We start from the raw sequence: 72,089 nt of genomic DNA on the forward strand, positions 1-72,089 counted from the left end.
TTATGCCACGACCGAAACACACAGGTCAAGGTGATCATACCTGGATATATCCAAAGAAACCTGCGTGGAGACTAATTTGCCAAGGAAGCCATGACAGAACTTTACAGGTCTGCAGCTAGACCATGAATTTATTTCCAGGGCAAGAATCCATCAGTGGGCGTCAAGGTAACAGTTGCTATAAATACCTATGCTCCTGGGGTCCTTCCAAGCAACAACAGGAGATATATGTCGTATCTTCCAACTTGCAGTGCATGCCTTGCAGAATAATTCCACTTCAGCATTCTTGGCAGAAAATCATGAGTTGGATGTGCACAATTTCCTAACAAATGCTGCCGGATACACAAGGAGTGCAAAATTGAAAGCTTTCCTCTCTTATTTGCTTGGACCAGTGAATGCATCAGTTTCCCCATGGGAGACAGGTAACAACACAAAACAGCCCTCCATTTATACCCTGTAACTGGATTCCTGGAAGTGTAGGGCATTACTGATGGCAGGCATGTAGCCACATGAGTCTCTACCCCAATGACACCCCTTCTATTAACAGAAAGGGGCTCCAATCCAGGAGTGCACAGCTGCTCTGTTACTATCTATACAGAGTAATGCATGTGAATGCTGCCACCCTGGCAGTTGCTATAATTACTTCATTGTACATCAGTCCATGGTGCCACCATTATTTCAAGGGCCAGAATGGATGATGCTAGGCTCAAAGGGTATCCACTGGAGCCACAGCTCCTTACCCCATTGATCTACCCAAGATAGACCTGAAACAGATAATATGAAGTACATGAATCTATAATGGTCTTGGTGGAGCAAATCATCATCATCTTTAAATAGTGATTCAGATGCTAGTGTTAAAGTACAGCCCAGTCACGTTTTTAAAATTATTGTTGTCTGCTGTGACTTACACAAACCCCACTCAACACAGGGGCTTGGCTATGGACCAGTCGAGAGAAAACAGGCAGCATTAATCAGGCAGAAGACAACCTCAACTGAGAGCCAGCCAACATATCTGCACAAACAGCTGGTCACTCACATTGCCTGCTGCATGGAGAGCCTGCACAAGAGAACCAGCTAACAATGATACGCATACAGACATGTGAGTTCGAAGACATGTTCTTTCCAGTCACATTCCTTTAATTCGGTGCTCTCTCATTGCAAAGGAAAAGGAAGCACATGATCAGTGCCAAAGAACTGCAACTACACGAGGAACATCAGTCTTGAAAACTTCGGGTGCACGCAAGGAGGAAGCTTTGCAGCTCATAGACAGACAAACTGGAGAGGCTGTAGTAGTTGAGGAAATAGGAAGAGAAGTGCCAAAATCGAGTTGGTAAAGGCAAGGCAAGGGAGACACATTGGCCGTAATTTTGCCATTTAGACCCTCTAGGAGCGGAGGGGGCCTGGTAGAGCACGGGAAATCCGGAAACCTGGGTTTTAACTTGACAGCGGCGTGTGACGTCACGGACAGGTTCCCGTCCGGAGGTCAGCCTGATTGACAGGCTAGCTTCCAGTCGGGCGGGGAACACTGGACAAGAGGCTGCAGCCCCAGATAGGTCCGAGCCCGAGTGGGGTGTCCGATCCTGGGGGTCCAATCCCCAAACCCGGGGGGGGGGGGTGAGGTGGGAAGAGGTTTACGATCTGCGGGTGGACCGATCCCTGACCCCAGGGGGGTGTGAACACCGACCGGAGTCGAGTCCGATCCAGGGGCCGGGGCTGTCCGATCCAGGGGGCCGGGGCTGTCCGATCCAGGGGGCCGGGGCTGTCCGATCCAGGGCTGTCCGATCCCGGGGGCCGGGGCTGTCCGGTCCCGGGGGCCGGGGCTGTCCGGTCCCGGGGGCCGGGGCTGTCCGATCCCGGGGGCCGGGGCTGTCCGATCCAGGGGGCCGGGGCTGTCCGATCCAGGGGCCGATTGTGGGGGAGCTTGGGGTGCTGGGAGGAAGCACTCCTGCTCCTCTCGGCCCACAAGGATTGCTCCCCGAGGCTGTCCTCGCCTCGCTGCAGCTGCCGGGAATCCTGAGGTCCGGGATCCCCGGCCAGCCACAGCTAAACCTGCACAGCAGGTTAAATCTGAGGCTTCGAGCCTCATGATAATATTTAAAATGACAACCCACCTCCTGGCACCGGACATGTGTGGGTTGGATGTGGGTTGGAGCCAGGTTTCATATTTTAACCACTTCACTCTCCCACCTGACCCCAAGGCACCCATTTTTTGGAGTTAAAATTCCCCCCATTTTTTCAGCTTTGTCTGGATTCTCAGAAATATAGCAATAGCTATGCTCTCAGACTCTATTTATTCAAGCAGTCATATAAGTGTTTACACAGCTAAACAAGCTTTCGTGTTTTTGAAATCCTAGGGAATGACTTTGAATCAGCTGCTCAGATTAAGAGCTGAGGTTATTAAGATTCATAACTCTTAGCCCATCAGTGCCAATTCTGTTATGGCGTCTTACCTGATCCAGCACCAACCTGGATATATCCTGTAGGTAATGGCCCAGAAATTCGGGTCCGAATGCGTGAGTACGCATGGGGTACTCACGCGTAAGCCCAATGAAAGTGCTGGTTTTGTGCATGCACTGCGCATGCGCGGGAAACCGGCACTTCCATTCCCCTGAAAGAAGGGGTTCAGAAGTCGAACTCGTGCGCCGGAGAGGCAGCGCGTGCGCATTGAACTTACATTTTTTTTCCAAGTTTCTCCGTGAAGCTAAGTCTCCAGAAGTTAGACCTGTAAAAAGCAGTCTGCTTTTAACAAGGTAAGTGGTGAATTAATTAAAATTAAAACATTTTTTCCACAGGTTTATTTTTTTTAAATACTTTAAAGAAAGGTAAGTTTATTTTTAGCCCCGTTAGAAAATGTAATTAATTTTTTCAAAAATTTAAATTGTTTAAAATGGTTATTTCATGTAATTTGCAGTTTATTTTAAAAATGTGGTTTTAAAAAAACATTATTTGAGATTTTAGTGATGTTTTAGGACTTATAGTATTTATAGGTTTGACAGCTCTTCCTGTTAAACTTATGAATGAAGCATTCCCTGCTCCGATTGGCTCTCCGTGGCCCACGTGCTCCCAGGGGACGCATCGAACTAACTTCGCCCCTGGGATACGCAAGCACTGCGTGCCGGCAGTTGGATGAGGCCCAGGATCTGAATCCCACGCGGGCCCACAGCTCAACGACCGGCACGCTAGATAAGTGCAGGTCGGGGGCTTGCACCCGCGGGAAGTCCCCGACCCGAATTTCTGGGCCATTAATAAGTCAGAAGGGATTTCACTTAGTGAAGCACCATGCACTATTGAGCAGGAGGAAATGGAACTGAAAGAGGGGAAGATTTCTGTTCCTCCCTGGAGAGTATCTGCTGTTGGCTGAGGAGCCTAGGGACCCAGACTTTAGGGGCCCAATCTTCAAAAGAACAAGGATTTGGAGACAATAGCATAGAAATTCAGGGATTTAGCGCTGGCCGTTAAGGCCTGTTTTGAAGGAAAAATGGTGGTCGCTTCGCTTCCAGTGGGTCCCGCGGCAGCTGCCATTTTGGGCAGGTCGGCAGCACTGCCGTTGCCTGCGCTCGCTGCAGATATTTAGATTAGGCAGAGCATGACGTCAGTGAGTGTGCAATGATGCACGATTTGCCAGTTCATCATCGCCACTCCACTTACCGTCCTCTCTTAATCCTGACCAGGTGACCAAGCATTCAGTAGCAGGAAGGAGCCTCCAGCAGCGCTATGTAAAAGAATCATCATCAGCAACTAGCAGCGAACATGGTTTTTCAATTTGACTGGCTCTGTGTAGCTTTCTACAACTCTTGCAGCTTTCTAAACATGTTTCAAGATCATGAGGTGACAGGGTGTTGCTGCAAGTGGAGAATGCCTTCATTCTTATTTAAAGGCTTCTGCTCACACCACTTGCTCACAGTCATGGGGGCTCTACTTGCAGTCATTAGCAAATATCCCCAATTTTGACCTTAAGATGGAGGGAGGGTCATTAATGAAGCAGCTGAAGATGGTTGGGCCTAGGACATTGCCCTGAGGAACTCTTGCAGCGATGTCCTGGGACTGAGTTGATTGGCCCCCAACAACCACCACCATCTTCCTTTGTGCTAGGTATGACTCCAGCCACTGGAGAGGTTTCCCCTGATCCTCGTTGTCTCTAGTTTTACTAGGGCTCTTTGATGCCACATTCGGTCACATGCTAACTTGATGTCAAGGGCCATCGCTCTCACATCACTTTTGGAAATCAGCTCTTTTATCTATGTTTGGACCAAGGCTGTAAAGAGGTCTGGAGCCAAGTGGTTCTGGTGGAACCCAAATTGAGCATTGGAGAACAGGTTATTGGTGAGCAAGTGCCACTTGATAACACTGTTGATGACTTCTTAATCACTTTGAATGGGAGTAGACTGATAGGCCTAGAAATTGGAGGAGTTAGCACTGGCCATTAAGGCCTGTTTCAGCAAAAAAAAAGGGCACCAGCAGTGTTATTTAAAGGGATCATCAACAACAACAACTTGCAGCTGACATGTTTGTTCAGTTTGACTGGCTCTGTGTAACTTTCTGCAACTCTAGCAGCTTTCTAAACTTCTTTCAAGGACCTAAGGTGACAGGGAATGTTGGGGCAAGTGGAGAACACCTTCATTCTGATTTTAAGGCTTCTGCACACAATACTTGCTCACAGTCTTGGGGCTCTACTTGTAGCCCCCTCGCGCTCGAGATCTGCGGGAGAGGGAGCGGAGGCAGCGAAGAGAGGAGAAGACGTGTGCAGCGGGAGGAGGAGCAGGGCTCTCAACAGGAGACCTTACCAACCTATGGTCTTCAGAGAGCACTTCTCTTATATTCACTTAAGCCAGGAGCAGTGTATTCGGAGGCTCCTCTTCAGCAAGGAGGTGGTCACAGAACTCGGCCACCTCCTGCAACCAGACCTGCAGCCTCAGAGCAGGGCAACCACAGCTACATAGCACTTAATTGCATCTGTGGTGCAGATGGTGGGATATGGCATTTGCTGAAGCCTTCACTCACCTTGACCTGCCATGTGAGGTCATTAGAAACTTTTTCCGGCATTAGATCCAGGTCCTTGGAACCACACGGGTGGCTGTGATGGAGTTAGCTATCTCCTCGCAGAGCCTTCTGTAAGTAGCCTTGGATGGCTTCCTGCCACACTGCAGGAACAGTACAATCCACCTTCTTTGAATGGCCATGATCAAGGCCTCGAATGCAGCATCCAAGATCTTTCATGTTCTTTCCCTAGGTTGCTGAGCCATGTCTTCAGCCTGACTGACAATGAGGTGCTGGCACAACACAGCACCTCCCATTTTAATTGGTGGAGAGAGCCTCGGCCAAACACTATCGGCCATTAGACTGCACCTGATATTGACCCACCTGTTCAGCGCTAAGCCAATCGTTATAATGAGCAGCAGCATGAATTTTGCATGCTGTCTGCACCACTTTGAACGGGCACAGGCAAATAGCGCTAAGCCTTGACACCACCCGTTTTTGGGCCTAATCCAATTCCTAGGCCATGGATTCTATTAAGCCCCTTTCCTGGGCTTAATCACAATTTAGGCTGACACTACAATGCAGTACTAAGGGAGTGTTAGAGGTGCAATCCTTTGGATGAGATGTTAAACCAACCGCTTTCAGGTGGATGTGAATGATTTCTTGGCACAATTCAAAGAAAAAAGCAAGGCTTTTCCTGGTGCCCTCAGTCAACACTACCAAAAACACATTAATTTGCTATTTACCTAAAATTGTCAGCTGCATTTGCCTGTGTAAAAATAGTGAGTATACATAAAAATGACTTCATTGGCTGGAAAGTGCATTGAGATATCTTGAGGTGCTATATAAATTCAAGTTCTTTCTTCTTGGTGCCATTTGCTATTTCCCTCATGCCTTTTAAGTGGATCCTATATCTGGCAGAAACCCTAATTCATGACTGAATTTGCACAGGGCACATAACATGTGACAAGGGAAAAACTGGGGCCATTGTCATCAATTATTATACTAAAATTACGCAAATCCATGTGAGCTTTCAGATGATATTGCATGACCTAGGGCTCGATTTTCAGTGTGCCGTGGAGTCGGGATTGGAGGCGTGCGGGGGGGTTAAATTCCCGAAAGCGGGGGTCCCGACACCATCCCGCCCCCACCCGCCCGCCTCCATGCCACTTTCAAAAGAGGCGGGTACGTGCCCCGCACTGGGACCCGCCTCCCCGAGGCGGCAAGTTGTTAAATCTGTGAATCTTAAGGTATGGTGTTCTTCAATAAATAGACGGAGACTGCAGATTAACAATCAACAGGTGTTTACTGGATGAGGGTAGTCTAAAAACTAACAGTACAGATCCCTGCTCAGGGCTTATATACAGGTGTGGTCACTGCCGGTACTACAGTGTACAGGAGCTGTAAAAGTAGTTCTCTCTTAAAGGTACATACACTACAATTCCTCCCCTTTTAGATTAACAGTACCATAACATTCAAATAACAGTTAACACTTTTAACATGCACATTAACTGAAATAGTCCATTTATAGATTCAGCCTTTGGGGCGGCTTTCTGATCCTTTCTGGATAGCGCCTTTCCTGAGTGTCTTGTTCTTGGTGCGGAGGCGATTCTGGCCCCCTGTCATCGGGTAGTTCATCAGCTTCCGATGCGACTGTTTCAGGGGTAGATGTTACCGGTATGTTGGGTTCATCACCAGGTACGCGAGACTTGGGGTTGACTCGTTCCTGTGACGCTAGGATCTGGTCAACATGGCGTCTCACAATGTTCTCCCCAACATCCACTGTGTACATTAGTGGCCCCTGCCGTGTGCATATCATCCCTGGTTGCCATTTCTCTGTTCAGTAGTCACGGGCCAAGACTGGTTGTCCTACATTGAAGCTCCTTGTCGGCTTCTCATTGATGTGCTGGAATTGCTTATTCTCAACATTTCTTCGTACATTTGGCCTGAGCAAATCCAGACGAGATCTCAACCTTTGGTTAAAGAAAATCATGGCCGGGATCTGGTTGGTAACTGTATGTGTCGCATTTCTGTAGGCTAACAGGAAATTGTCCACCTTATGCTGCAGTGGAAAGTCATCATCGCACATGGCCCTTACGGCCTTTTTAAAGGTTTGTACGAACCTCTCAGCCAATCCATTTGTGGCAGGATGATACGGGGCGGATGTGTAATGCCTTACCCCATTCCTTCTCATAAATTTCCGAAACTCTTCGGACACAAACTGTGGTCCGTTATCAGAGCAAATCTGTTCTGGCAAGCCGTTCCTGGCAAAAATGGTCCATAGGACTGCAATCGTTTTCTCCGTAGTCATGGAGGACATTTTGATCACCTCAGGCCATTTCGAGTGCGCATCCACTGCTATTAAGAACATTGAGTCCATGAATGGACCAGCAAAATCAATATGCACCCGTTGCCACGGAGTGAAGGGCCACTCCCATGGGTGTAGAGGGGCATGTGGTGGTGCATTTTGGACCTTCTGACATCCTGAGCAGCTCTTTGTTAGGTCCTCGATTTGTTGATCGATTCCCGGCTTTTCATTTTCACCCCTCCCAGATGGCCTTCGTGAAGCTCATTGAGCACTCTCTCCCTTAACTTGGGTGGAATTAACACTCGAGATCCACACATCAATGTCCCCTGGCATACTGACAGCTGTTCTCTTCTGGATGAGAATGCTGGCAACAGTGAGTCGCCATGTGTTGGCCATCCCTTCACCGTCAAGTCATATACCCGAGACAGTGTCGGATCATTTCAGGTCTCCTTCTCTATATCCGCGTTAGTTACTGGCAAGCGTTCAATTATAGTTGAATAAAATATTTCGACTGGGTCCACTGCTGGTGTTTCCTCCGCAGTAGGCAGTGGCAGGCGTAATAGCCCATCAGCATTTCCATGCTGTTTCGTGCCCTTATACTCTATTTCATATTGGTTCGCCCCTAGGAAAAGGGACCATCTTTGTAGCCGTTGCGCAGTCATCACCGGAACGCCCTTCTTTGGATTAAAGATGGAGACAAGTGGTTGGTGGTCAGTCAGCAAGGTGAACTTCTGCCCGTGCAGATAGTGGTTGAACTTTTTTACTCCCCATACTAGGCTGAGGGCCTCCCTGTCAATCTGGGCATAGTTGTGCTCGGCTGAGGTTAGTGACCGAGACGCAAAGGCTACTGGCCTCTCCAACTCGTCTGGGAATTTGTGCGACTGCACCGCTCCAATACCATAGGATGATGCATGACACGCCAACCGAATTGGTAGTGCTGGGTTGAAATGAGCCAACACCTCTTTTGATGTGATCAATTCTTTGCACTTCTGGAAAGCTCGTTTACATTCGTCATTCCACTTCCATGGTACCCCCGTTTGCAGTAGGGTGTTCAGTGGGTGTAATACTGTAGACAAATTTGGTAAGAACTTATGGTAGTAGTTCACCAGCCCGAGGAACGACCTCAGTTGTGACACATTTTCCGGTGCTGGAGCCTTGACTACTGCCTCAATCTTTTCAGGGGACTTATGTAACCCCTCTTCATCAATAACGTGGCCACAATACGAGATCAGCTTCTGGAAAAACTCGCATTTGTGGCGATTAGCTTGGAGCCCATATTCCTTCAATCTAGTGAGCACCTGCTCCAGGTTGGCGAGGTGATCACTGTCATTTTCGCCCGTGACCAGGATGTTGTCCAAATAACACTGGGTCCCTGGAATCCCTTGCAGGACTTGATCCATTGCCCTTTGCCAAATAGCCGGAGCTGATGCTACCCCGAACACCAGCCGGTTGTATTGGTAGAGACCTTTGTGAGTGTTGATCGTGAGGTATTGTTTCGAGGCTTCTTCTACCTCCATTTGCAGGTACGCCTGGGCCAGATCAATCTTAGTGAAGCGTTTTCCTCCAGATAGCGAGGCGAAAATATGTTCAATCCGCGGAAGCGGATATTGTACCGTGTGAAGGACTGTGTTCACTGTCACCTTAAAGTCCCCACAGATGCGAACCTTCTTTGGTTCCCCAGGCGTATTACTCAACGACCTCTTCATTACAGGAACGATGGGTGTAGCCCACTCGCTCCAGTCCACTTTGGACAGAACTCCTGAACATTCCAAACCTTCCAGCTCTGCTTCGACGGCTGGGCGGATCGCATAAGGCCTTAAAAAACTTTGGGCTTGCATTTTCCTCTATTTTAATCGTCGCTGTTATGCCTTTTAGTGCTCCGAGTCCCTCCTGGAACACTTCTTGTGCATCAGTTAGCATTTTTGACATTCGTCCAGGTGTGACGTCGTCATCCTTTTTGGCCTCTACCGTCAGTGCCTGTATGGAATGCCAATCTAACTGTATCTTCCGTATCCATTCACGTCCTACTGGTGGTGGTCCTCCATCTGGCAATACATATAGGTCCATTTTTATTGTTTCCTGGCTGTTGTATATCACGTTCACCCTTATTTTTCCTTTGGGGTAGACTTTTTGCCCCGTGTACGTCTTCAAGACAATCTCTGTATCTCTTAAGGGTATATGTGAGAATAGCCGCTTGTAGTCCCTTCGGTTTATGACTGTTAGGGCTGATCCTGTGTCCAATTCCATTTTCACTTGGACTCCGTCTATCTTGAGCGTGACCCAGATAGTTTGGTGATCCTCCATTTTGATTACATTATGTAGTTTCAGACAACCCAGCTCCTTGCTTCCGGAGTCTGTATCACTTTTCTGTTCGTCTGAACTACTCTCCGTCACCTTATGTACCTTTTTGTACTTCTCCTGTGGAGATTTCTTGCTGCTGGTTTTCTTCCCCGAACTGCAGACTCTTGCTATGTGTCCTGCTTTTCCACACTGTCTGCACACTTGGTCCTTGAACCAACAATCTTTCTGGTCGTGTGTTGTTCTGCCGCAGCGATAACACTTCCCTGCTCCATATGACATTTCATTGGTGCCATATTCTTGCGGTCTCCGTTGTATCTCTGCAGCGCCCCGTGCAGCTGCTTCATGTGATACTGCCATGCTGAAAGCCTTGTCCAGCGTAAGATCCTTTTCTGATAGAAGCCGTTTCTGGGTTCCTTCACTTTGAAGCCCACACACAAACTTGTCCCTTAACGTATTTGCCAATCCCATTCCAAACTGGCAGTGTTTCGATAGCTTGCGCAGTTCCGTTAAATACTCAGCATTACTTTCGTCTTTATGCTGGTTCCTTTTGTGAAACTTAAATCTTTCTGCTATCAGCAGCGGTGTGGTGTTTAAGTGGTCCTGTAGGATTTCCACTATGCTTTCGAAATCCTTATCCACTGGCTTCTCTGGGGTTACTAGATTTCGTAGTAAGCCATACGTTTTTGCACCCATGGAATTCAACAAAACCAGTGCTTTCCTGGCATCTGGCACTTCATTCGCCTTGCAGTACACCTCAATGCGTTCCACATATGTCGCTCAATCTTCGACTTCATTGTCAAACGCAGTGACACTGCCACTCTTCGGCATCCCTGGGTGTGGTTAGGCTGGCTAAAATGGTGTCTCCCGCGCTCTCCCTTCTTCTCCGCTGGCTCAAAATGGGGTCTCCCGCTCTTCCCTTTCTTCCCGCGCTCACCCTTCTTCTCCGCTGCGGCTTAAAAATGGCATCTCCCGCGCTCTCCCTTCTTCTCCGCGGCTCAAATGGCGTCTCCCGTGCTTCCTTTCTTCCCCCGCGGACGCTGCTCAGCCCTTGAGCCCTGGCTGCGATCTGCGCGTTCTCCTGTGCGCCTCTCTCGTTGCCGCCGCTCGGTCCTGAACCCCGGCTGTGCTTTACCCTCTCTCTCTTTTTGTTTTCCGTCGACGCCGCTCGGTCTTCAACCCCCGGCTGTGCCCTGTGCGCTTTACCCTCTCTCTTACCCCGTCGACGCTGCTCGGCCTTTTCTGTGCCGTCGGTCGGCTCCAGCCTCCACTGTCCGGGAAGGGTCTGCGCTGTACCTGTTGCCAGCCTGTTGCTGGATCGTCGTGGCTGGAGAACCAAGCCCAGCTCTCAACAGCCTCCCCTGCGATGCTCACTCTCTGCCGAATGACTGGGCGGTTGCTCGTGGTTGACGCCTGTGCTTCTGGCCTCGACTTTCTTCCACTGTCCTCCAGGAGCGAATCCCTGGGAGGAAATGCAGAGTTGCAGGTAGATTCGAATCGACCTCGTCGCCACTGTTAAATCCGTGAATCTTAAGGTATGGTGTTCTTCAATAACTAGACGGAGACTGCAGATTAACAATCAACAGGTGTTTACTGGATGAGGGTAGTCTAAAAACTAACAGTATAGATCCCTGCTCAGGGCTTATATACAGTTGTGGTCACTGCCGCTACTACAGTATACAGGAGCTGTAAAAGTAGTTCTCTCTTAAAGGTACATACACTACACAAGGGATTAGTGCCAATTAACTGCCTAATCCACGCCAAGTTGGAGGAGTTGGACCGTCGGGTTGAAGGGCTTGGAGGGGTCGAGATACCGGTGTTCAGGTGAGTGATGTGTGCATGCGTGCAAAGGTAAGTGTGTTTGGTGTGTCTAAAGTGATTACAGAAGTGTAAATTACCTTTTCTTACCTTTTCAGCCTTCCTTCCTTTAGGTTCGGGGAGTCTCTCATCTCACCAGCACAGAAAGCAGAATGGCTGTGATCTGTCAAAAGTGACAGCCTGCAGCTTTCAGTGCAGGAGAGATTTCTAACTGAGTCTTTGGAGAAGTAAGACTGTCAGTGTTTGACAGCTTCAAACAGCTGTGAAACACTGATATTTCATCTGTCAAAACGTCTTGACAGATGAAATTTCAGTCTGTGACGTCACCTGTTGCCGGGTGGCCCTTAATTGGCCTGCTAAGCCCGCTGGGCGGGCTCAACAAGGTCAATCAAGTTAAAATCACGTGGATTGGCCACATCTCGATGGAGGCGGGACTACAACCCCGAAAGCTGTAGTCCCGCCTCCAACCCGACTCCTGAATGAAAATCCAGCCCATAGACTCTGTGTGTGGATATAATGGCCGGAATTTTCTGTACCTGGGCGGGTCGGGTGCAGGCCTTCGGCGTGGCAGGTCACGATCCATTGTTGATTCCATCCTGCTGCAGAAATCGACTTTGTGATAGTGGGGCCTATTAAGCCCACTCTGCGCATTACCCGGCCCTAATAAATGGCTGCAGGTTTGATGACATCACCCATGATGCATTTTCAGCCGGTATATTTAAAGGAGCCATGGCCTCATTGCATTTGAAGGTTCATCTAGGAGTGTGCAGGCAGCACACTGGGGGGGGGGGAAATTCGGTATCGCCCCATTTGGGGCGCCATTATTGGCGGTGTGCAAAGTTTAGCGCCTGGCGCTAATTATCGCCTCCGACAGCAAATTTGGCTTTTATCGCCCCTGGAGGTGATTGGAGCACTAAATCAGGCACTTCACACCTGTCTTAAGGCGCAAAGGCCGAGGAGCGAGGTGCTAGCTCAGAGCGCTGTCGAAGCAAGGAAGGGCAAATCGAAATAAACCTGCAAAGTGCTGCTCAGTACTCAAAACTCCTTCACACAGCGTTGAATCTCTTCAGAAGTCTCTCTCTCTCTCTCAGAATGCGTGGTGCAAAAATGTCACCGACAAAATAAGGCAGGAAGCGGTCGCCTTTAAATAGTGCTCCCCTAGTCCCTTTCTGACAGCGTAACGCTCCCCTCAACCTGTCGTTGCTAGCGGCAGGCGGTAAGACAGGGGGCGCCACTCAATATCCGGTCCGGGGCGCTAACGGGGCGTTGCGCACTCGACTGATGTCACAATCTGCCGGCGCAGGAGATCGTGGCGATAGTGATTAGCGCCGCCGCAAAATGTCTAGTTAATTTCGCGAGCGGCACAAACATCGCCGCGCCCGGGCGCTAGTTGCTTTGCGCCCCACTTGGCACCCTCTTAAGGCGCTAACGGGAGGCGCAGCCAACTGAATTTTTCCCCCTGGAGGTTTTCATTGCAAGGAAATTTGAAAGGTAGGGGGAAAAGGCTCTTAAGTGTCTGACAACAAGCTGATAATGATTTCAATTAGGTCGCCCGCCTCTGCCGGTCGGGTCGGTGCCGCACCGGCAAACGCGCCTGAGGAAAAGGCGCGTGGGGGCGGGATGACGGCGGGTTCCCGACCCGCTCCGACTTTTTTCAAATTTCCCAACCGACCTGCCTCCAATCACGCCCGCATGGACCCCAGAAAATTCCAACCAGTTAAATTACATGATACAGAGACTAACTTTTCAGTAGCTTTCTGACATTATATAATAATATAAACTTTAATTGGAAATACCGCAATTTTTAACAAAAAGTAAATGAAGAAAATTAGTTCAATTGTTCAAATGCGAATAATTAATAAATTGACAACTCGTTAACTTAAAATAATAAATATAATTGGTCAGCCATGAAAGCAATATTTTGTGTTAAGTGCTATATAGATGTATAATGTTATTATATAAAACTCTGAATTTGACACATTATGTTTTTAAATGAATATATTAATAAGACTGTAATATTTATGCTTCTTGATCATAATCATATATTTATCCTGCTCTTCATGTCTAAAAATATGTCAAATTACATTGTGGTACAGAGTGCCATCAAATGATAAAGATACACAGATATGCACAGCATGAGAGTGGATCTGGGCCAGCAATCTAAAGTGACCTCGACAATTATGTTCCATCATGATTAATGTTAGCAGCAAAACAACCTAGTTGGCTTCATTTACAGCATTTCGTTGCTCCTGACCCTGGGACATGACCAAGCAATATATAGGGAGTAATAATATAAGGGTGTTTATGTAATTAACATGACCAAGAAGGTGATACTATATAACTGGTGACCAATTAGGGAGCAATTAGTTTAGGCATGAGTTGAACCCAAAAGAGATGAATTGAGCCCATCTATCTCAAATTGAACAGGCACTATTCCATTTATTATTGTTGCTGCAGATTGTCTCCTATTCTGTTCTCCCTCTCTTAACAATAGCTCTGTCAGCTGTGATGGTAAATTAATATTTTGGGAACTGTAGCCTGTGGCGGGGAATTTTTGCTTGGGAGACTAAATCCCACTGCATAAAAGGCTTCAGCAGAAGTATTCAATTCACGTTCTTTAATTTGTTAGAAGTCAACAGGATCTGTATACCTTCATTTTCAATATTGGCTCTGGAATCATCAATATGTGAATTTTTCATTGACAATCAGCTAACTTAAAAACGATGTAACATCAAAAAATCATTATATGTGGAATAGCCCTCCTGATATTCCACCCAGGGCTGCCATTTTGAAAGTATGTGGACTAAGTGAACTGGGTGTTCCTGCTCCACAGTCATTTCTCATGATCTGTATGACTTACCGCCCTGTACCCACCGATGGTTTGGCCAATGCTATATTACCAAGGGCCTACCATTGGACAGCTGGAGTGCCCACTTCAACAAGGCGGTAGACCCTTTTTAATATGCAAAACAGGGTCCTATAATGTACAAAGGACCCCAATTGGCATTTTAGACTCAACTGGGTGGCAGGTGCGCCCAGTTTCAGCTGGTGGTCCAGCCAGAGAGGAGCCCAAAGGTAAATTTTTATCCACTTTTGTGGGCCGCTGCTACAATGGCTCCTCCCCCCTCCCGAGAACTGACACCCCCGGACCTACCTTTTTCTAGGATGCCGGTTGCTGAATATTGCAGGTCTCTTAAGTTATGTGGCCTGAAGCTGGCGGGCTGCCCAGGGAACTCATTTTCAGTCACAGCCCACCGACCCTATGTTAATGATTGGAACTCCTGTCGGCACTGTTGATAGGCCAGCTAGCCACTTGAAAAATGAACAGGAGGGTGGGGAAATCTACCCCGTATTACCTAAATGTGACCATTGACGTAATAAAACTCTCTACGCACTTGGTTTGAGCATAAAGCAAGGCTTTAATCAACTTGTTTCAGAACATGGAGGTCTAGTTGTACTTCACTAGTTCCTTGTCTTACAAAATGTCCCTGGAAAGCTGAGCCCATGCCCAAGTATTTATACTCCTTGGATGGCACCACCAGCTGACCGTCCAGCATTATTTCATGAGTAGTTTCTTGATGATGATGAGATTTATGACAACCATCGCATAGGCCTCAATTATAGAGCATGTACAGCTGGGCCAAATTCCCCATCTAACACCATCATGGGAGCACTGACACCACATAAACTGCAGCAGTTCAAGAAATAGATCCACCATCACCTTCATAGAGAAACTAGGGATGGGCAATAAATGCAGCCTTGCCAGTATCACCCACATTGTGAGAACAAATAGGAATAAAAGAAATGGATGTCCATTTACGATCTAATATACCCAAGACTGTTTATATTGTGGATTACAATGCAACATTAAATCTGATGATATGATATAAATATCGGACAGAAAGCTATTTCAATGTTGGTACTGTTAATACAACTATTGTCACTGTGTATTTTTTTTATCTTCTATTTCCCCAATTAGCAGGTTTGCTACTGGAGAATAGTTGTGGATTGAGAAGTCTATATTACTGCACTATGAGCATCATTGTAGCTAACATTCATCTTGCTGGTTTCAGCACAATGTTGCTGAATGAGTCATCTAATACTGGGCCACCATTTTTCAATTTTCGTTTCCATATTGTAAGTTCCATGACATGAGGATGTCTAGCTCTGATGAGACAGAATTTCTGAATAACTGAAATAATTTAGCACTCTAATAAACCAAATTCTAATCAGGTTAAGTGAGGTGGAAGAGTTAGAAAGGTTCCTTTAACTAGCAGCTGATTTAGTCATTCGTATCCAGGGATCCAACAGTACATTGGAGGGAGCACTTAAACATGGTAGAAATATATATGAATGGAGCATTATACCTTCATCCATTGGCATCTAAATTTATGTTGCATCAGCAAACAGAATGAACATTATCTTGCATAGAGTATCGCCGATGAAGACAAAGGAGCAGTGGCTAGATTCTTTGTCAGCAGGTTGTTGCATATCAGGCAGAAGGACAAAGTGACCAATAATGAAGGTGTGGGCTCTGTGCAGGTGGTGGGACTGTGTACATGAAGACCTAGATAGGAATGTGAAAAAGGGTAGACGGCTGCTAGAACTGGCAGAGAGGAGTGTGCAATGGAAAGATCTTGTGGTGTCTCCCGTCAACATGCTAATGATGAGTGACTGATGTACTGAATCACACAATACTGGTAGCAATCACAGAATGTTGCCCTTTGATTTAGAGTTGAGCCTACAACCTTATTGTCACATAAATTCAGTGGCAATGCAGGAGAAAAGGGAGCAGTGTCACCCTGCTAAATCAAATGCCCCTCCCACCCAGGATGTTAAATATGCAGTATAATAAATTTTATTATTTTACTGGTCTGTCTGAATTTGGCCCTTGCTTCCCATGTCCCAAACCCTGTGGATATTAAATGAAGGTATAAATAATTGTGATGCCTCTGATTGCAGCACACACCACGCTGATCTCAGCAAGTGCTTCTCTCGCATGAAATAATAAATGCAAGAGACTATCCTGTTAAACAGTGATCAATTCCTATAGGAACAGGTGATACTTGCTCATCCATAAATGGGGCAGCAGTGATGTATGGTTCCTGTGCAAACACTCATTGCTTTGCTCAGCAAAATGCTCCAATGTAACACAAGAGGCATCTATCCATAGTTTACTCGAAAGATATATGAATCACCTTGAACTATAATTGGAGAATAGTATCCACCAGTTCACTGGGTAACATTACTGCTGTTTTTCTCAGAGCTGTAATATCATCATCTCTTTTGAATAAACTCTGGAAGGTGCTACTGGAGCGATCGGGACAGTTCTACTTTTATGTAACAGAGGAAGCAGTGAATGTTCTAAGTTGTAGCAGGAGAGCTGGCAGTGTGTTGGGAAATGGGGGAGGGGCACTGTGGAAATGTGACAAAGCACGATGACCCTTACTCATCCACCTCACTTACCCTGATTAGCATTTTGGTTATTAGAGTTCAAAATGATTTCAGCTATTCAGAAATCGTTGCCTGAACGAATGGCGCAAGCACTGTGAAATTCTGCGGAATGGCTACTTCCCACAACTTTGTAGCCACGTTGCAAATTGCACATTGTTCTGCTGACAATTCTTAACACATTTTCCAAATTAATTACAGTGTAATTGTTGCCACTAGAGTGAAACATATAGGGGTGAAATTGGACAAAACAGGCGGTAGCACATCGGTCGCCTATGATACGCTCCGCCCGATATTCAGTACCATGGACTTCAATAGAAATGAATATTGGGTATGTCGTATAACAGTCGACAAATGCGATGCCATCTATATCCAATTTCAGTCCCGTTGGGCGTGATTTTAATAGCCCTGAGGAGGCGGGTTTGGAGGCGGGTCAGCTGCGAAAATTGGAAAAATTGGCTTCAGACACGCAACCTGCCTCCATCCCACCCCCCACGCGATTTTCGTGAGTGTCGGGTCAGCCACTCCCAAACTGGGAGAGGTAGTTAAGGCAGTTAAGAGCCTATTAACTGCCTTGATAATCCTATTTTGATAGTGGTTTCCCATTTTTGTGCCTCTGGCTCCTGTTGCCCATCTTGTCAGAAACAGTCCTGTTACAAGGAGACGAGTTGGTGGAGGACATGATCTGTAGTCATTATTGGTGCAGAACTTTAAAAGTGCTCCTGTAACATGGCTGGCATTCAAATGCAACAGCTTTGTGGTTGGAGGTTTGGGATAAGATTTTGCAAATCTACTGAACTTGTGATTGGTCAAGCTGACACACATCTGCTGTTTGAACTGATTGGAATAATTTCAGGCCACTTTGAGTGTGCGCTTACAAGCTTCTTGCCTCAACTGAATTCTATATAAGTGGAAGAAGTGCTAGTAGGTGAGCACTTTGGTGACAGTGACCATAATATGGTAAGATTTAGGTGGTCACGGAAAAGGACATGGATGGGCCGGAAATAAAGGTTCTAAATTGGGGGAAGGCCGATTTTAATAGGATAAGGCAGGATCTGGCCAAAATGGACTGGGATCAGCTACTTGTAGGAAAATCCGCATCAGAGCAATGGGAGGCTTTCAGAAGGGAGATTGAGATCATACAATGGCAACATGTTCCCGTAAAGGTCAAGGGTGGTTCCAAAAACCACAGGGAACCTTGGATGTCAGGGGATATACGAGAATGGATTAGGAAAAAAAGGAGGGCTTTTGGCAGATACAAAAGGCTAAAGACGGAGGAAGCCCTAGAGGAGTACAAAAAGTGCAGGGGGATACTTAAAAAAGAAATTAGGAGATCAAGGAGGGGCCATGAAATAACACTGGCGAGCAAAATAAAGGAAAATCCTAAGATGTTTTATAAGTATATTAAGGGTAAGAGGATAACTAGGGAAAAAATAGGGCCCATTAGGGACAAAAGTGGCAATCTGTGTGTGGAGCCGGAAGATGTAGGAGGGGTTCTAAATGAATTTTTTGCATCTGTTTTCACTATGGAGAAGGACGATGTAGACATAGAAATAGGGTGGGGGGACTGTGATATGCTCGAACATATTAACATCGAGAGGGAGGAGGTATTGGCGGTTTTAGCTGGCCTAAAAATGGATAAATCCCCAGGCCCAGATGAAATGTATCCCAGGCTGCTGTGTGAGGCAAAGGAAGAGATTGCGGGGGCTCTAACACATATATTCAGGACCTCTCTGGCCACAGGGGATGTGCCAGAGGACTGGAGAACCGCTAATGTAGTACCATTATTCAAGAAGGGAAGTAGGGAAAAACCGGGGAACTACAGGCCAGTGAGCCTAACATCAGTGGTAGGAAAATTATTGGAAAAAATTCTGAGGGACAAAATTTGTCTCCACTTGGAGAGGCAAGGATTAATCAGGAATAGTCAACATGGCTTTGTCAAGGGAAGATCATGTCTGACTAATTTGATTGAATTTTTTGAGGGGGTGACTAGGTGTGTGGATGAGGGTAACGCAGTGGATGTGGTATACATGGATTTCAGTAAGGCCTTCGATAAAGTCCCGCACAGGAGACTGGTCAAGAAGGTAAGAGCCCATGGAATCCAGGGTGCCTTGGCACATTGGATACAAAACTGGCTTAGTGGCAGAAGGCAGAGGGTGATGGTCGAAGGTTGTTTTTGTGGCTGGAAGCCTGTGGCCAGTGGGGTACCACAGGGATCGGTGCTGGGTCCCTTGCTGTTTGTGGTCTACATTAATGACTTGGATATGAATGTAAAAGGTATGATCAGTAAGTTCGCGGATGATACAAAAATTGGTAGGGTGGTAAATAGCGAGGAGGGTAGCCTCAGTCTGCAGGACGATATAGATGGGTTGGTCAGATGGGCGGAACAGTGGCAAATGGAATTTAACCCGGAAAAGTGCGAGGTGATGCACTTTGGGGGGACTAACAAGGCAAGGGAATACACAATGAATGGTAAGACCCTAGGCAAGACGGAGGGTCAGAGGGATCTGGGTGTGCAAGTACACAGATCCCTGAAGGCGGTGGAACAGGTGGATAAGGTGGTAAAAAAGGCATATGGGATACTTGCCTTCATTAGCCGAGGCATTGAATATAAGAGCAAGGAGGTTATGATGGAGCTGTATAAAACACTGGTTAGGCCACAGCTGGAATACTGTGTGCAGTTCTGGTCGCCACACTACAGGAAGGATGTGATCGCATTGGAGAGGGTGCAGAGGAGGTTCACCAGGATGTTACCAGGGCTGGAGCACTTCAGCTATGAAGAGAGACTGGGCAGATTGGGTTTGTTTTCCTTGGAGCAGAGGAGGCTGAGGGGGGACATGATTGAGGTGTACAAAATTATGAGGGGCATAGATAGGATGGATGCTGAGGAGCTTTTTCCCTTAGTAGAGGGGTCAATAACTAGGGGGCATAGATTCAAGGTAAAGGGCGGGAGGTTTAGAGGGGATTTGAGAAAGAACTTTTTCACCCAGAGGGTGGTTGGAGTCTGGAACTCACTGCCTGAAAGGGTTGTGGAGGCAGGAACCCTCACAACATTTAAGAAGCATTTGGATGAGCACTTGAAATGCCACAGCATACAAGGCTACGGACCAAATGCTGGAATATGGGATTAGATTAGACAGGGCTTGATGGCCGGCGCGGACACGATGGGCCGAAGGGCCTCTATCCGTGCTGTATAACTCTATGACTCTATGACTCTATAACAACGGGATGGGAAAAATTTACATCCTCTCATCCTGGTCATCAGATTCGGAGGAAGAGCAGCGCGGCTTAGTGCTGCCGGGTGAACAAGTGGCTCAACACACAGCCTCCTTGGAAGAAGATGAAGAGGACGAGGAAGAGGATGAGGAGGAGGATGAGTAGGAGGACGGTGAGTGACGGCTTGCGGGGCCGGATATAGCCAAGCCAGCAGCAGGCGACCACATTGATGGCCGTCAGGCAAGGGTTGCACTCATCCATGCCAGATTCGTGTAAGCTTACGCTTCAACCACAGGTGGCTGGCACATGGAGATGAATATAAGTCCGACATTCTCAAAACCCCAGGCATCATCTGTCCAATAAACAATGGTTTGAGCTCAGTGTCACCACCAACATTCTACATGGAATCCTCCCTGAGCCCTCACTCTTGAACTTCCATTTCCCAGAACACAGAGGCCACACTTTTGGTGATCTCAGCAGATCATTAAACCTTTTTCGACACTAAACCCACGTGCGTCTGCACACAGACCTCAAGCTCACCTCCTCAGCAATTTGCAGCCAAGCTGCGATGGTTTGCTGAGGAGGTCTCCTCCTTCCATTTCCAGGGAAGAGGACCTCCTGACGTCCTCTAACTCCCTCAACAAGAGCATGGAGAGAGCCCTCATTGAACCTGGGTGCAGCCTTAGTTTTTGGGGCTGCCATTCCTGCAGCTCCCAGCACCTTTAGGATAAAAAGCATTAATATCACTAAGCAAATGATTGGAACACATCTGGCATCTTTTTCAATTCATAGTCAGATAATAAAGTTATATATCAAAAAATCATGAATCTCTTTCTGGAATAATATGACCAGCAATATCATTCGTTAAATTTTGCTCAGAACAGACGCTGTCAACTCCCCTTTCTAGATAATACAGCACCAAGCTATGATATTTGTGTGCACCTTTGGTTGAATAACAAAAATATTCACAAAGAATGTTTTACCAACTACAAAATACGTGACTTACATGACAATACAGTAGGAAAATGGAGACTTGCAATTTAATAGCATCTTGTCAAGTCTCAGAAATGTCTCAAAGCACTTCACACACCATGAAATATTTTGAAGTGCTGTGACTGTTGCTGTGTAGGCAAATGCACATCCAATTTGCACATGCAAGATCTGACAAATAGCAATGAGATGAATCAGCCAATAATCTGTTTTTAGTGGTACTGATTGAAGGAGGAATATTGACCAAAACACCAGGAAACCACCCTTCTCTTCAAATAGTGCCACAGGGGTGTTTAACATGTGCCTGAACTACTGGAAATGGCTGATGAGTTTTTGATTTAATATTTTATTCAAATGTTGGTGGTCTAGAAATACCATATTGTCACGTCCATTTTTCAAACATAAAACGGGCACCTAAGGGTACAACGGTAGCAAAATACTGCAGATGCTGGAAATCCAAAATAACAACAGAAAATGCTGGAAAAACTCAGCAGGCCAGGCAACATCCGTGGAGAGAAATTAGAGTCAATGTTTTGGGTCAAAACCCTTTATCAAGACTAAAGAGTTTTGATAAAGTCTTGATAAAGGGTTTTGACCTGAAACGTTAACTCTAATTTCTCTCCACGGATGTTGCCTGGCCTGCTGAGTTTTTCCAGCATTTTCTGTTGTTACCTAAGGGTATAATATGGCGGGCGTCAGCACACACCCTGTCCCACGCCAGATGCGCATCGCCCACTATATTAGATCTGGTAACAACTTTATGCTGGTGCGAGACTGCTTTGATCTGCTTTCTAAGAAGTTTATTCCAGTCATGGGTGGTCTGGAAGGGCTGCCCTTTGGGCTGGAGAAGGAGATGGAGCAGTGAAGAAGATAGGAAAGAGCAGGAGTAGCTCAGACTGTTGTCCTGAGAGAGGGCAGCAGGCATTGGAGATCCTGGGGGCCCAATTTACAGATCTTGCAGCATTTTTTCTTCTTCAGAAGCATTCTCTCCTGTGCAGCTAGTGTGCACCTCCCCTTAAAGAGGTGCAGCCTGCCTTCCTTTAAGTGGCATCAGAGATGCCCGATTTCCTGCTCTCCCAAACAGGTGCACAGCCAATAAACAGCATGGGTAGTGCTGGTTAGTGTCTTAGTATAAACAAATTATCTGGTCATTATCACATTGCTGTTTGTGGGAGCTTGCTGTGCACATATTGGCTGCCATGTTTCCTACATTACAACAGTGACTACACTTCAAAAATGCTTAATTGGCTGTAAAGCGCTTTGGGATTCCTGAGGTCACGAATGACGCTACATAAATTAATTAAATAATTAATTTCCTTCCTTCCTTCCTTGCTTCCTTCCCTTTTTCCTTCCTCCCTCCATCCCTCCCTCCTTCCTTCCATTACCAACACAAATTTCACTTGATCCCTGTGCCTAAATGAACAGGCACGTATAGCATGTCCCCCACCCATTGCAGGCCCTTTTTAGGCATGATTGAATTTCTAGGCCGGCACCTCTAACAATGTAGCACTCCCTCAGTGCTGCACAGAAGTGTAGCGCAGTTTATGTGCTGAGGTCCTAGAATGAGGCTCGAACCCATGATGCAAATGTGCAGTCAACTGAGACAAGCTGATACTTGTAAAATTAGGAGTATGTTGCACCCCTATGTTGTGTAGGGTCCAACTACTGCAGTAAACACATACAAGCTAGCAAGAAATATAAAAACAGACAATAAGAACTTCTACAGGTATATAAAAAGGAAGAGATGGGCTAAAGTAAACATTGGTCCCCGAGAGGGTGAGTCTGGGGAATTAATAATGGGAAACAGGGAAATGGTGGAGACTCTGAACAAATATTTTGTATCGGTCTTCACGGCAGAAGACACTAAAAACATCCCAATAATGGATATCAAGGGACTATTGGGGTGGGGGGAGAACGTAAAACAATCACTATCACGAGAGAGAAAGTACTAGGCAAACTAATGGGACTAAAGGTGGACAAGGCCCCTGGATCCGATGGCCTGCATCCTAGCGTCTTAAAAGAGATAGCTGCAGAGATAGTGGATGCATTGGTTGTAATCTACCTCGGCTGATTTAAAGGTGAGCGGGGCCCACGGGAGCGGCTGATTTAAAGGTGAGCGGGGCCCACGGGAGCGGCTGATTTAAAGGTGAGCGGGGACCCACGGGAGCGGCTGATTTAAAGGTGAGCGGGGCCCACGGGAGCGGCTGATTTAAAGGTGAGCGGGGCCCACGGGAGCGGCTGATTTAAAGGTGAGCGGGGACCCACGGGAGCGGCTGATTTAAAGGTGAGCGGGGCCCATGGGAGCAGCTGATTTAAAGGTGAACGGGGCCCACAGGAGCGGCTGATTTAAAGGTGAGCGGGGCCCACGGGAGCGGCTGATTTAAAGGTGAGCGGGCCCCACGGGAGTGGCTGTTTTAAAGGTGAGCGGGGCCCACGGGAGTGGCTGATTTAAAGGTGAGCGGGGCCCACGGGAGCAGCTGATTTAAAGGTGAACGGGGCCCACGGGAGCGGCTGATTTAAAGGTGAGCGGGGCCCACGGGAGCGGCTGATTTAAAGGTGAGTGGGGCCCACGGGAGTGACTGATTTAAAGGTGAGCGGGCCCACGGGAGCGACTGATTTAAAGGCGAGTGGGGCCCACGGGAGCGGCTGATTTAAAGGTGAGCGGGGCCCACGGGAGCGGCTGATTTAAAGGTGAGCGAGGCCCACGGGAGCGGCTGATTTAAAGGTGAGTGGGGCCCACGGGCGCGACTGATTTAAAGGTGAGCGGGCCCACGGGAGCGACTGATTTAAAGGTGAGCAGGGCCCACGGGAGCGGCTGATTTAAAGGTGAGCGGGGCCCATGGGAGCAGCTGATTTAAAGGTGAGTGGGGCCCACGAGAGCGGCTGATTTAAAGGTGAGCGCAGGCCCACGGGAGCGTCTGATTTAATGGTGAGCGGGGCCCACGGGAGCGACTGATTTAAAGGTGAGCGGGGACCACGGGAGCGGCTGATTTAAAGGTGAGCGGGGACCACGGGAGCGGCTGATTTAAAGGTGAGCGGGGCCCACGGGAGCGACTGATTTAAAGGTGAGCGGGGCCCACGGGAGCGGCTGATTTAAAGGTGAGCGGGGCCCACGGGAGCAGCTGATTTAAAGGTGAGCGGGCCCACGGGAGCGGCTGATTTAAAGGTGAGCGGGGCCCACGGGAGCGGCTGATTTAAAGGTGAGCGGGGCCCACGGGAGCGGCTGATTTAAAGGTGAGCGGGCCCACGGGAGCGGCTGATTTAAAGGTGAGCGGGGCCCACGGGAGCGGCTGATTTAAAGGTGAGCGGGGACCACGGGAGCGGCTGATTTAAAGGTGAGCGAGGCCCACGGGAGCGGCTGATTTAAAGGTGAGCGAGGCCCAAGGGAGCGGCTGATTTAAAGGTGAGTGGGGCCCACGGGCGCGACTGATTTAAAGGTGAGCGGGCCCACGGGAGCGACTGATTTAAAGGTGAGCGGGGCCCACGGGAGCGGCTGATTTAAAGGTGAGCGGGGCCCACGGGAGCGGCTGATTGAAAGGTGAGCAGGGCCCACGGGAGCAGCTGATTTAAAGGTGAGTGGGGCCCACGGGAGCGGCTGTTTTAAAGGTGAGCGGGGCCCACGGGAGCGGCTGATTTAAAGGTGAGCGGGGCCCATGTGAGCGACTGATTTAAAGGTGAGCGGGGGCCCACGGGAGTGGCTGATTTAATGGTGAGCGGGGGCCCACGGGAGTGGCTGATTTAAAGGTGAGCGGGGCCCACGGGAGCGGCTGATTTAAAGGTGAGCGGGGCCCACTGGAGCAGCTGATTTAAAGGTGAGCGGGGGCCACAGGAGCGGCTACAACGGACCGGTGAGTGTAAAGAACTAAAAAGTAATCAAAGTGTGACGTCACCAGAAAGCAAGTAAGTGATTGGTTGGTATTTCTCTATTTCTCGCTTTTTTCCAAACATGGGCATGTAGTGATTCCTGTGCATTGCCACTAAAGAATCGACTTCGACTTCGACGAACTATAATTAAGTTGTTTATTTACAGGAACAGGTTAAATACAACAGGTAAGGTAGCAGGTAAGATGACTGACTGTAGGAGCACCGTGGTGTAGGTCTTTCCCCAGCGGGGACGCCACGAGGACTGACTAGAAGTTTCTCGAGCTCAACTGCTAGCAGGTTCCAAGCTCAACTGCCAGCAGGTTCTGAGCTCTACTGTTGGAAGGTTCCAAGCTCTGACGTCATCACACAGAGTAGAGGAGAGAAGCCTGAGTATAGTAATAGATACATACAGTAAGGTAAGTTAAAGGGAGTTATGTATCTCAATGTAAGGGACAACCGGTGGTACCGCCACATAGGCCCCCCCAGAATTCGCTTTAACGAAATTCCAAGGATGAAATGGTCTGACGAGCTGGCGGTCACGGCGGTCGTGCTGTCTCGACTTGGTAGGCGAGGTCTGAAGATGCTGCTCGTAAGCGGATTCTTACGCGCGTCGTGGCGAATAAAACGTATCCGTCAGGCGAAGGACCGTGGAGACATGTGAAACAGCAGGCCTTGTCAGAGTGACGGGCAGGTTGGGCGGATGCGGGCGATGACTTTGTTGATGCTGGTGCAAGTCCTTGTTCTGACGAAATCTGCAGGAACGCCAACAGGCGATCCAGAAGGACTTGACAGGCGAGGTGAGTGAACTCGCCGACAGGTGAGCGAAACCTTCAGGAGGCTGGAACACGTGGAACGGTGTGTGCCATAGTGCTACGACGTTAACACAACACCGGGTGAAGAGTTACTGCGTTGACCAGTGATCGGTGAGGCCAGCAACTTTCACGTGGCTGATCGCAGCCGCAGGATGCCCGTTGGACCCGTCCTCGATGTGTGCAGCGTCAGTAGAGGTTTGCGTTTGTTAAAGGGAAAACTGGAGAAAGGGCAGCAACGGTCCAGGTTGTTTTTGATCTCGGTAGGGGTAAACTCTGCCTGTAGGGCGGCAACACTTGTAGTTGTTCTTGCTTTAGGAGAAAACAGCCGAGAGGGCAGCAACACTTTTAGTTCACGCCGAAAAATGTGCTAGATAACACAACCAGCAGGCTGATGGGCTGGTGCGTCGTCGGCGGGGAAGGAGTCGTCGTTTTTCATGAGGGATAGATCCTCGTGGCTCGCGAGGGATGAGTCCTCGTGCGCGAGGAGTGCGTCCTCATGTTTCATGGGGGTGAGTCCTCGTGGTATCCCCGCAGGGCGCGCTCCGATTTTGTGGGCCCGAACATGCTGTACCCCGCGATACGATGGAGAGATTTATACTTGCTGTTGCTTTGGACGTAGAGGCGGACGATCCGTGTGGCGGTAGGAAAGACGAGTACGGTGACCGTAAGCAAGTGCGTGGTCGGCGTCGCATCGATGTTCTCGTCGAACGGGGCTTCTACCTTTATAAAGCACGAGGGAGACTGTGGCTCCCTGGATTGCGGTAGCGACAGCGAAACAGCTGGTGCTTCCATGGCGTGCTTCTTTTGTGAAAATTGCTCACAAAAAAACGGGGTCCGGTTGAGTTTTGTCCGTGTCAAACGGGATCTGCTCCAGACTGCGCTTACCTTGTGAATACGTTCGCAAAGACGGGGTCGCCTTTGGAGGAATCGGTGTTAGGTGGTTGCTGTTCCGTGGTTGTTCATCGGTTGTGTGTCGGTCGTCCTGTGGGAAGACGAGGTTCAGGTGCGCGCTGCTACCGTGAAAATCGTTCACGGATACGGGTTCACCAATTGTAGTGTTGGAATTGATGAGCTCCCGTACTCACGTCGTTGGGTCACCAATGTAGCAATTCGTGTGCATCGCCACTAAATAATCGAGTTTGATGAACTATAATTAAGTTGTTTATTTACAGGAACAGGTTAAATACAACAGGTAAGGTAGCAGGTAAGATGGCTGACTGTAGGAGCACCGTGGTGTAGGTCTTTTCCCAGCGGGGACGCCATGAGGACTGACTGGAAGTTTCCGAGCTCAACTGTTAACAGGTTCCGAGCTCAACTGCCAGCAGGTTCCGAGCTCTACTGTTGGAAGGACATAAGAACATAAGAACATAAGAAATAGTAGCAGGAGTGGGCCAATCGGTCCCTCGAGCCTGCTCCGCCATTCAATAAGATCATGGCTGATCTGATCCTAACCGTCAATCTACTATCACAGAATCATCTCCTGAATCTAACAGAATTAGACAAACGAAATAGGAGCAGAATCAGGCTACATGGCCCCTGGGCCCGCTCCGCTACCCACAGGGCCATGTCCGATCCGAACCTAGACTCATGTCCAAATTCCTGCCCGCTCCCCGTAACCCTTAATTCCCTTTACTTCTAGGAAACTGTCTATTTCTGTTTTAAATTTATGTAATGATGTAGCTTCTACAGCTTTTTGGGGCAGCATATTCCATGGACCTACCACCCTCTGAGTGAAGTAGTTCCTCCTCATCTCAGTTTTGAAAGAGCAGCCCCTTATTCTAAGACTATGCCCCCTAGTTCTAGTTACACCCATCATCGGGAACATCCTCCCCGCATCCACCCGATCCAACCCCTTCACAATCTTATATGTTTCAATAAGATCGCCTCTCATTCTTCTGAACTCCAATGAGTAGAGTCCCAATCTACTCAACCTCTCCTCATATGTCCATCCCCTCATCCCTGGGATTAACCGAGTGAACCTTCTTTGTACTGACTCAAGAGCAAGTATGTCTTTTCTTAAGTGTGGACACCAAAACTGTATGCAGTATTCCAGGTGCGGTCTCACCAATACCTTGTACAACTGAAGCAATACCTCCCTATTTTTATATTCTATCCCCCTAGCAATGAAAGCCAACATTCTATTGGCCTTCTTAATCACTTGCTGCACCTGCATACTAACCTTTTGAGTTTCGTGCACCAGGAACCCCAGATCCCTTTGTACTTCAGTGCTTTCCAGTTTCTTGCCATTAAGATAATAACTTGCTCTACGATTTTTCCTGCCAAAGTGCATAACCTCACACTTTCCAGTATTGTATTCCATCTGCCAAATCTCTGCCCACTTACTTAGCCTGTCTATGTCCCCTTGCAGGTTTTTTATGTCCTCCTCACTCACTACTTTCCCTCCCATCTTAGTATCATCTGCAAGCTTTGATATGTTACACTCGGTCCCCTCCTCCAAATCGTTAATATAGATTGTAAAGAGTTGGGGACCCAGCACTGACCCCTGCGGAACACCACTAGTTACTGATTGCCAGTCTGAGAATGAACCATTTATCCCAACTCTCTGCCTTCTGTTAGATAGCCAATCCTCTATCCATGCCAGAATATTACCACCAATCCCGTGATATTTTATCTTAAGCAATAATCTTTTATGTGGCATCTTGTCAAATGCCTTTTGGAAGTCTAAATACACTACATCCACTGGTTCCCCTTTATCCACCCTATATGTTACTTCCTCAAAGAACTCCAGCAAATTTGTCAAACATGACTTCCCCTTCATAAAACCATGCTGACTTTGTCCTATTAAATTATGATTATCCAAATGTCCTGTTACTGTCTCCTTAATAATGGACTCCAAAATTTTACCTACCACAGATGTTAGGCTAACCGGTCTATAGTTTCCAGCCTTCTGTCTACTGCCCTTTTTAAATAAGGGTGTTACATTAGCAGTTTTCCAGTCTGCCGGGACCTTTGCTGAGTCCAGGGAGTTTTGGAAAATTATTACCAATGCATCCACAATCCCTACCGTCACTTCCCTCAAGACCCTAGGATGTAAGCCATCAGGTCCAGGTGATTTATCCGCCTTGAGTCCCATTATTTTACCGAGTACCACTTCCTTAGTGATTTTGATCGTGTTTAGCTCCTCCCCCCCTATAGCCCCCTGTTTGTCCAGTGTTGGGATAATCTTAGTGTCCTCTACTGTAAAGACTGATACAAAATATTCATTCAGTGTTTTTGCCATCTCCATATTTCCCACCATTAATTTCCCGGTCTCATCCTCTAAGGGACCAACATTTACTTTAGCCACCCTTTTTCTTTTTATATAACTATAAAAACTCTTACTATCTGTTTTTATATTTTTTGCTAATTTACTTTCATAATCTATCTTCCCTTTCTTAATCAATCTTTTTGTTATTTTTTGCTGTCTTTTAAAGTTTTCCCAATCCTCTATCCTCTCACTAGATTTGGCTACCTTATATGCCCTTGTTTTTAGTTGAATACTATCCTTAATTTCTATACTTAGCCATGGATGGCTGTCTTTTCTTTTACACCCTTTTCTTCTCAGTGGAATATATTTTTTTTGGAAGTTGTAAAATAACTCCTTAAATGTACACCACTGATCATGTATCGTCTTACCCTTTAATCTATTTTCTCAATCCACTCTACTCAATTCCACTCTCATACCTTCATAGTCTCCTTTATTGAAGCTTAGCACGCTTGTTTGAGATCCAACCTTCTCACCCTCTAATTGAATATGGAATTCAACCATGTTATGGTCACCCATTCCAAGGGGATCCTTTACTAGGACATTTTTAATTAATTCTGTCTCGTTACACAGGACCAGGTCGAAGGTTGCTTGCCCCCTGGTCGGTTCAGTTACATGCTGCTCAAGAAACCCATCCCTAATACACTCAATGAACTCATCCTCAAGGCAGCCCTGCCCAATTTGATTTGTCCAATTAATATGATAGTTAAAATCCCCCATAATTATAGATGTTCCCTTATTACAAGCCTCAGCTATTTCCTGATTGATACTCCGTCCAACATAGTTGCAACTGTTCAGAGGCCTATAGACTATGCCCACTAGTGTTTTTTCCCCCTTATTATTCCTTACCTCCACCCAAACTGTTTCATTATCCTGATCTTTTGACCCAATATCATTTCTCTGTATTACAGTGATTCCTTCCTTTATTAACATAGCCACCCCACCTCCCCTTCCTTCCTGCCTGTCCTTCCTGATCGTTAAATAACCTGGTATGTTTAATTCCCAGGCATTGTCACCCTGCAGCCATGTTTCTGTAATGGCCACAAGATCATACCCGTATGTAGTTACTTGTGCCATTAACTCGTCTATTTTGTTACGAATGCTACGTGCATTCAGATAGAGAACTTTCAAATATGTTTTGTGACACTTAGTTCCTGCTTTTGCCCTTTTTATTACTTTACCTTTTACTCCATACCTTCTGCCCCTTCCTGACACGCTCTGGTTTTTAATTTCCCCACTGCTACCTAAGTCTATGACCTTCTCTGTTGTCATTTTTATTATTTGCTCTCTAGGAACCTCCCCCCCACTAGTTAGTTTACAGCCCTCTCTACAGCCCTAGTTATATGATCCACCAGGACTCTAGTCCCAGCACTGGCCAAGTGAAGCCCGTCCCAACAGAACAGCTCCCTCCTGCCCCAGTACTGGTGCCAGTGTCCCAGGAAGCAAAACCCATTTCTGCCACACCAGTCTTTGAGCCACGCATTTAACTCTCTAATTTTATTTGTCCTAGCCAAATTCACTCATGGCTCAGGATTATTACCCTTGAGGTTCTGTTTTTTAATTTGACACCTAGCTGCTCATACGCCTTTAACAGAACCGGCTTCCTAGTCCTATCTACTTTGTTTGTACCAACATGGACCACGACAACTGGATCCACCCCCTCCCACTGCAAGTTTCTTTCCAGCCCAGAGGAGATGTCCTTAACCCTGGCAACACAGCCTTCGGGACTCTCGCTCTCGGCTGCAGAGAACTCTATCTATCCCCCTAATAATACTATCCCCTACCACTACAACATTTCTATTTACTCCCCCCTCTTGAATGGCCCCCTGTTCCATGGTGCTGTGGCCAGGTTGCTCATCCTCCCTGCAGTCCCTGCTCCCATCCCCACAGGGAGTAAGAACCTCGAACCTGTTAGACAAGAGCAAGGGCTGCGGCTCCTCCAGCTCTACCTCCTGGATCCCCGTACCTGCCTCACTCGTAGTCACACTGTCCTGTCCCTGACCATGGACTACATCTGAATTAATTAACTTCATAGGTGTGACCACCTCCTGATGCACAGAGTCCAGGTACTTCTCCCCCTCCCTGATGTGTCGCAGTGTCTGTAGCTCAGACTCCAGCTCATCAACACGGAGCTGGAGTTCCTGTAGCAGCAGACACTTGTCACAGACGTAATCACCGTGAGCCTCAATGGGGTTCACCGGCTCCCACATCTCGCAACAGTAACACATCACCTGCTCTATTCTATGGAATTAATTACATTTTTTATTGTTATTTATGGACACCCTCTGCCTGATTTTAGATGCTAGTATCCCCTTTAATTAATTGGATTTAAATTAAATCAATCCCTCTAGTTACACCAGTTAAATGGGTTACCAACAGTCACTCTGCACCAGAAAGGCCTTATTAACTCCAACCCACAGAGTTAAAGTTTGAAAAGAGCACCTAACACCCCACTTACCCTAACTTACACTTACCCAAACTCAGAGCACTCTTTGATGACTCCCACTCAGTGCTTGCTCGCACTAGGACTGGTCTTTTTATACTGTTTGTTTGTTTACAGCCAAATGAGTCACCCCTGCTGATTGGTTAGAAAACTGGTTTCCACTGCCTGCTGTGCCAATTTACTCCTACTGCAGTGTAACCTTGTTTTACTCTTCTTAAACCAACAGAATCCAAGATTCCAAGCTCTGACGTCATCACACAGAGTATAGGAGAGAAGCCTGAGTATAGTAATAGATACATACAGTAAGGTAAGTTAAAGGGAATTATGTATCTCAATGTAAGGGACAACCGGTGGTACCGCCACAGGCATCTAAATTTAAGTGCCTTGGTGTAGATTAAAAGATATACGTGTTCCACATTTTAAAAAACTAATTAATTAATTAATTGAGATGGGAGACCAAGCAATGTGTTGTTGTTAAACATAATTTAATAGGACAGAGTCAGCATGGTTTTATGAAGGGGAAGTCATGTTTGACAAATTTGCTCGAATTCTTTGAGGATGTAACATACAGGGTGGATAAAGGGTAACCAGTGGATGTAGTGTATTTGGACTTCCAAAAGGCATTTGACAAGGTTCCACACAAAAGATTACTGATCAAGATACAAAATCATGGGATTGGGGGTAATATACTGGCATGGGTGGAAGATTGGCTATCTAACAAAAAACAAAGAGTTGGGATAAATGGTTTGTTCTCGGGCTGGCAATCAGTAACTAGTGGTGTTCCGCAGGGGTCAGTGCTGGGACCCCAACTCTTTACAATCTATATTAACGATTTGGAGGAAGGGACAGAGTGCAACATATTCAAGTTTGCTGACGATACAAAGATGGGAGGGAAAGCAGTGAGTGAGGAGGACATAAAAAAACCTGCAAATGGACATAGACAGGCTACGTGAGTGGGCAGAGATTTGGCAGATGGAATATAATATTGGTAAGTGTGAGGTTATGCACTTTGGCAGAAAAAATCAAAGAGCAAGTTATTATCTAAATGGAGAGAAACTGCAAAGTGCTACAGTACAAAGGGATCTGGGGGTCCTGGTGCATGAAACACAAAAAGTTAGTATGCAGGTGCAGCAGGTGATCAGGAAGGCCAATGGAATCTTGGCTTTTATTGCAAGGGGGATGGAGTATAAAAACAGGGAAGTCTTGCTGCAGTTATACAGGGTATTGGTGAGGCCACACCTGGAATACTGCGTGCAGTTTTGGTTTCCATATTTAAGAAAAGATATACTTGCTCTCGAGGCGGTTCAGAGAAGGTTCACTCGGTTGATTCCGGAGATGAGGGGGTTGACGTATGAGGAAAGGTTGAGTAGGTTGGGCCTCTACTCATTGGTGTTCAGAAGAATGAGAGGCGATCTTATTGAAACATATAAGATTGTGAGGGGGCTTGATCGGGTGGATGCGGAGAGGATGTTTCCACTGATGGGTGAGACTAGAACTAGGGGGCATAATCTGAGAATAAGGGGCTGCCCTTTCAAAACTGAGATGAGGGTAGTAAATCTATGGAATTTGCTAACCCAGAGAGCTGTGGAAGCTGCAACATTAAATAAATTTAAAACGTAGATAGACAGTTTCCTAGCAGATAAGGGAATTAGGGGTTACGGGGAGAGGGCAGAGAAGTGGACGTGAGTCTAGATTCGGATCAGCCATGATCCTATTGAATGGCGGAGCAGGCCCAAGGGGCTGTATGGCCTACTCCTGCTCCTACTTCTTATGTTGTTGCATGTGGGAGCTGGTGGACACCATTGAGGTCCACGGCAACCACATCTGCAGTAAATGTTGGCTGCTCGAGGAACTTCAGCTCAGAGTTGATGAGCTGGAGTCTGAGCTTCGGACACTGTGACACATTAGGGAGGGGGAGCGTTACCTGGACACTAATTTCCAGGAGGCAGTCACACCCACTAGAGTAATTACTTCCAATTTGGCCCATGGTCAGGGACAGGAGGGTGTGACTACAAGCGAGGCTGGTATTGGGATCCAGGAGGTAGTGATGGAGGAACCTCAGCCGTTGGTCTTGTCCAACAGGTACGAGATTCTTGCTCCCTGTGTGGACGAGGGCAGGGACTGCAGGGAGGATGAGCAATCTGACCACAACACTGTGGTAAAGGGAGCCATTCAAGTGGGGGGAGTAAAAAGAAATGTTGTAGTGATAGGGGACAGTATAGTTAGGGAGATAGATACTGTTCTCTGTAGCCTACAGCGTGAGTCCCGAAGGGGACTCCTCTGGACTGGAGAGGAACTTGGAGTGGGAGGGGGATGATCCAGTTGCCATGGTCCATGTAGGTACCAATGACATATGTAGGACAAAGAAAGAAGTTCTGCTGAGGGAGTGTGAGCAGCTAGGGGCTAAATTAAAATGCAGAACCACAAAGGTAATAATCTTTGGATTACTACCTGAGCCATGAGCGAATTTGCATAGGGTAAATAAGATCAGAGAAATGAACGAGTGGCTCAAAGACTGGTGTGGGAGAAATGGGTTTTGATTTGTGGGGCACTGGCACCAGTTCTGTTTGGACGGGCTTCACTTGAACCATGCTGGGGCTAGAGTCCTGGTGAATCGATAAACTAGGGCTGTAGAAGGGGCTTTAAACTAAGTAGTAGGGGGGAAGGGTCCAGGTGAGCAGGAATTTAAAAAGTCAATGAGAAATGAGAGAACAATAAAGCAGGATAGAGATGGGGGAAATAATAACTAACAGAAAGCAGAGAGTCGGTATTATGTCCGTGTATAATTGAGACACGGACTGCAGGAGTTGATTATAACAAGTCTTTACTGAATGGAGACAACCTGGTAACTGAAACTACAGAAGCCTGCTAGGGCCTTTTATACAGGGGTGGTCACTGCCGGTACTGCAGTCTGAGACCAGTTATTCCCTTAAAGGTACACACAACAATTCCTCCCCTTTTAGATAAACAGCACATAACATTCATTTAACAACTAAATAATAACTAATTACAATTACAATTACGGTTGCTAGATACATTGGTTGAAGTTAAGCAATTATAAGTTCAGCCTTTGAGGAGGCTTCCTGATTCTGTCTGGATAACGCCTTTTTGGGATATCAGGTTCTTCTGACAAGGTTGCGTCGGGATCAATGTCGTTGTTTGGTTCGTCTGCTTCCAATATCACCGATTCTGCAGTAGATGCAATTGGTACTTCGGTTTCATCGCCAGGTGTATCAGGTCGTGGTGTGGATTTGACGTTTTCCAGTGACTCTAGAATCTGGTCAGCATGGCGTCTTACAATGCTCTCTCCAACGTCCACGGTATACATTAGAGGTCCTTGCCGTGTACAGATTGTTCCTGGCTGCCATTTCTCTGTGCGGTAGTCCCGGGCCAAAACTGGTTGACCTATCTTAAAACTCCTGGTCGACCTTTCATTCATATTCTGAAACTGCCTGTTCTCCACATCTCTTCGGACGTTTGGCTTAACCAAATCCAAGCGGCATCGTAGTCTTCGATTGAAGAACATCATGGCTGGAGTTTGGTTGGTAACCGCATGTGTCGCATTTGTAGAAGTGCCTTACTTCTTAGCTCTGGGTAATGACTCAATACACACTTGGATTCGTCAGACGGACAGGCCTTTTATTTAACTTCTCTTGCAAGGGGAATCAGTACCTCCACTCAAGGGGTGAGGCTACTATTCCAATGATACAGTGTAAACGTTCTATATTTATACAGTGTAACAAACAAGTTTGATTGAAATCCCTTTGTTCCTCTATCGGGATACATTTTAGATTAATCATCAGGTAGAAATAACATATTGACAGAAGGATCCTGGACACATAAGTCAACCGTTAATCTATAACAGGGCATGAATCGTGTAACCGGAGGTCCTCTTTAATCATATATAAGGGAGGCAAGCTTTGCTTTCGGTCACAAGTTATCAGGTCATTGGTACATCAAAGAAACTCATTATTCCACTTCTACATTCTCATTAGGTGGGTAGACATCTGTTCCTGGCTGCAGTCCGAGTACTTACAATAGCTCTAGTTACACATCGACACTTGCCCAGTGTCAAGTCTGAAAACTTTTACCCAGCAAGCACTTGAAATTAACCCCTTATATCATGTAGATTTCCTCATTCCCCCCTTTTGTCCTTTCTAAGGACAATCTATTTCGCTAAGTTTAAGAAACTCTACATCAAAGGTCTCACCCTTAATATCCTCATATTCAGACATCATTGGTACTGGAGGAGTTGACGTTAATAAGGAAAGGACTTTTGTACACAATAATTTTAAACAACCAATCAATAAACTAATTAAAATTATTATCATCACAATTGCGATTAAGGTTTCCAAAATTTGCTTTCCTAGTGCTCCTCCCCATCCTGAAATCCAATCCCACATGGACCATGGTTCAGGTTGACGTAGTTTCTCTACAGCCTCCTTTATGTGGTTTACCAGGTTGGTGATATTTTCTGAGCTATCTGGGATATAGGTGCAACATTCGGTTTTTATGATTGCACATGTGCCCCCTTTTGCCAACAATTAGTCCAGAGCCATGCGGTTTTGTAAAGCAACAGTGCGCATAGCCACCATTTCTGCGTTTATCATTGGCTATTTGTTCCAGCACTGCTGCCATGTTTATAGATTCTCTTGCCAGCTTCCCTGTTCCATACCAGGGAAATGCTATAGCAAAGAACCTTTCAGTTTCTGTAATGGCTCGTTTTACTCGTGTCCCAGGGTGGCTATCCAAAGATGAAATATGATGTATATAGGGCACTACATATCCCAAGTAACATGACCCAGTCCAATTTTGTGGTAACCAAGGGTATGCTCTATGCCCACAGATGAAATAGGTGTTATTATAGGCTTCAAATTTGTTCCATATCTGGTGCATCATTCCTATTCCGTATTCTCCTTTCCAGATTTTTTTGCTAGTCAAATTTTGTACTGTGGACAGATTCCACCATCCCCAATAAGGCCATTCGATTGCACCTGGTGGTTTAGTAGTAGTTTTAGTCAAAGTGTAGTTACATTTGCACTCACTCCATCCAACCATCAATCCTTCTCCATTGTCGTTTACAAGACAGACTTCTCCTTTTGTTTTATTTATGGTTCCCATTGACGTAACTAATAGACTCTCTGGATTCCTTCGATTATCATATAGGGGATGAAACCACCCTTCAAATTTTATAAGGTTGTATCCTGCATCTTTCCATTCATTTTCCAACTGATCTGGGTTTAAACTATTTTGGGTCTGAAATGTACTGGCTGCCTCCTTATTCCAGGTGGTATTAGACTGTAATAACCACCCTACCATCTCTTCTATCTCGAAGGGAATGGGCCTTAGAGGTATTCCACCCTCTGCATGCACAGGGATGTGGCTGCATATCCAGCATTTGGCAAGGTTCTGTTTTTTTTAGCATACAGATAGCTCATGTATACAAAGGTATTAACTTGATGATAGTTATGCTTATTTAACAGTCTTCTACTTCTCCCTCCTTGTTTCCTAGCGGTCCTATTAATTTTTCTTTTCTGAGTAATTGATGTTGAAACGAGGGGTTGTGTAAAAGGATTATCACAAAACATTAACTTAGCTGTCAGGGCCAGTCCTCCTCTTGAATTACCATTGCAGAAATCCCCTCCGTTCGCAGTTTTGTCACTTGGTAATACAGTATCAGGGCATGTGACCCACAGCTTATCAAGCCTCTGTCCACTATCTTCTTCTACTATCTTACCCTGTCTTACCCTAAGATTTAGGGGTTGATACGGGGGTACCTGCATAGTATGGTCCTGAAGCTGAACTTTCATGGTCTCATTATAGCATATAACATAAAAGAGATTTTTGGTTAAAAGTACACATTCTTCTATACATAGTTTGCCTTTCAGAGGATCTGGGTAAATCCATATGGCAGTTTCAATTATCGTTAACAAAAGGAACAATCTCATCAGAGTCCAAATCCAGTTCATTTTGGTAGTGTATTGTCTTCAACTGATGCCTTCTTACAATGGGACGCGTGTATCCATGTTGGTCGCTCCTTTACTTTTACAGCGGTGTTTGTGGTCAGGAGTACTTGGAAGGGTCCCTCAAATCTGGGTTGAAGGCCATTCTTTCGTTTGAAGATTTTTATGTAAACGTTATCTCCTGGCTCGAAAGTATGGCACTTTCCTTCAGCGGGATCGACCTGGGCTTCCTTCACCTGTTGATGGAAACTAGAAATGCATTTGGTTAGTGCAATGCAATAACTCAACATCTCTTCCTCCATTTTATGAATGTCCATTTGTTTAGCTGTTAAAGGTGCCGAAAAAGGCAATCTTTGTGGTCTTCCCATGACGATCTCGTGAGGCGACAATCCTGTAATTCTGTTGGTAGCAGACCGCATTGTCATTAAAGCTATGGGTAACAAATCAACCCATTTAAGTCCAGTTTCTTTACACAGTTTTGCAAGCTTGTTTTTCAGCATCCCGTTATATCTTTCCACTAGTCCAGCCGACTGTGGATGATAACTACAATGAAGGTGCTGGTTAATCTGTAAAGCTTTGCATAGTTCCTTAATCACTGTTCCCGTAAAATGGGACCCATTGTCACTTGACAGTTTTGCTGGTATCCCAAAGCGAGGTACAATGTCCTTCAATAAACATTTAGCAACAGTAGTAGCGTCATTCTTTCTACAAGGAAACGCTTCAATCCATCTTGAAAACATATCAATAATAACTAATATATATTTAAAGCTCATACATACAGGTAATTCAATAAAATCCATTTGTAAGTGTACAAAAGGGCCCATGGGGTTTGGGTGGGATGCGGGCTGTACCTTCTTTATTTTCCCTGCATTTATGGTCTGGCAGATAGTACAATTTTCACATATTTGTTTTGCCAACTTTGAGATTCCTGGTGCATACCAGGTCTTGAGGATATAGTCCGCCATCCCCCTTTTGCCCGCATGGGTGAATTTATGAACACATCGGGCAATTGGTGATAGTAATGATTTGGGTGCCACCATGCGGCCGTCATGATGAACCCATAAGCCGTCAGTGTTTTTTAAAACAATGATTAACAACCCATTCCTTTACTTCATCAGAACTGGCCCTATCTTGATGGGTCAGCACATCATCTAAGGACGGGGGCTGCGGTATCTCTGGCTTTTCCCTAACAGGGAAGGCTGAAACTTGTCGTTCAGTACTTGATATAGCTACTGACTTAGCAGCGCTATCTGCAGCAGCGTTTCCAAGCGCAACCTTGTCCAAATGCCCCGTGTGCGCTTGGCACTTAATAATTGCAATCTGTTTACGTCTCTGAATAGCTAGTAAAAGATTTTTCACTTCTTGTGCATTTTTAATCTGGGTTCCCGAGGAAGTCAGGTAACCGCGAATTTTCCAAATTTGTCATGCTCATGTCCAATAGTGGTCTGGTTATTTCTAAATAGTTCAATATCCATTGTCTACAATAGCCAGTCATTCCTAGAAAATGCTTCATTTCTCTTTTAGTTTTTGGCAACGATGTGTTGCAAACGACCTTTATTCTATCCGGCGTTAACTCCCTGTTTTAACAATGATTCCATCACTGGCTCAATTCCTTTTTCTGCTTTCTCTGACAATGGATACTGTGACCTTTTGGGTAATGGTGCAGCTGGATTAATTGTAACTTTATAGGGCTGTGCAGTCTAATAGTTAGGAGGTATTTTAAATTTAAAAACGGCTGATAATCTTGTCCTGTTTTGTCATAGCAGGCCGTGCAGTGCAATTTTGAATGCCATTTCCCTAGTTTCAGGGATTCCTGGTGTTGTTTTATGGAGCTTGTAACGAATCCCCACGCTCCTAACAGACTGACAAGTTTGGGACTCAAACTTGGGTCGGCAATTTCCCATGCGTAAAGAACAGGGTGTTTTATTTCTGTTACTGGGTACGCATATGCCTTATCTACTTGGATTTCTACCGTTACTCCTGATGGGGAGCAAATAATTGTAGCATTAATTTTGCACAGCAAGTCTCTTCCACATAAATTCATAGAGACATCTCCTGATAACAGAAAGGAGTGTTCTTCCTCAAATTCTTCTACTTTTACTGTGAGGGGAGTCGATTGATTCAAGCGTTGTAGTATTCCAGCCAATCCAGCTATCGGGGTCTTTTTCCCATTAATAGGCATTCCTTCAGAATATCCTTTCCCTAACACTGAAAAGGTTGCTCCTGTATCTACTAAAATGACATAGGTCTCCCAGCTATTTGCATTTTAATTTCAGGTTCGCTGCGTGAATTTAAAGAAACAACGGGCATTTGGTGGTCTGTGGCGCTTGGGGCTGCTGCTGTCAGTCAGTAATTCTGATCTCTATTTCTCCTAAATCCCTGTCCGTTTGTAGGGTAACCTCCTGACTGGTCCGAAAAAGGGTTATGGACAGTGAAATTAGGACCTTTATTCTCTAACGGAGGTCCATTATTGGAGGTTTTGTTCTGACGATTTTTCACAGGGCATTGGTTTGCCCAATGTCCGGGTTGTCCGCAATTGTAACAATTACCAGATCGTCCATACCCTCTTACTCTACCACGTCTTCCTCTATATTCCCCTCTATTCATCCTTCTATAGTTACCTTGTTATCCTACCATAATAGAGGAGAAAGGTGTTTCTTCGGGGTAATTTTTTTTTCTGACTCAACAAACATAGAGGCAGTCTTTTTATCTGGCTGTTCTCTATTTCTCTCTCGTCCGTTAAACATTTCTCGAGGCAAGTAATTCTTTCTATGTTAAATGACTATCTGAGGGAAAGGGTCTAGTCTGATTTACAGTCCATTTGGACCAATTTGGTAGGTGATCAATGGATGATTGACCAGTTCTTTAACATAAAGGCTGCTGGCGTGCCTTTCTCGGGTGGCTTACTGGCGCTAGCACTCATTTTAGCAGCTTAAATGGTTCACTTAAAACAATCTAAACTCCCGTGACAATCCATGATCTGCGTTGTACGCCCCTACAGATCAGATTAATAAACTATACATACGTATAAAACTCGAGGGTTCTCAACCCTCGTGGAAGGTATTTCTAACTGGGGAAAATACTGAATCCACAATAGCTTAGTGGATCATGTAAAAGACATCACTATTTTCTCAACCATACATTCCGCCGCGGGACTCACTTCCCCGGCTTGGGTCTTTTCCAACCCCTTCTGCAGTTTTTTTTCAGCTTAAATATTTTAGTTAAAACATACAACAATTCCGTAACACTCTATGATCTGCGTGGGACGCCTCTACAGATCAGACATGACTAAACATTAATACATATAACAATAAACAATAAACAATACACTTGTTAAACAACAACCAAAGTGTTACTAAATCCCCAACCTATGCAGCCTTACTGGACAAAGCTGCAAAGTTGATTGATAATAACAAGTAGTTAAATACTCACTCTCATAAACATTAAACATTGACACTGTGTTTCAGACAATCGCCCACTCTTCTCTCCTTTTACCATATTCCCTTTAGCCAAATCTTTAGCAAAAAGGGCCTTCAATTTGTCCCAGCTAACTTCAAGCTCTTCTCTCCTTCTACCCTACTCCCTTTAGCCAAATCTTTAGCAAAAAGGGCCTTCAATTTGTCCCAGCTAACTTCAAGCTGGAACCTTGCTAGTTCAATTTCCAGTAAATCGCTAGCTCCTTAGTTAATCAAATTCCTGACTTAACCTTCTCTCTCAGCAAGCTGGAACCTTGCTAGTTCAATTTCCAATAAATCGCTAGCTCCTTAGTTAATCAAATTCCTGACTTAACCTTCTCTCTCTGGTACCTTTATTTCAGCGCTTCCTACAGTCCTTTTCTGCACGATCCTGTTCGCGGGGCGTCAGCGCCTCATGGCTGGTCCTCTGTTCCGTTTCTGAAAGGGAAGCAGTCACAACGGCAGTTTAACCCCCGAACCTTGTGAGTCAATTACCCGATGGCAGTGCTGTCCAATGGAATAAACAGACTGTGCGCAGCTATGCTTATGGCAGGGAAAGTCCCAAAAATGTGGCAAAACACCACCTTCGGCCGATGGGATTTTCCCAACCGAGCAACGTACTCGGCGTCTGTTAACTCACCAATTGGTACAGCAAGCCATCTCGGTGGAACCTCCAAATTGTAGAAGTGCCTTACTTCTTAGCTCTGGGTAATGACTCAATACACACTTGGATTCGTCAGACGGACAGGCCTTTTATTTAACTTCTCTTGCAAGGGGAATCAGTACCTCCACTCAAGGGGTGAGGCTACTATTCCAATGATACAGTGTAAACGTTCTATATTTATACAGTGTAACAAACAAGTTTGATTGAAATCCCTTTGTTCCTCTATCGGGATACATTTTAGATTAATCATCAGGTAGAAATAACATATTGACAGAAGGATCCTGGACACATAAGTCAACCGTTAATCTATAACAGGGCATGAATCGTGTAACCGGAGGTCCTCTTTAATCATATATAAGGGAGGCAAGCTTTGCTTTCGGTCACAAGTTATCAGGTCATTGGTACATCAAAGAAACTCATTATTCCACTTCTACATTCTCATTAGGTGGGTAGACATCTGTTCCTGGCTGCAGTCCGAGTACTTACAATAGCTCTAGTTACACATCGACACTTGCCCAGTGTCAAGTCTGAAAACTTTTACCCAGCAAGCACTTGAAATTAACCCCTTATATCATGTAGATTTCCTCACATTCCGGTAGGCAAACAAGAAGTTATCCACCTTGTGTTGTAGGGGTATATCTTCATTACACATTGCCTTGATAGCCTTCTTGAATGTTTGAACAAACCTCTCGGCCAATCCATTAGTGGCTGGATGATATGGGGCGGATGTGTAATGCTTAACACCATTGTTCTTTAAGAACCTCCGGAACTCTTCAGACACAAACTGTGGTCCATTGTTGGAGCAAATCTGTTCAGGCAGCCCATTCCTGGCGAATATGGTTCATAAGACTGTGATAGTTTTTTCTGTGGTGGTTGAGGACATTTTTATTACCTCTGGCCACTTTGAATGTGCATCCACCGCAATTAAAAACATCGAGTCCATGAAGGGGCCAGCAAAATCAATGTGCACCCTTTGCCATGGAGATGAGGGCCACTCCCATGGATGTAGAGGGGCTTGTGGTGGGGCGTTTTGGACCTTCTGGCATCCTGTACAGCTCTTGGTCATCTCTTCGATTTCTCTATCGATTCCCGGCCACCACACAAACGCTCTGGCTAAGTTCTTCATTTTTACCCCTCCCAGATGACCCTCATGAAGCTCATTGAGCACTCTATCCTTCAATTTGGGTGGAATTACTACTCTGGATCCACACATCAAGGTTCCTCTGCACACTGACAGCTGTTCTCTTCTCAGCGAGAATGCTGGCAGCAATGGTTCGCCATGTGCTGGCCATCCCTTCACCGTTAAATCATAGACCCAGGAGAGTGTTGGGTCATTTCGTGTTTCCTTTTCTATGTTTGCATTCGTCACAGGGAGACATTCGACTATTGTCGAGTGGAATAAATCCACTGGATCCACTGCCAGTTCTTCTTCCACCGTCGGCAACGGTAGGCGCGACAATCCATCAGCATTCCCATGCTGTTTACTTCCTTTGTACTCAATGTCATATTGGTGTGCCCCTAGGAAAAGGGACCACCTCTGTAGCCGTTGTGCCGTCATTATCGGTACGCCCTTCTGAGGGTTGAAAATGGAGACGAGAGGTTGATGATCAGTTAGTAGAGTAAATTTCTGACCGTGCAGGTAGTGATTGAACTTCTTCACCCCCCACACCAGGCTGAGGGCCTCTCTGTCAATCTGGGCGTAGTTACGCTCGGCTGAAGTTAACGGGCGTGACGCAAAAGCTATTGGCCTCTCTGAATCATCAAGGAATTTATGTGACAGTACCGCCCCAATGCCGTAGGGAGACGCATCACACGCCAGTCTTATCGGTAGTGATGGGTTGTAGTGAGCCAATACTTCTCTTGAAGTGATTAGGTGCTTACTCTTCTGAAAGGCCCGCTTACATGCATCGCTCCATTTCCATGCTACTCCCGTTCGTAGTAGGGCGTTCAGTGGATGCAGAATTGTGGACAAATTCGGCAAAAACTTATGGTAGTAATTCACCAATCCGAGGAATGACCTCAGTTGCGGCACATTTTCAGGCGCTGGAGCCTTAACTACCGCTTCAATTTTGTCAGGGGACTTATGCAACCCCTCTTCATCAATCACGTGGCCACAATACGATATCTGTTTCTTAAAAAACTCGCATTTGGGGCGATTGGCTCGTAGCCCATGTTCACGTAGTCGAGTGAGCACCTGCTCTAGGTTGGCAAGGTGTTCACTGTCATCTTCACCTGTCACTAGGATGTCGTCTAAGTAACACTGAGTCCCTGGAATCCCTTGCAGGACTTGTTCCATCGCTCTTTGCCATATCACCGGAGCTGATGCTACTCCAAATACCAGTCGATTATACTGGTAAAGACCTTTGTGAGTGTTTATCGTGAGATGCTTCCTAAAGGATTCTTCAACCTCCATCTGCAAATATGCTTGTGCTAGGTCAATTTTTGTAAAACGCTTCCCTCCAGATAGTGAGGCGAAGATATCTTCTATCCTTGGAAGAGGATATTGTACTGTGTGAAGGACTGGGTTCACCATCACCTTGAAGTCCCCACAGATGCGAACCTTCCTTGGCTCCTCAGACTTATTGTTTAACGTTTTCTTCACGACAGGAACGATGGGTGTTGCCCACTCACTCCAGTCTACCTTAGATAACACACCTGCAGTCTCCAGATTCTCCAGCTCTGCCTCGACGGCTGGGCGAATTGCATATGGTACCGGTCTTGCTTTGAAAAACTTGGGAATTGCATTCTCCTCTATTTTTATCGAGGCGGTTACGTCTTTAAGAGTGCCCAGTTCTTGTTGAAATACCTCTTTGGCGTCAGCTAAGATTGTTGACAATCGTCCAGGAGTGACGTCGTCATCCTTTTTACCAGCCACCGTCAGTGCCTGAATGGAGTGCCAGTCTAAACTTATCTTTCTGATCCATTCACGTCCCAATAACGGTGGTCCACCATCTTGCAGAATGTAGAGATACAATTTCCGTATTTTCTTGCCGTTGTATTCGAAAGGCACCCTTATTTTTCCTCTGGGGTATACTTTTTGCCCCGTATACGTCTTCAAGACAATGGATGTCTCTCTCAAGGGTATGTATGAGAATAGCCGCTCGTAGTCTCGTCGATTCATGACGGTTAGAGCTGATCCTGTATCCAATTCCATTTTGACTTGGGTCCCTGCTATCGTGAGGGTGACCCAAATTGTTCAGAGATCCTCTTTTGCGATTACGTTGTAAAGTTTGAGACAGCTTAGTCTCTTGTTCCCGGATTCACTATCGCTCATCTGGTCTTTGGAACTACTGTCCGTCATCTTTTGTACTTTCCTGTACGGTTCCTTAGTAGCCTTTTTGTTGTCATTGGTCTTCTTCCCAGACCTGCAAACTCGTGCAATGTGTCCCATCTTTCTGCATTGCCTGCATATTTTGTCCTTGGACCAGCAGTCCTTCTGGTCATGGTTTGTTCTGCCGCAGCGATAACATTTTGCAAATCCCCGTGTCATTTCGTGGGTGCCGTATTCCTGTGGCTTTTGTTGTATTTCCGCAGCTCCCCTTGCTGCTGCTTCGTACGATACTGCCACGCTGAAACCTTATCTAGCGTCAGCTCTTTCTCTGAGAGTAACCTCTTCTGGATTCCTTCACTCAGGAGTCCACAGACAAATTTGTCCCGTAAGGTATCTGCCAGTCCTGCTCCGAACTGGCAGTGCTTTGATAGCTTGCGTTGTTCCGTAAGGTAATCAGCATTGCTCTCATTTTTATGCTGATTTCTCCTGTGGAATTTAAATCTTTCTGCTATCAGCAGCGGTGTAGGATTTAGGTGTTCCTGTAGGATAGCAACAATTTCGTTAAAACTTTTTGCCTTCGGTTTAGCTGGAGTAATCAGGTCCCGCAATAGGCCGTACGTTCTTGCGCCTATTAAATTTAGCAATACCGATGCCTTTTTCTCATCGGCTATTTCGTTTGCCTCGCAATATACCTCGACTCTTTCCACATACGTGGTCCAGTCTCCTATTGCATTATCGAAGGCAGTGATATCGCCAGTCTTTGGCATCTTGAAAATCTAAGATGGCACCTCCTGTGCTTTGCCTTCATCCCCGATGGATCAAAATGGCGCCTCCCGTGCTTTTCCTTCTTCCCCGCCGAGTTAAGATGGCGCCTCCCACGCTTTCCCGCCGCTGCCGCTGCAGCCAACGCTGTTGCTGGTGATTATATTTATTTTACTATCCTGTAATGGTGACGCCCTATGGTCTTCGCGCCTCCCCGATCGCTGCTGCCAACGCCGCGCTCCGCGGTATTTTTATTTTTCTATCGCGCTTCAATATTTGCTCAGTTAATTGATGAACCATTCCCGTCATGTAGCAGACCCTCTGGGGCACTTCCCTCCCTCTTCTTAGGTCCGAACGCTGCCCGGCTTCGAAGCACCGGCCGCGCCCTGTGTGCTCCACCCTCTCTCTCTCTCTTTGCTTCCCGACTCGCTGCCCGGCCCTGTTGCAGAGCCACCCGATCGAGCTCTAGCCCGCCGCAGCCCAGGAAGGATCAGTGCACTACCTGCCACCAGCCCGATTAGCTGGGAAACCACAGACTGGAGAACCAAGCCTGGCTCTCGACAGTCTCTCCTGCACTTTTCAATTCGATGATTTGGAGGGCGGTTGCCCACGGTCGACGCCCGTTTCTCCAGTTTCTTTGGATTTTTTTTTTTCTTCTGGCTTCGACCTTCAATAACATTGTCTGAGGTGCTGCCGAGTTGCAGGTAAGTTCGTTTCTTACTCGTCGCCAGTATTATGTCCGTGTATAATTGAGACACGGACTGCAGGAGTTGATTATAACAAGTCTTTACTGAATGGAGACAACCTGGAAACTGAAACTACAGAAGCCTGCTAGGGCCTTTTATACAGGGGTGGTCACTGCCGGTACTGCAGTCTGAGACCAGTTATTCCCTTAAAGGTACATACACAACAGTCGGGAAAATGGGTTATTTTCCGGTTGGCAAACGGTAACTAGTGGGGTGCCACAGGGATCTGTGCTGAGTCCTCAACTATTTACAATCTACATTAATGACTTGGATGAAGGGACCGAGTGTAATGTAGCCAAACCTGCGGATGATACAAAGATAGGTGGGAAAGCAAGTTGTGCAGAGGACTCCAAGAATCTGCAAAAGAATATAGACAGGCTAAGTGAGTGGGCAAACATTTGGCAGATGGAGTATAATGTGGGAAAGTGCGAAGTTATCCACTTTGGCAGGAAAAATAAAAAAGCAAATTATTATTTAAATGGAGAGAGATTACAAAATGCTACAGTTCAGAGGGACCTGGGGGTCCTTGTTCATGAAACACAAAAAGTTAGCATGCAGGTACAGCAAGTAATCAAAAAGGCAAATGGAATGTTGGCCTTTATTGTAAGGGGGTTGGAGTATAAAAGCAGGGAAGTCCTGCTACAACTGTACATGGTATTGGTGAGACCACACCTTGAATACTGCGTACAGCTTTGGTCTCCTTATTTAAGGCAGGATATACTTGCGTTGGAGACAGTTCAGGGACGATTCACTAGGTTAATTCTAGAGATAAGGGGGTTGACTTATGAAGAAAGGTTGAGCAGGTTGGGCCTATACTCATTGGAATTAAGAAGAATGAGAGGTGATTTTATTGAAACATATAAGATACTGAGGGGGCTTGACAAGGTAAATGCAGAGAGGATGTTTCCCCTCGTGGGGAAATCTAGATCTCGGGGGCATAGTTTCAGAATAAAGGGTCGCCCTTTTAGTACTGAAATGAGGAGGAATTTCTTCTCTCAGAGGGTCGTAAATCTGTGGAATTCTCTGCCCCAGAGAGCTGTGGAGGCTGGGTCATTAAATACATTTAAGGTGGAGATAGACAGATTTTTCCAAGATAAGGGAGTGAAGAGTTATGGGGAGTGGGTAGGGAAGTGGCTTTGAACCCAAGATCAGCCATGATCTTATTGAATGACGGAGCAGGCTCAAGGGGCCAAGTGGCCTATTCCTGCTCCTATTTCTAATGTTCTTATGTAAAATTCCCTGGAATCTGGAGAGGTCCCAGCGGACTGGAAAACTGCAAATGTAATGCCCCTATTTAAGAAGGGAGGGAGACAGAAAGCAGGCAACTATCAACCAGTTAGCCTAACATCTATCATTGGGAAAATGCTGGTGTCCATCATTAAGGAAGTGGTAGCAGGACATTTAGAAAATCATAATATAGTCAAGCAGAGTCAGCATGGTTTTGTGAAAGGGAAATCATGTTTGACAAATTTGCTGGAGTTCTTTGAGGATGTAACGAGCAGGGTGGATAAAGGGGAACCAGTAGATGTCGTGTATTTGGATTTCCAGAAGGCATTTGATAAGGTGCCACATAAAAGGTTACTACACAAGATAAGAGCTCACGGGGATGGGGGTAATATATTGGCATGGATAGAGGATTGGCTAACTGACAGAAAACAGAGAGTCGGGATAAATGGTCATTTTCAGGTTGGCAAACAGTAACTAGTGGGGTGCCGCAGGGATCAGTGCTGGGGCCTCAACTATTTACAATCTATATTAATGACTTGGATGAAGGGACTGAGTGCAATGTAGCCAAATTTGCTGATTATACAAAGATAGGTGGGAAAGCAAATTGAGTGGAGGATGCAAAGAATCTCCAAAGGGATATAGATAGGCTGAGTGAGTGGGCAAAAATCTGGCAGATGGAGTTTAATGTGGGAAAATGCGAGGTTATCCACTTTGGTAGGAAAAATAAAAAAAGGTAATTATTATTTAAATGGGGAGAGATTACAAAATGCTGAGGTACAGAGAGATCTGGGTGTCCTTGTACATGAATCACAAAAAGCTAGCATGCAGGTACAGCAAGTAATTTGGAAGGCAATGGAATGTTGGCCTTTATTGCAAAGGGAATGGAGTATAAAAGTAGGGAAATCCTGTTACAACTGTTGGTGAGACCACACCTGGAGTACTGTGTACAGTTTTGGTTTCCTTATTTAAGGAAGGATATACTTGCATTGGAGGCAGTTCAGAGAAGGTTCACGAGGTTGATTCCGGAGATGAAGGGGTTGTCTTATGAAGAAAGGTTGAGCAGGTTGGGCCTGTACTCACTGGAGTTCAGAAGACTGAGAGGGGATCTTATTGAAACAAATAAGATTCTGAAGGGGCTTGACAGGGTAGATGCAGAGAGGATGTTTCCCCTTGTGGGGGAATCTAGAACTAGGGGGCATAATTTCAGAATAAGGGGGCACCCATTTAAATCAGAACTGAGGAGGAATTTCTTCTCTCAGAGGTTTGTGAATCTTTGGAATTCTCTTCCCCGAAGAGCCGCAGAGGCTGGGTCAATGAATATATTTAAGGTGGAGATAGACAGATTTTTGAATGGTAAGGGAGTCAAGGGTTATGGGGAGCGGGCAGGGAAGTGGAGTTGAGGCCAAGATCAGATCAGCCATGATCTTATTGAATGGCGGAGCAGGCTCGAGGGGCCAAATGACCTACTCCTGCTCCTACGTCTTATGTTATGTTCTTATGTAATCCTACTAATTGCAGAAGTTAGCCTTCAATATTTCAACAAAGGGTCAATGTATAAAATATGAAGTTTAAAATTGTTATGACATTAAGAGAAAGTAGCAGTACATGCTTGTAAAATGTGAGATCTAAATCCTGTTCACCTGGAAATTTTATGCCAGTGTAACGTATGGCTATCAATAGTGAAATATGGTGTTAAAATGAAGAAACTTTCAAAGTACTCTTCCAGTTCTGTCTTAATATTTATCTTTGTGACAATATTATTTTAATTATTATAAAATATGTATGTGATTTTCTGGTCTTGCAGACACCTATCAATTCAGATCTTCTGCGTTCAGCTACTTCATTAACTTTTTTAACGAGGTGCTGAGCACATCCCAGAGAGACACCTTTCACTTCGTTTTTATTTCAGATTTCCAGCATCCAGAGTATTTTCCTTTTGTATCATTTTGGGGTGTATGTTTTAAAATGAAACATAAGTTACCAATATACTTGCATTGTTGTAGCCACCATATTGGAATCAGAGGGCAATATATCATCAGTTAACATTAATAACTAACTGCACTCCAATATCCCATATGTTGTGCCACCCACTAAATGACGGTAGACAGCAGAAGCTTTTGTTTTATTGGCAGTGAACTCATTATTAGTCTTCTTTTTTTTTTAAATCACTCATATTTATTTCTCAATCGCATGGTCCAAACTTACTGAGACGAATGTTTCCCTTTGATGTAGTCATTTTTTAATTGAGCCAGAAGGCTTCCCAACTCACTTAACTTTTGCTTTGAACAGAATCCAAAACCAATCATTTTAATACCTAACTGGCCAATATGTTTCAACAGCTGACACAGTGAAGGCTGTGCTGAGTGTTTGTGCAGGTGGTGTCTTTAACCTTCACTCTATATTGAATGGATAAATTCTACTCAGATTCTGCAATCCTGCTTACAATTACAGAATGTCCTTTCCATGTTTTGTTAATCCTCTGGAATCAAGACATATTTCTAAACATCATCATAGAGAGGCAGAAACAACAAAATACATTTTATGTTGTGCCTTTTATCACAAGACTCCACCATAATGACTTTTGAAATCACAGTATACATACTTTTAAACCTACACTATTTCAGTGAAGTTTAGTCTGGACTGTTACCAATAGCTGACTTCATTTTAGAGCATATGTAAAATAAATGTTTTTTCCCCCTATGTGTTTTTGCTGTCCTCTCCTGAAGGCGCTGATTCATGCTGAGGTACAGTTCTGTGGGTGCTGGCAGCTCTCAAGTATCTCACATCATTCTTTAGCTCTAAGTCTAGTCAGTGACTGTGATGTGTGGACTACGTGACCAAGTGACAGAGGTCACCAGAACAGAATCTGGCCCTGGTGTTCACAACATCAACAGCTGGCATTTATATAGCGCCTTTAATGTAGTAAAACGTCTGCAGTTGATTCACAGGAGCGATTATCATCCTAAATTTAACACCTATCCACGTAAGATGATATTAGGACAGATGACCAAAAGCTTGGTCAAAATGGTAGGTTTTAAGTACATCTTAAAGGAGGAGAAAGAGCTAGAGAGATGGAGAGGTTTTGGGAGAGAATTCCAGAGTTTAGAGCCTAGGCAGCTGAAGGCACCGCCACCAATAGTGGAGGGATTAAAATTGGGGATGCGCAAGAGGCCAAAATTGAGGAGTGCAGAGATCTCAGATCGTTGTACGGCTGAAGGAGGTTACAGAGAAAGAGTGGGGCGAGGTCATAGTGCGATTTGAAAAAAAGGATGAGAATAAATATTAAAATTGAGGCATTGCCGGACCGGGAGCCAATGTAGGTTAGTGAGCACAGGACTAATGGGTGAACAGGACTTGGCGTGGATTGGGATACGGGCAGTAGAGTTTTGGATGAGCTCAAGTTTATGTAAGGTGGAAGGGGGGAGGCCGGCCAGGAGAGCATTGGAATAGTCAAGTCTAGAGGTAACAAAGGCATGGATGAGGGTTTCAGCAGCAGATGAGCTGAGGCGGGGGCGGAGACGGGTGCTGGTACGTATTCATTTACATGCACATTCCAACAGGGATCACTGACTAGAACTCAGAAATTAGAACATTAGTTGATTTCCCCTCCTGCCAGCTCAAGGATGCTGAAGCCAACAGCAATGTCCCCACTGCTAACATAGAAACATAGAAACATAGAAGATAGGAGAAGGAGTAGGCCATTCGGCCACTCAAGCCTGCTCCGCCATTCAATTTGATCAAGGCTGATCATCCAAATTCAGTACCCTGTCCCTGCTTTCTCCCCATACCCCTTGATCCCTTTAGCCTTAAGAAATATATCCAACTCCTTCTTGAATACATTTAATGAACTGGCCTCCACCGCCTTCTGTGGTAGAGAATTCCACAGGTTCACCACTCTCTGGGTGAAGAGATTCCTCCTCATTTCTGTCCTAAATGGCCTACCCTTTATCCTTAGGCTGTGTCCCCTGTTTCTGGACTCCCCGACCATCGGGAACATCCCTCCTGCATCGAGACTGTCTGTCCAGTCCTGTCAGAATTTTATAAGTTTCAATGAGATCACCTCTCATTCTTCTAAATTCCAGCGAGTACAAGCCCAATCGACCCAATCTCTCCTCATACGTCATCCCTGCCATCCCAGGTATCAGCCTGGTGAATCTTCGCTGAACTCCTTCCATGGCAAGAACATCCTCCCTCAGATAAGGTGACCAAAACTGCACACAATACTCAAGATGTGGTCTCACCAAGGCCCTGTACAACTGCAGCAAGACATCCTTGTTCCTGTACTCAAAACCTCTTGCTACGAAGGCCAACATACTATTTGCCTTCTTAACCGCCTGCTGCACCTGCATGCTTACCTTCAGCAACTGGTGCACAAGGACACCCAGGTCTCGTTGCACTTCCCCTTCTCCCAATCTATTGCCATTTAGATAATAATCTGCCTTCCTGTTTTTGCCACCAAAGTGGACAACCTCACATTTATCCACGTTATATTGCATCTGCCATGTTTCTGCCCAATCACCCAACATGTCCTAATCATCCTGGAGTTTCTCGACATCCTCCTCACAGCACACACGCCCACCCAGCTTTGTATCATCTGCAAATTTGGAGATATTACATCTAGTTCCCTTGTCTAGATCATCATTAATATATATTGTGAATAGCTGGGGTCCAAGGACCAATACCTGCGGCACCCCACTAGTCACTGCCTGCCACTCGGAAAAAGACCCATTTATTCCAACTCTTTGCTTTCTGTCTGCCAACCAGTTCTCTATCCAAGTCAATACCTTGCCCCCAATCCCATGCGCCTTAAATTTACACGCTAATCTCTTATGCGGGACCTTATCGAAGGCCTTCTGAAAGTCCAGATACACCACATCCACTGGTTCTCCCTTATCTATTTTACCAGTTACATCCTCAAAAAATTCCAGTAGATTAGTCAAGCACGATTTACCTTTTGTGAATCCATGTTGACTTTTCTGATCCTGTCACTGTTTTCCAAGTGCTCTGCTTTACATCTTTTATAATGGACTCTAGCATTTTCCCCACTATCGATGTCAGGCTTACCGGTCTGTAATTCCCCGTTTTCTCTCTACCACCTTTTTTGAATAGTGGGGTAACATTAGCTACCCTCCAATCCATGGGTACTGTTCCAGATTCCATCGAATGTTGGAAGATGATCATCAATGCATCTACTATTTCTAGGGCCACTTCCTTAAGTACCCTAGGATGTAGATTATCAGGCCCTGTGGATTTATCGGCCTTCAATCCCATCAATTTCCCTAACACCATTTCCCTACAAATACTGATTTCTTTCAGTTCCTCCCTTTCATTGGACCCTATGTTCCCCGGCATCTCTGGGAGGTTATTTGTGTCCTCCTTTGTGAAGACAGAACCAAAATATGTATTTAGTTGGTAAGCCATTTCTTTGTTCCCCATTATAAATTCCCCTGATTCTGACTGCAAGGGACCTACGCTTGACTTCAGCAATCTTTTTCTCTTCACATATTTATAAAAGCTTTTACAGTCAGTTTTTATGTTCCCTACAAGCTTACTCTCATATTCTATTTTCCCCTTCTTAATTAATCCCTTTGTCCTCCTTTGATGAATCCTAAATTGCTCCCAATCCTAAGGATTATTGCTTTTTCTGGCCAATTTATATGTCCTCTCCTTGGATCTTATGCTATCCCTAATTTCCCTTGTTAGCCACGGTTGAGTCACCTTTTAACTGGGATGAACAAATTCTGTAGTTCATCCATGTGGTCTTTGAATGTTTGCCATTACCTATCCACTGTCAACCCTTTGAGTGACATTCCCCAATCAATCCTACCCAACTCGCACCTCAGACCATCATAGTTTCCTTTATTTAAATTTAGGACCCTAGTCTCTGAGTCAACTACTTCATTCTGCATCTTAATGAAGAATTCGATCATATTATGATCGCTCCGACCCAAGGGGCCACGTACAACAAGATTGCTAATTAATCCTGTCTCGTTACATAATACCCAGCCTAAGATGGCCTGATCTCTGGTTGGTTCCTCGACATATTGGTCCAGGAAACCATCCCATAAACACCCCAGGAATTCCTCCTCCACAGTATTGTTACTAATTTGGTTAGCCCAATCTATATGTAGATTAAAGTCACCCATGATGACTGCTGTGCCCTTATTGCTCGCTTCTTTAATTTCCCTTTAAATGCCATCCCCAACCTCCGCCTTACTGTTTGGAGGTCTATATACCACTCCCACTAACGTTTTCTGCCCCTTGTTATTTCTCAATTCTACCCATACAGATTCCACATCATCAGAGCTAATATCCTTCCTTACAATTGTGTTAATCCCTTCTTTAACCAGTAATGCTACCCCACCTCCCTTTCCTTTTTGCCTATCTTTCCTGAATATCAAATACCCTTGGATGTTGAGTTCCCAGCCTTGGCCATCCTTGAGCCACGTTTCCGTAATCCCAACCAAATCATATTCATTTACCTCTATTTGCACAGCCATTTCATCCACCTTATTACGAATGCTCCTCGCATTAAGACACAAAGCCTTCAGGCTTATTTTTTTAACACTCTTAAACCTATTAAAATTATTATTTACTGTGGCCATGTTTGATTTAAACCGTTGATTGCTCTGACTGCCACTTTTGTTTTTCTCCTTCCTTTCTTTTGCTTTTATCCTTGTTTCCCTTTCCTCTGTCCCCTTGCTCAGGTTCCCAACCTCCTGCCATCTTAGTTTAAACCCTCCCCCAGAGCACTAGCAAACACTCCCCCTAGGACATCGGTTCCAGCCCTGCCCAGGTGCAAACCATCTGGTTTGAACTGGTCCCACCTCTCCCAGAACCGGTTCCAATGTCCCAGGAACTTGAATCCCTCCCCCTGGCACCATTCCTCTAGTCACGTATTCATCTGAAATCTCCTTCTATTTCTACTCTGACTAGCACGTGGCACTGGTAACAATCCTGAGATTACTACCTTTGAGGTCCTATTTTTTAATTTACCTCCTAACTCCCTATATTCAGCTTTTAGGACCTCATCCCGGTTTTTACCTATATCGTTGGTACCTATATGCACCACGACAACTGGCTGTTCACCCTCCCCTTCCAAAATGTTCTGCAGCCGCTCTGAGACATCCTTGGCCCTTGCACCAGGGAGGCAACACACCATCCTGGAGTCTCATTTGCGGCCGCAGAAATGCCTATCTATTCCCCTTACAATAGAATCCCCTATTACTATAGCTCTACCCCTCTTTTTCCTCCTGTCCTGTGTAGCAGAGCCACCCCTGGTGCCAGGAAGTTGGCTGCTGCTGCCTTCCTCTGATAAGCCATCCCCCCCCAACAGTACTCAAAGTGGTGTATCTGTTTGAGAGGGGGATGTCCACAGGGGACCCCTGCACTACCTGCCTGTGCCTAGTACTCTGCCTGTTGGTCATCCCTTCCCTTTCTGTCTGTCCAACCTCTACCTGCGGTGTGTCCAACTCCCTAAACGTGCTATTCACGACGTCCTCAGCATCATGAATGCTCCAGTATGCATCCAATCGCAGCTCCAGTGCCACAATGCATTCTGTCAGTAGCTGCAGCTGGATACACTTCCTGCACACGTAGTTGTCAGGGACACAGGAAGTGTCCCTGAGTTCCCACATAACGCAGGAGGAGCATACCACGTGGCCGGGCTGTCGTGCCATGACTTACCCTTTACTTAATTGAAATTAAATTAAATCAATCAATCCCACCAATTACACTACAGTTAAATGGTTTACCAACAGTCCCCGCTACACCAGAGAGACCTTAGTAACTATAAACCACAGAGTTAAAGTTTAAAAAGAGAGAAATACTCACCAACCAATCACCTACCTGCTTTCTGGTGATGTCACACTTCGATTACTTTTTACTTCCTCCCTCTGAGCTCGGAGATTGGAGATTAGTAAGCCTACCTGGTCTCGGAGCCGCTTTTAACCGCTGCCGCTCAGCCGCCTCGTCCCTCGCAGGTCCGCCCGCCTGCCGCCGCTGCTCTGAGACCTACCTGGTCTCGGAGCCGCTTTTAACCGCTGCCGCTCAGCCGCCTCGTCCCTCGCAGGTTCACTCGCCTGCCGCCACTGCTCTGAGGCCTACCTGGTCTCGGAGCCGCTTTTAACCGCCGCCGCTCAGCCGCCTCGTCCCTCGCAGGTCCGCCTGCCTGCCGCCGCTTTTCTGAGGCCTACCTGGTCTTGGAGCCACTTTTAACCGCCGCCGCTCAGCCACCTCGTCCCTCGCAGGTCCGCCCGCCTGCCGCCGCTGCTCTGAGGCCTACCTGGTCTCGGAGCCGCTTTTAACCGCCGCCGCTCAGCCGCCTCGTCCCTTGCAGGTCCGCCCGCCTGCCGCCGCTGCTACCTGTTTGGTTCCCTCTTGTCTGAAAAATGAATGCAGACTGACACAGTTATATATGTGATGTAATAGCCTACCTCTTCCCTGTTAGGTAAAATGGGGTCTTAATTACACCTGTGTGTCCTGGTATAATTACCCCCACCTCACCTCTAACCCTACTTAACCAGAAGACTACACTTAACATTAATGTGTAACACTACAGGAGATCGACAAATGGAACAAAAAAAATCTTTAAAAGTAAACGTGTATTTGCCTGTGCAGTAATTGTAAGAACTTGCAAGGTCACTGATGTGTGGATTAGGAACAATATTGAACAGTTTTGCATTGGTCTGATGATGCCCCTTCCTTCCCATGGCAGTTTCGCTAGTTTTGGATGGATGGGGGAGGATGGCATTTCGACCTGTGAAAAACCAATGAATTGTTCGGAACCTGGAAAGCACCCACAGCTCCAGAAAATGTTCTTTTAAGTTTCCAGCTCGCAATGGAAATTGGGTATTGCAATGAGGGTGTGCAGAGAACACCAACAAGAGCGATCCCAAGCGTAAGAAGGAGGAGTGATAAGAAAAGATTGGAGCAGGCTGAGCTTTACAGTCTAGAAAGAGGGGATCTAATCGAAGTATATAAAATATTAAATGTTACAGACACGATAAGCCCAGAATACTACTTCAATCTAAGCTGGGAAAGTTGGACCAGAAGACATAAATTTAAATGAGTGAAAAGTAAATTTAAAACTGGAACAATGAAGATCTGCCTGCATTACTTTCAACATGCGCAGGCAGATCACACATCGCGATTCCTGTGCCCATTTTCGGCCTTGTCGAATTTTTTGCCCATTAAATGTAGTTGGCTACTATAATAGGAGAGCTGAAGCAATAGAGGATGAACTTTATTGGTTTACTTTTTCTTATGTTTTTCTCTGTCCCTGGGTCTGACCATTTATTTAAGGTGATGAGATCCATGTCAACAATTTCATCTCTCCAAAGGGTGCTTTTCAGCTCATCAAAGCTCAAGCTGTAGGTATTGATGTGGCCATGCTGTAAAAGTGGCCATATCAACTATTAAAGTGTTTGAAGCATCAAACCAGGAAGTGCCCTTGCTTACTGAATTATCTTGTCTGTGATCCTGGTCACCTCATCGCACATGAAGAAATAACTGGTGCCAGAGGTGCTCGAAGGGTTAACCCGTAAAACTAAAAGGCCTGTGGACAAATATTACATTTTAATACTTGTTGGGTGAACATTCTGATTGGCTCAGTTGATGTACAGAGTAGTGAAAATATGTGGAATAAAAACAAAATGCTGGAAACACACAGCAGAGCTGTCAGCATCTGAAAAATAAGACAAGTTAACAGTTTGCGTGAGTTAATATTAGAAAAGAACAAAGAATTTACATTTATATAGACCCTTTTATGATCTCAGTACTTCTGAAGTTTAGACTAAGTTGTAATGTAGGGAAATGTAGCAGCCAATTTGCACACAGCATGGTCCTATAACCAGGAATAAGATAAGTGACCAGATAATCTGTTTTAGTGATGTTGCTTGAAGGATAAATATTGGCTAGGACACCTGGAGAGACTCCTTGCTTTTCTTCAAATATTGCTTTTACACCCACCCGAGAGAGCAGACAGGGCCTTGGTTTAACGTCTCATCCAAAAAATTGATAGTGCTGCACTCCCTCAGTATAGCACTAAAGTGTCAGCCTTGATTAGGTTTTCAAGTTTCTGGAGTGGGGCTTGAACCCACGACCTTCTGATTCAGAAAAAGAGTTCTATCACTGAGCCAAGGCTGAAGATGGGAGAGCTCCTTTATTGAACTGATTAAAACAAATAGGGCAGGAGAGAGCCACAGAAATAGATAAGAGTAAAGATAGAATACGTGGAACAGGATCCCAGTAGAAGCCGCTGATGCCGAGTAAATTACAAAAACAAATGGCACTTATTTAACATAATGAAATGCGCCAAGATTTTTTACAAAGAAGGGACTGGACACCAGGCAGGAATCTGGGAAGAGGATTATGGAGTGAACAAAGGAATTCAATTGCTGCAGTTGAAAAGATAGGATTTGAAGAGGCTTTGGAAATTGGGGAAAGGTATGGTAAGGTAGAGGGCATTAGGAAGGCTCTGATGCCAATGATGGAGTGGAAGGAACACCTAGAGCTGAGTCTGAGGAGCAGAGGTGATGAATGGAACCTAGGGATGGAAGAGGCTGCCATAGTAGGATGTAGCAAAACCATGAAGGGTTTTATAAACAAAGACAATGGTTTGGAAATGAATGTTCTGGGGGTTAGGAAGCCAGTGGAGATTGGCAAGGATAACACTGATATGTGTGTGGGACTCACTATGGATTAGAATGTGGATGGTGAAGCTCTGGGTAAGTTTGAATTTATGTAGGATGGAGCTTTGAAGACTGAAAATGGCAAAGGTGTTGGTAAGGATTTTGGGGGTGATGGGGGTAATGTTGGGGCAGATGTTGGTGATATTATGGCAGTCTTGGGGGTGGCCTGGATGTGAGGTTTGAATCTCAGGACCAAACAGTATACTAGCTAACTGTTTCAAAAAGGAGCTGGATAAAAGTGGAATGAGACTGGTGGCTTTAGGGATATGTATAGACTAAGATCCTGATTAAATGCTCAGTGGGTCTGAATGGCTTCTATGCTACTGGGGTGGGGCAAGAAGCAGGGTAGGTTGCTTGAAGGACAGCAGGCCCAGATTGAGTAGTGGAAGTGTGAAGATGAATGAATATTCTAGAGTTGCTTAATCAAGCATTATTTATTCTGAGCTTTCTCTCAGATTAAATGCGCATTGAGTCAACGATTGGGTAAATTGTATTTAGCCTGTCAATGAAACAAGATTGATGGATTGAATTTTTCATTTCATGCTTTCGTATATTATTCATTGAAAATTAAGTTCTGTATATTTTTCATCTATTTTGCTTCACAATTTTATTTCTTCCCTTCATTTACGCCTGGAATCCTATTTTTCTTCATCTCTGAGGAAACAGAACCACCTAAAAACAGATGATGTGGTCATTTATTTCATTGCTTTTGTGGGATCTTGCTGTGCTCAAATTGGCTGCTGCGTTTCCTACATTGCAACAGTGACTACACTTCAAAGTACTTCATTGGTTATAAAGCGCTTGGGAGCACACTGAGGTTGTGAAAGGTGCTATATATATGCAAGTTCTTTCTTTAACATTAGTTAGGTGTAGCTTTGAGCCATCCACAGGGAATGGTTTTTCACAGTGATGCGCACACACACACACTTTGCTTTAGATAGTTTTTCTTACATTTTCCCTGACTTCCTCTCATGGGAGGCATTTCCCTCTGCGCATTCATGTGGAAAATTGCCCCTCAAAATGTGATAGAATGTCACAGCCTTTCCAGATTGTGGGGAGGAAAAAAGCATTTCTTGTGTCAACATGGTTTTAGAAAACTGCTTTCCCAATCATTCAGCTACAATATGTTCTTTCCACATTCAGCAATCTCAGTTTTGAGCTTTCCTGAGCTTAGAGTCAGGAATTAGATGACAAAGCAATTTTGTGCAGAGGACACATGTTCACTGTCGATTACACGGACATTGCCTGAACAGAATTCCCAGTTGTCAGTAAAAGAAGACCATTATCTTTGATTTAAACTCAGAGGTTAAGAGCAGAGTCTGAGACTACAGAAATAACTGGCAATGGCACTTCATTTGCTCTCTAACAAGTCATATTTATGTGACGGGGGCTTTGTAGTGAAATGTGGTAGTGCATTGTCCTTTTACTACTGCAAAGGTCTGATGGGATGAAAAACTCCTCTCTTTGATGGCTGTAAAGGTCCTATATGAGCAGTATTCATCCAGTTCCTAGTGGGAGTGTGCCTACAACAACACCTTGCATTTATATAGCACCTTTAATGTAGTAAAAAGGTCGCAAGGCACTTCACAGGAGCATTATCAGACAAAATTTGACACTGAGCCATCTAAAGAGATATTAGGACAGGTGACCAAAAGCTTGGTCAATAAGGTAGGTTTTAAGAAGCGACTTAAAAGGAGGAGAGAGAGGTGGAGAGATTTAGCGAGGGGAAATTCCAACGCTTAAGGCCTATTCATCTGAAGGCACAGCCGCCAATGGTGGAGCGATGAAAATCGGGGATGTGCAAGAGGAGCACAGAGCTCTCGAAGGGTTGTACGGCTGGAGGAAGTTACAGAGATAGGGAAAAACAAGGCCATGGAGAGGTCTGAACACAAGGATGAAAAATTTAAAATTGAGGCATTGCCGGACTGGGAGTCAATGTAGGTCAGTGAGCATGGGGTGATGGGTGAACGGGACTTGGTGTGAGTTAGGATACAGGCAGCAGTGTTTTGGATCAACTGAAGTTTACGAAGGGTGGAAGATGGAAGGCCGGCCAGGAGAGCATTGGAATAGTCGAGTCTGGGGGGACCAATGGCATGGATGAGGGTTTCAGGAGCAGAGGAGCTGAGGTAGGGGCAGAGACAGGCGATGCTACAGAGGTGGAGTAGGCGGTCTTGGTGGTGAAAAGAATATGGGGTTGGAAGCTCAGCTCTGGGTCAAACAAGATGCCGAGGTTAGGATCAGTCCATTTCAGCCTCAGACAGTGGACAACGAGGAGGATGGAATCAATGGCTAGGGAATGGAGGTTGTGGCGTGGACCGAAGACAATGGCTTCAGTCTTCCCAATATTTAAATGGAGGAACTTATTATATAATAAATAATCAGACACTAATTCGTATTAAACTAGCAATCTTACACATAGCAGTTATAAGAATGGTGAGCGAGTGTGGGAAATGGAAAAATCATACTGGTACAGTAGTTGCTCTTCTATCAGGAACTCCCTCACTTGGCAGACGAAGAACAGAAATGTAGGCAATTGTTTGAACAAGTCCTCACATCTGAATGTGAGGTCCAGTAGCAAATAAGTGTAACATTGGTTGGGGGGTGGGGGATTTTGATCTAACCCACCTGGTGAGAAACTAATGGCATTGGATCGGCTGCCCGTTTTACACTCCTTCCCATTTTACTTTTCATTGACTTCAATGGAAAATAAAATCAGGTGGCCAATCTGATCCCGTCAGTTTCCTGCCGGGCAGATTAGGTTAAAATGACCCCCATTGTGTTGTCATTGCGCTACATTTTTACACTCACTGAGGTGAGGGAAGTTAGTGCTGTGGAATAGAACACTTTTCCAGTTTCTGCATGCAATTCCAGCTTCAAGCACTTACATCGGATTACATAGGATATACGGCACAAAAACAGGCCATTCGGCCCAACCAGTCCAAGCCAGCGATAATGCTCCACTTACAGGGTCAGATATAGCATAGAAAAGACACAGAGAAAAATATTTTTCTGCTATTCTCAACAATGTTCTCAGCAAAGGAACCCCCTACTGTGCAAGCATGATACTTATTCTGCACTTATATGTACCTTTACAGCGTGGGTCATGACTCCTGGGCAGGGAAGCAATATTCCTAATGCAGCTGAATTGTGACATATTCTACTCGATACTCTGCCTGGGCATGCCTGCTTTCTTCAGGACTCAGAGCACCACTGGACACCTGCAGCAACACATGTATCAAGCTTTAGATTGTTATATACTTTATGTACATGGGTAGATCACCAGCCTGTGTAGCCAATATAAACTGGCCACAAATCTTAAGCTTATTCATTGGTTCACTGTCTATTTTGTGCCAAGGCCCCAACCCCTATAAAAACACTTTAATTTAAGATCATTACAGCAAGCAGAGGAGCCTTTCTTCCCATTGAACGAAAGATGGATTCAAACGGAAACTTAAAGGTGGAAGGACAGTGTTCTAACCTGCTGCCATCACTCGGCTTTCATGTGATTTTATGTTAATTTTTTCCATTTGGTTGTTAATGTTCAAACATCACTGTGAAGTTGCTAAGTTGCAATTTTCCACAACAAATTTATAACGGAAGTGCGAGTGAAAGGTTGATATTGCTGTGAAAATCTTACCCATGTTCCCAGCAGCTCCATACAGTGGGCCAGAGCATGCTCACACAGTGAACCTCAAAATATAGCAGTGACTTAACTAAAATAACAGAGACTGTGTAGAAATGAAAGATATCTGATTGCAGTCCAGCATATGAACAACTGGCTTGTTTTCACCTCATGACTGAGCTTATGTTCAGAATGCAACTGAACCTTATAACACATTAATAGTTTGCCAAGAAATGTTATGCTCTATTCAGGATTTCTACTGAGAGTTTATAAGAAAAATGACCAGTTTATAATATTTGTACCTCAGCCCATTCAATCATTCATGTGTTGCAACTGAATCAAAGTAGCAACACCTTATTAAACAAAATATGGTCTAATATAGTTAATTATTGGTGTTTGAAAGATGACTGACATGTATTAGACTGAAAATGTTCACTGTGCCAAACAATGAAAACATGAGTAATTAGAGAATATTTTGTACTTAGAGCAGGAGTATAGGCATAAAGACATTGCAGTATATAGGGGGAAAAATTCAGTTGGTTTGCGCCTCCCATTAGCGCCTTAAGAGGGCGCTTATGGGGCGCAAAGCAACTAGCGCCCGGGCGCGGCGATATCTGCGCCTCTCGCGACATTGACCAGACATTTTGCAGCGGCGCTAAACAATACCGCCCCGATCTCCTGCGCACACAGATCTTGACGTCATTCGAGCGTGCAACGCCCTTGTGGCGTCCCAGAACGGAAATTGAGTGGCGCCCCCCATCCTTTCCGCCTGGCGAAAGCAATGACAGGTAGATTGGAATGCTGCCCAGTCGCTGTGGGGATGGGGGGGGCGCTACTTAAAGGGGGCCTCTTCCTGGCTTTTTCTGTGGTAGACATTTTTGCACCACTCGTTCTGAGAGAAGAGAGATTCTGAGAGAGAGAAAGAGAGACTTCTGCATTGAGTCAACGCTGTGTGAAGTAGTTTTGGCTACTGAGCATCACTTTGCAGGTACTTTGGTTTTTGGCCTTCATTACTTTGATTGCCAAGAGACTATGGGGGCTGCACTGATTGGGGGCGTCGTCCTGCGCCAGCAGAATCAGAGGCCACAGACATTCAGAGAGAGAGTGGCAATCATGACCAGACGGAGGAGGGCCAGCAGGCCTCTGTACAGGAGACCTTACCCTCCCAGGGTATTTCGCCAACAATTCTCCTATATTAATATGTCTGAGGAGTAGTGTTTGCGAAGGCTGCGCTTCAGCAAGGAGGTGGTCACTGAGCTCTGCCACCTGCTGCAGCCAGATCTGCAGCCTCTACTGAGGACCAGGACGTCTCTATCGGTGGCAGTGAAGATCACAGTGGCGCTGAACTTTTATGCCACCGGCTCCTTTCAAGCAGCTACTGGGGACATCGCCAATATCTCCCAGTTCACGGTCCATTGCTGCATCCGTCAGGTCACAAATGCCCTCTATAAAAGGAGATGACAGTACATCTCTTTCCCCATGACCCGGGCCAAACAGCATGAATGCGCATTGGGCTTTGTGAGGATAGCGGGCTTCCCCATGGTGCAGGGCGCCATTGACTGCACACATGTGGCGTTGCGTGCACCACATGAGAATGCAGAGGATTTCCGCAACCAAAAGGGGTTCCATTCCTTAAATGTCCAGTTGGTCTGTGACCACAGACAGCTGATACTCGCTGTCAATGCCCGCGATCCTGGCAGCAGCCATGATGCATTCATCCTGCGCCAGACTACTGTGGCAGAACTTTTCCAGGCACCACATCACCCAGGTGGTTGGCTTCTCGGGGACAAGGGATATCCACTGTGCACCTGGCTGATGACACCGCTCCGTACGCCCAATACCCCTGCTGAGCTGTGGTACAATGAGAGCCATCTCGCTACCAGGAACATTGTTAAACACACAATCGGCGTACTCAAGCAACGGTTCCGCTGTCTGGACCACTCAGGAGGAGCCCTGCAGTACTCGCCTGAGTAAGTCTCCCTCTTCGTAGTTGTGTGCTGCATGCTGCATAACCTGACAATCCTCAGGACCCAGCCAATACCACCAGGCCTTGGAGCACCACCAGATGAGGAGGAGGAAGAGGAGGAGGATGATCATTGTAGCGTCCGTGTGTAATTGAGACACGGACTGCAGGAGTTGGTTATAACAGGTGTTTACTGAATGGAGACAAAACTGGAAATACTATGCAAGGTTACTACACAGGCTTATATACAGGGGTGGTCACTACTGGTACTGCAGTATACAGGGGCTGCAGAATATAGTTCCTTCTTCAGGTTACATACACTACAATTCCTCCCCTTTTAGCTAAACAGTACATAACATTCGATTAATAATTAAATAACATATTTACAATTACAGTTGCTATATACATTAGCTGAAGTTAAGCAATTATAAATTCAATCTTTGAGGAGGCTTCCTGATTCTGTCCGGATAACGCCTCTTTGGGGTATCAGGTTCGTCTGGCAAAGTTGATTCGGGATCAACGTCATTGTTTGGTTCGTCTGCTTCCAATATCACCGATTCTGAGGTAGATGCAATTGGTACTTCGGTTTCATCACCAGGTGTATCGGATCGTGGTGTGGATTTGACGTTTTCCAGTGACTCTAGAATCTGGTCAGCATGGCGTCTTACAATGCTCTCTCCAACGTCCACGGTATACATTAGAGGTCCTTGCCGTGTGCAGATCGTTCCTGGCTGCCATTTCTCTGCGCGGTAGTCCCGGGCCAAAACTGGTTGACCTATCTTAAAACTCCTGGTTGGCCTTTCATTCATATTCTGAAACTGCCTGTTCTCCACATCTCTTCTGATGTTTGGCTTAACCAATCCAAGCGGCATCTTAGTCTTCGGTTGAAGAACATCATGGCTGGAGTTTTGTTGGTAACTGCATGTGTCGCATTCTGGTAGGCAAACAAGAAGTTATCCACCTTGTGTTGTAGGGGTTTGTCTTCATTACACATTGCCTTGATAGCCTTCTTGAATGTTTGAATGAACCTCTCAGCCAATCCATTGGTGGCTGGATGATATGGGGCGGATGTGTAATGCTTAACACCATTGTTCTTTAAGAACCTCCGGAATTCTTCAGACACAAACTGTGGTCCATTGTCGGTGCAAATCTGCTCAGGCAGCCTATTTCTGGCGAATATGGTTCGTAAGACTGTGATAGTTTTTTCTGTGGTGGTTGAGGACATTTTTATTACCTCTGGCCACTTTGAATGTGCATCCACCGCAATTAAAAACATCGAGTCCATAAATGGACCAGCAAAATCAATGTGCACCCTTTGCCATGGAGATGAGGGCCACTCCCATGGATGTAGTGGGGCTTGTGGTGGGGCGTTTTGGACAGCTCTTGGTCATCTCTTCGATTTCTCTATCGATTCCCGGCCACCACACAAATGCTCTGGCTAAGTTTTTCATTTTTACCCCTCCCAGATGACCCTCATGAAGCTCATTGAGCACTCTATCCTTCAATTTGGGTGGAATTACTACTCTGGATCCACACATCAAGGTTCCTCGGCACACTGACAGCTGTTCTCTTCTCGGCGAGAATGCTGGCAACAGTTGTTCGCCATGTGCTGGCCATCCCTTCACCGTTAAATCATAGACCCTGGAGAGTGTCGGGTCATTTCGTGTTTCCTTTTCTATGTTTGCATTCGCCACACGTAGACATTCGACTGTGGTCGAGTGGAATATCTCCAAAAGGATCCACTGCAAGTGCTTCTTCCACCGTCGGCAACGGTAGGCACGACAATCAATTAGCATTCCCATGCTGTTTAGTTCCTTTGTACTCGATGTCATATTGGTGTGCCCTAGGAAAAGGGACCACCTCTGTAGCCGTTGTGCTGTCATTATCGGGACGCCCTTCTGAGGGTTGAAAATGGAGACAAGAGGTTGATGATCAGTTAGTAGAGTAAATTTCTGTCCGTGCAGGTAGTGATTGAACTTCTTCACCCCCCACACCAGGCTGAGGGCCTCTCTGTCAATCTGGGCGTAGTTACGCTCGGCTGAAGTTAACGAGCGTGGCGCAAAAGCTATCGGCCTCTCTGAACCATCAAGGAATTTATGTGACAGTACCGCCCCAATGCCGTAGGGAGACGCATCACACTCCAGTCTTATCGGTAGTGATGGGTTGTAGTGAGCCAATTCTTCTCTTGAAGTGATCAGGTCTTTACACTTCTGAAAGGCCCGCTTACATTCATCGCTCCATTTCCATGCTACTCCAGTTTGTAGTAGGGCGTTCAGTGGGTGCAGAATTGTGGACAAATTTGGCAAAAACTTATGGTAGTAATTCATCAATCTGAGGAATGACCTCAGTTGCGACACATTTTCAGGCGCTGTAGCCTTAACTACCGCTTCAATTTTGTCAGGGGACTTATGTAACCCCTCTTCATCAATCACGTGGCCACAATACGATATCTGTTTCTTAAAAAACTCGCACTTGGGGCGATTGGCTCGTAGCCCATGTTCTCTTAGTCCAGTGAGCACCTGTTCTAGGTTGGCAAGGTGTTCACTGTCATCTTCACCTGTCACTAGGATGTCGTCCAAGTAACACTGAGTCCCCGGAATCCCTTGCAGGACTTGTTCCATCGCTCTTTGCCATATCGCCGGAGCTGATGCTACTCTGAATACCAGTCGATTATACTGGTAAAGATCTTTGTGAGTGTTTATCGTGAGATATTTCCTAGAGGATTCTTCAACCTCCATCTGCAAATATGCTTGTGCTAGGTCAATTTTTGTAAAACGCTTCCCTCCAGCTAGTGAGGTGAAAATATCTTCTATCCTCGGAAGAGGATACTGTACTGTGTGAAGGACTGGGTTCACAGTCACCTTGAAGTCCCCACAGATGCGAACCTTCCTTGGCTCCTCAGACTTATTGTTTAACGTTTTCGTCATGACAGGAACGATGGGTGTCGCCCACTCACTCCGGTCTACCTTAGATAACACGCCTGCATTCTCCAGATTCTCCAGCTCTGCCTCAACGGCTGGGCGAATTGCATACGGTACTGGCCTTGCTTTGAAAAACTTGGGAATTGCATTCTCTTCTCTTTTTATCAAGGCGGTTACGCCTTTAAGAGTTCCCAGTCCTTGTTGAAATACCTCTTTTGCGTTAGCTAAGATTTTTGACAATCGTCCAGGTGTGACGTCGTCATCCTTTTTACCAGCCACAGTCAGTGCCTGAATGGAGTGCCAGTCTAAACTTATCTTTCTGATCCATTCACGTCCCAATAACGGTGGTCCACCATCTTGCAGTATGTACAGATACAATTTCTGTATTTCCTTGCCGTTGTATTCGACAGGCACCCTTATTTTCCCTCTGGGGTATACTTTCTGCCTTGTATACGTCTTCAAGACAATGGATGTGTCTTTCAAGGGTATGTGTGAGAATAGCCGCTCGTAGTCTCATCGATTCATGACGGTCAGGGCTGATCCTGTATCCAATTCCATTTTGACTTGGGACCCTGCTATCGTGAGGGTGACCCAAATGGTTCGGTGATCCTCTTTTGCGATTACGTTGTGTAGTTTGAGACAGCTTAGTCTCTTGTTCCCGGATTCACTATCGCTCTTCTGGTCTTCGGAACTACTGTCCGTCATCTTTTGTACTTTCCTGTACTGTTCCTTAGTAGCCTATTTGTTGTCGTTAGTCTTCTTCCCGGACCTGCAAACTCATACAATGTGTCCCATCTTTCCGTATTGCCTGCATGTTTTGTCCTTGGACCAGCAGTCCTTCTGGTCATGGGTTGTTCTGCCGCAGCGATAACATTTTTCAAATCCCCGTGTCATTTCATGGGTGCCGTATTCCTGTGGCTTTTGCTGTATTTCCGCAGCTCCCCTTGCTGCTGCTTCGTACGATACTGCCACGCTGAAAGCCTTATCTAGCGTCAGCTCTTTCTCTGAGAGTAACCTCTTCTGGATTCCTTCACTCAGGAGTCCACAGACAAATTTGTCCCGTAGGGTATCTGCCAGTCCTGCTCAGAACTGGCAGTGCTTTACAAGCCCGCGTAGTTCCGTAAGGTAATCAGCATTGCTCTCATCTTTATGCTGATTTCTCTTGTGGAATTTAAATCTTTCTGCTATCAGCAGCGGTGTAGGATTTAGGTGTTCCTGTAGGATATCAACAATTTTGTTAAAACTCTTCGCCATCGGTTTGACTGGAGTGATCAGGTTCCGCAATAGGCCGTACATTCTTGCGCCCCTTAAGTTTAGTAGTACCGATGCCTTTTTCTCATCGGCTACTTCATTTGCCTTGCAATATACTTTGACTCTTTCCACATACGTGGTCCAGTCTACTATTGCATTATCGAAGGCAGTGATATTGCCAGTCTTCGGCATCTTGGAGATCTAAGATGGTGCCTCCCGCGCTTTGCCTTCTTCCCCGATTGAACAAAATGGCGCCTCCCGCGCTTTGCCTTCTTACCTGCTGGATTAAGATGGTGCCTCCTGCGCTTTCTGTCTTTTCCGCTGCTGCAGCGCTGTTGCTGGCGTTTTTATGCCTTGATGGCGACACCCTATGGTCTTCACGCACTTCCCCCCCGCGCTGCTGCCAACGCTGCTCTCCGCGGTCCCCGTGGCAAACTGCAGCTCCTCGCGGCTTTCTGCGCTTCTAATTTCTTTTATTTTAATTACTGTTCCCCTCGTCAGAGCAGACCCTATGGGACACTTTCCTCCCTCTTCTCGGGTCTGTACGCTGCCCAGCTTCGTAGCACCGGCCGCGCCCTGTGTGCTCCACCCTCTCTCTCTCTCTCCTCTTCCCGACAACGCTGCTCGGCCCCGTTGAAAAGCCACTCGATCGAGCTCTAGCCCGCCGCAGCCCAGGAAGGATCAGTGTACTACCTGCCACCAGCCCGATTAGCTGGAACACCATAGACTGGATAACCAAGCCCAGCTCTCGACAGCCTCTCCTGCAAATCTTCGAATTCGATGAATCAGAGGGCTGTTGCCCACGGTCGACGCCCGTTTCTTCTGTTTGTTTTTTTTTCTTTTTGGATTTCTTCCTTCTGGCCTCGACCTCTAACAACTTCGCTTCAGGGATGGATCCCCGTGAGGTGGTGCAGAGCTGTAGGTAAGTTCGGATCTGTTCGTCGCCAGTGTAACGTCCGTGTGTAATTGAGACACAGACTGCAGGAGTTGGTTATAACAGGTGTTTACTGAATGGAGACAAAACTGGAACTACTATGCAAGGTTGCTGCACAGGCTTATATACAGGGGTGGTCACTACTGGTACTGCAGTATACAGGGGCTGCAGAATATAGTTCCTTCTTCAGGTTACATACACTACAATCATCAGCAGCACCAAGGCGGGAGGGAGGCCCACAATGTAGAAACTGGAAGAGCCGCCCATCAATGTCTGATAGCAAGCCGCTTCTAGGCCCCTGCTGAGAAAATGGCTTCTGCCATTGAGAACAACATGAACACAACCAACCTGCAACCCCTAAGCCGGCCAAGGCAGCAATGATTCCAAAGACCAAACATGTACATTTTGAATACAAAATCTTATTTATTTTACAAACTCTGTGTGTGTCATTTCCTCATGACAAACTAATAGAAAGAAACACAATAAAACAGTCATTAACATAACTGGTTCTCACAACCTGGAGATAATGCCCAAAACACTAAACAAAAGTTTGACCACGAACCTCGGCCTTTAATAAAAAAATGACCAACATTTTGTCAGACCTCCTACTTTTTGCCCTTTGAGGGTGATCTCCTTCCCTTGCGCACTTCTCCCCTTCCCACGCTACTGCTCCTCCGTAATGGGACCCCATTGGCTGGAGCAAGGCTGGTGGAAGGCTGCTAACTGTCAGAACCTGAGACTGCAGATGCCCTTGAAGGACAGCCTCGACCAGCTCTGGGCCTGGAGGGCCCGGCTGCAGACTGCACCAACTCTGCATGGGAGGCAGCAGTCTGTCCTACAGGCGGTGGCAAGTGCAGTGGAGAAGTGACAGTCGTGGCAGCAGGAATGCTGTCATCTTGAGAGAGGGCAGCAACTCCCTGCTCGATTGACACACTGGCACTCCCACAGGGCAGCACTTCAGCATCTGGAGCAATCTGCGGGAGCACAGGTTGCTGGCCTGCTGCGGCGCGGTGAGAGCCCCGGGGAAATGTGTCGGAACCAGCGAGGATGGTAGCAGTCAGTGCTCGCGTGGCTTCAATCTGAGTCTGCATGAGAGCAGTCAGAGATGGGGTTATGGCAGCCAGTGTCTGAACTGCAGCACTAAACATTTGCAATGCATCTGCCTGTGCTACAGTGAACTGCTCCACACTCCTTGCCAATGATTCAATGCATTCAGGCCCCCTTCCCACTGCACCCATGAGCTCAGTGTGCATGTCCACCGCCTGGGTGTTCATTTCAGCGATGAGCCACTCCTCCTCCGCATCCAGTGCAGTAGGACTCGCTGGCATACTCTCCCTCTGGGGAGAAGGCCCCCGAGCTTCCCTTCTCCCATCGCGTTGCTGCAGCCCGCTGGGCCCTGGAGCTTCACCCTCATCAGACCCTTCCCCCCTGCTCCCCTCCAGGGAAGGCGTGTTTCCAATGTGGGCATGGGCTTCCTCGGGAGAGGGTGGGGCTGATGCTCTGGCTTCATCTTCCTCCTCGCCTGTAGCTTCACTCCCACTGGCAGCTTGAGGGCCCGTCTCCTCAGCTGGTGAATCACCATCTGAAAGCAGGGAGGTACAAGAGTGGCTTTAGCGTGAGGACAGGGTGGCAATAAGGGAGGAATGAGTGCAGCGATTTAGTAAGTTGCATTGAAAGTGTCAAAGGCTGGTTTTGTGAGGGACAAGTGGAAGGAGAGAGGACAAAAAGGTGATGATGACCTTACCATTGCTGTCCAGAATGGGGTCGGCCTCTCCAGTGGCGACGGGACCGATCACCCGGCTTACCACAATCCTCTGGACGTGCGCCTCAAGTTCGCTGAGGGGTTGCAGCTGAGGCCGCCCTCCACCTGTCCGTTGCTGCTGTCTCCTATTATGAGATAGCTTGGCCTGCAAGAAAAAGGATGGCGTCTGAGTAAATATACAGCCATGATCTTGCCTGATGTGCCTCCCATAGGTGAATAGCCCTTACTGTATGCAGCCATGGTCTTGCCTGAAGTGCCTCCCATAGATGAATTGCCCTTACTGTATGCAGCCATGGTCTTGCCTGATGTGCCTCCCATAGGTGAATAGCCCTTACTGTATGCAAAGTGTGGAATGTGCATGTGTGTTTCATGAGGGCCATCGGTGTTGGATGAGTGTTGTGCATTGGGGTTTTAAGACCCTCTGGCCATAGAGTGAGGTTGAGATGGAGGGATGGAGAGGTAATGAAAAAAAGCCACTCACCCCGACGACCGAGTGAGGTCGTTGAACTTTTTTCTACATTGTATATGGGTCCTGGGCACCATGCTCCTGGAGGAGACGCTCTGAGCCACCTTCCTCCACACTCTTCTGTACTCACATGGCAAAGGCCTCCTGCCACACTCTGGGTACAGTATTGACCATCTGCGCTCCACCGTGCCAACCAGAGCCTCCAAGGCCCGATCGCTGAAGCGCTGTGCTCGCTCTCTGGCCCTCTCCATAGTCCTTGGCTGCAAGATTTAGCCACAGGTCTCTCCAGGCCGAGATTCAAGGCTCCAATGAGCAGGGTGTGGCTGGAGAGCAAGATCGACCCTCCCCTTTAAGAACTGGCCGGTGCCAGTGTGTCTGTGTTCCATCGCTAACTGACAGCACCTGCGCTGCGTCCGCCCTCTGAGTTAGCGCCTCGCTCCTCGGCCTTTGCACCTTAAGACAGGTTTAGCGCTCCAATCAACTCCAGGGGCGATAAAAGCCAAGTTTGCAGTCGGAGACGATAATTAGCGGCAGGCGCTAAACTTTGTGCACGGCCGATAATCGCGCCCCAAACGGGGCGATACTGAATTTTTCCCCCATAGAGTTTTATAATCTGTGCAGAATAATTGTGTGAGTAGGAATAATTCGGTACCTTGCAATTCAAATTTCTTGTGGGTGGACGGGGTGGGGTGGGGGGCCGATGGTGCAGTGATCTGAATTTTGGTGGAGAATGTCAGTGCTGGGAAACCAAACATTTCTGGCCAGTATCAGCATCAAATGTTCCCAACTCGCACACGGCAGAGTAAGATACCTCTACACTTTTTGCAATAATATTTCTTAACCTCAGCTTCAAAAGAAAACACCTTACTGAATAACTGAGATGCTTCATTTCCCCATACCTTTATAGCCACTCTGGCTGAGATAGTCACTGCTGTTATAGAGAGAAGACTTC

The 72,089-nt window shown here is 46.2% G+C and overlaps 1 long non-coding RNA gene across 1 annotated transcript; it reads left to right on the plus strand.

Moving 5' to 3' along the window:
• Positions 1-1,464: 1,464 nt before the first annotated feature.
• LOC147124360 (uncharacterized) lies at positions 1,465-57,075 on the plus strand. Its single transcript, XR_015079778.1, has 4 exons — positions 1,465-1,550; positions 20,115-20,237; positions 31,666-31,746; positions 56,244-57,075. It is a non-coding gene; the product is annotated as an uncharacterized LOC147124360 (long non-coding RNA).
• Positions 57,076-72,089: the final 15,014 nt, after the last annotated feature.

Source organism: Somniosus microcephalus, chromosome 1, assembly GCF_052327205.1.
Source record: "Somniosus microcephalus isolate GS21.2 chromosome 1, FLI_Smic_1.0, whole genome shotgun sequence".
Taxonomy (NCBI): Eukaryota; Metazoa; Chordata; class Chondrichthyes; order Squaliformes; family Somniosidae; genus Somniosus; species Somniosus microcephalus.